Source organism: Cavia porcellus, unplaced genomic scaffold, assembly GCF_034190915.1.
Source record: "Cavia porcellus strain 051 isolate PalLab524CR breed Dunkin Hartley unplaced genomic scaffold, mCavPor4.1 scaffold_7, whole genome shotgun sequence".
NCBI lineage: Eukaryota > Metazoa > Chordata > Mammalia > Rodentia > Caviidae > Cavia > Cavia porcellus.
Window position 1 is genome coordinate 8,292,945 of NW_026947490.1, and position 72,089 is coordinate 8,365,033.

At 37.1% G+C, this 72,089-nt stretch overlaps 4 protein-coding genes across 4 annotated transcripts; all 4 read left to right on the forward strand.

Moving 5' to 3' along the window:
* Nucleotides 1-1,774: 1,774 nt before the first annotated feature.
* LOC100722705 (keratin-associated protein 13-1-like) lies at nt 1,775-2,554 on the forward strand. The gene has a single exon (XM_003467286.5). The coding sequence runs from the start codon at nt 1,847-1,849 to the stop codon at nt 2,372-2,374; it is 528 nt and encodes a 175-aa protein (XP_003467334.2). The 5' UTR covers nt 1,775-1,846; the 3' UTR covers nt 2,375-2,554.
* A 17,353-nt stretch (nt 2,555-19,907) lies between these two features.
* LOC100722974 (keratin-associated protein 13-1-like) lies at nt 19,908-20,690 on the forward strand. The gene has a single exon (XM_005002492.4). The coding sequence runs from the start codon at nt 19,946-19,948 to the stop codon at nt 20,465-20,467; it is 522 nt and encodes a 173-aa protein (XP_005002549.1). The 5' UTR covers nt 19,908-19,945; the 3' UTR covers nt 20,468-20,690.
* An 8,292-nt stretch (nt 20,691-28,982) lies between these two features.
* LOC100734799 (keratin-associated protein 27-1) lies at nt 28,983-30,388 on the forward strand. Its single transcript, XM_003467170.2, has one exon. It carries the CDS (start codon nt 29,005-29,007, stop codon nt 29,620-29,622), a length of 618 nt encoding a protein of 205 aa, XP_003467218.2. The 5' UTR covers nt 28,983-29,004; the 3' UTR covers nt 29,623-30,388.
* A 22,310-nt stretch (nt 30,389-52,698) lies between these two features.
* On the forward strand, nt 52,699-53,632 carry LOC100723252 (keratin-associated protein 26-1). The gene has a single exon (XM_003467287.2). The coding sequence runs from the start codon at nt 52,742-52,744 to the stop codon at nt 53,378-53,380; it is 639 nt and encodes a 212-aa protein (XP_003467335.1). The 5' UTR covers nt 52,699-52,741; the 3' UTR covers nt 53,381-53,632.
* The last annotated feature ends 18,457 nt before the right edge of the window (nt 53,633-72,089 follow it).

Sequence of the window (72,089 nt, forward strand, 5' to 3'; positions counted from 1 at the left end):
ATATTAATATAATTAGCAATGGGTGGAGAGTGTGTTAATTAGAAGACTTATTGTCAAAGAAAATTAATTCTTATTCTTTGACGTAGGGAGCTGGCTTGCAAAGGTAAGAAGTTCGGTATATTAATTTTTTTCCCTTTAGCAGCATCGACTCCTTGAAGGAAGGAAGAAATATATTCTTCCCATTTTAAATGACTTTAAGGATAGCATAATATGAAAGGTCATAAATTAGGGATGGCATACGTTTCTTTAGAAAATTTAATAGGTGCCCATTCATAAAGCACAGCTTATTTTACTTCGGTGAATCAGAGTGATGGTTTAAGTATTGCACAAGAGCATTTCATGTGATGCATGCCACACTTAGGATCCTGCAGGACAGAGATAATCATAAAACAAAGAAACTAAGTGCTCAGAAGCGTTCGGGGCTTGGAAATAAAGCACGTTAATTTCTAGGTAGTTAAAGAGGTTTTCATTTCAGCGATTGTGAATGCCACTTCCCTTAGTTAAACCAAATAAAATGCCAGGTTCAAAATAAGAATGAGTACAAAGTTAATAGGAAATCTTTTGTCCTCTGTTAATCTATGTATGGATTTTCAAGTCTTCCTTTATCTTGGGCAGAAGGATGAACTATGCTTGAAATGTATAAAGAACATTGATGAATTTTATTTTCCCACTGAATACTTTTCAATGCAAATATTCTTATAGAAGATAAACAAGGCTTTATTAGGCTTTTATATCTTAGCAAAAATAAGATTAGTAGGTTATTTTCTATGATAAATCAAAGTTGCATTTGCTTTGAAATTCGCAGAACATTGGCAACTTAAGTCTCTATAAGGAAACCAAAGTTAAAGACGCACTCTTGTTTCTGTCTTATTGAGATACTGGGGGTAGAAGTTACTAAATGTCTCTGAGATGTAATTCTTCCATGAATAGATGTGAAGGAAAATAAAATGTAATATGATATTTTACCACATTTTCTTTGAATAGCCATGTAAGCCTAATAATTCAAGTTAGTATCATTAGAAAATTCAGCCCTAAAATGTTATCTTAGTATCTATTAATAATTGCAGCTAAGAATCTGTCCTTCAAACAAAAAATATTTAAATAAAATGTTTTTTAAATACTATGAGTTAATAGAGGATGTGAGCCTAAACCGAAAAAGAAACTCAAGGAAAGTATATGAAGACACTTCTCTTTAATGTCACACTAAAAGGCTAACATTTATTCATTCCGAGGTGAGCAGGGCCTACAGAGGCTCTTGTTTGGGGAATTTCATCAAAAGGAGCACCAAGAGTGAGAATGATGCTACATTTGCTAATTCTTACCCCCAACTCAGGCTAGGAAAAAAGAATTTACTGACAACTGCTGAGATTATTGAATAAATTTAGTATTTATATAAAGGCATTAGAAGGTGCTTCTGAAAAAAAGGGACAAATTATTTTGAATAGTAACCATTGATGCTCTTGGTAACAATGGAAATAAAGAAAGGATTTACATAATCTTTTATTAGGACAAAGATTTTGTGTGCACATTGAAAATAAGGAGAAGATATTCAGAAATGTCATGAACTATAACACTGAAGGTCAAACCACAACAAATTCTGGGGGAAACTGTGTGGCTTCCTCCTAAGTTTACCAGCGATTAAAGTGCAATTAAATATGTGAACATATGACAAATTAAATAATATACAGAAACATTCTCGTATAAATGGCAGGGGAGGAGAATTCAGCACCTGGAATGTGGACACACCCAAGGACCAGTGTATATATAACCTGAAGCCCAGACTGTGACATTGAATCTCAAAGAGCCTTCTCGTTAGTTACACTCAGCTGAACTCACACCTGCCAACATGTCCTACGGCTGCTCCTCTGGAAACTTCTCCTCCCGCTCCTGTGGGGGCTACCTGCAACTCCCAGCCTCCTCCTGCGGCTCTTCCTACCCCAGCAACCTGGTCTACAGCGCTGATCTCCAGTCTCCCACCAGCTACCAGCTGGGCTCCTCGCTCTACAGTGGCTGTCAGGAAACCTTCTGTGAGCCCACCAGCTGCCGGAGGTCCTGTGTGCTGTCCAGGCCCTGCCAGACGTCCTGCTACCGTCCAAGGCCCTCTGCGTTCTGCAGTCCCTGCCAGGGGACTTACTCTGGATCTCTGGGCTTTGGGTCCAGCAGCTGCCACTCCATGGGGTATGGGTCAAGGAGCTGCTATTCCTCAGGCTGTGGCTTCAGTGGCTTCAGACCCCTGAGTTACGGAGTCCGTGCCTTCCCTTCCCTGACCTATGGCTCTGGGTTTTGCAGCCCATCCTACTCGGTTACTAGAAACTTCCAATCTCCCTGTTATAGACCAACCTGTGGATCAGGCTTCTGGAGATCAACTTGTTGAATTCCAGAATTTTTAAACCACATGTCTCACTTGACTTAGTTTTAGTTGACATATCAAGCTATAAAATTAATGAATAGATTCAAATATCTGTAACTTTCAAAACAAGTGATTCATTAGTACTTAAATTCTTCTTATGAAATATATATCTGAGCTAATAAACTCATTCTTCTGTGCATCCAATATGCGTCCACTGTCCTTCGTTGATTTCCAAAGCTTGACTTGTGATTTGTGTTTGGGGCTCCAGGTTTTCTAGGTACCTTCCCTAGAAAATCTCTTTCCCAAGGAAATGGCAGCCATGTGGGGTAAAGTCACGCTTCTGGGCAGTCTGCTGTCTAAGAAGAAACAAGAGCATGGGTTACACCATCATAGCTGGGGCAGCCTGAGCCACATTACTGAGAACACTCTTGACAGAGAGAACAATTTATGCCAACAATGATATTTGGTTTAGAATTTATGTTTTCTAAACAATAGTTTTCCCAGAAAATATCAAGTAGGTGATGAAATATTTATAAAATATTTTACATAAAGCATTAAAATAAATCTGGTATATTGGCATAAAAAAGAGAAAACAAAATGTGCCAGGTGCTGGAGGGTACTATGGTTATCTTTAGATACCTGAGGAAATGCATTATTTTGTATGTCAAAGAGAAACACAGAGAGAAAAAGAAGGGACAGATTGACTTAGTGATTAAAGCTGAGTAATAGTTTCAGGAAACTGTATTTGTAGTTTTTCTGAGAAATCTATACTGTCTTCCCTCTGTATCTATGGGGGAATAGGTCCAGGATTTCCTCTGAGATACTAAATTCTATGGAAATTAAAATACCTTAAATAAATTAGGGTAAAATTGTATATACCATATGCATATATCTTTCTATACCTTAAATCATTTCTAGGGTTACTCACAACACTTAATATAATATAAGGAGTTTTACTAAATTTCAGAGAATAATTATCAATAAAGGTCTGTGTATGTCCGGTATGTACATTTTATTCAACTATTTTCAGTCCCACTCCTGGTTGAATCCATGATGTGGTACCACAGACATGGAGGGCTGACTGTATCTAGGATGATTATAAATAGAGTTTTTTTTTAGTTTGATTCCCTCCAAAATTAGATAAATATCTTAGTGAGTTTTGCATTGAATGAGAAGATTGCATCACTTTTAATATTTTGAGTCCTATAGCCTCCCTTATTCTCCTTGGGATCCATTGCTGAGCTTAAGAGTGAGACAAAAATTAAATTGTCTCTGGATGGCATTCAGATCTGAGCAGTAAACCTTCTATGCTCATTTCAATTTGAGTACATTATTTTAGCGATCAAGTGTGTTATAAAAATTTAGATCATGACATATTTTGTAGTAAGTTTCTATGAGTGCTAGAATAATTATCAAAGATCTTCACTCCCCCACATTGTGCTCCACGATTGCTTATTGATTTGTCCTCCCTAACACCTTTTCCTGAAGAGTCATAAAAATTTTTGTGAGAAAAGAGGATACTTCTCTTACACTGAGATAATAGTGAGCTAAGTTTAGAGCTGTGGAAACACAGAGATGTGGTTGTTTTGTGTGCAGTAACGTCCTCAGTGACAAAACAAAGAAAAATAGAAGAGAAGGACAAAGCCAGGAATTCCTGGTGGTACAGAATTTTCTGTTTCCTGTCATCCCTTAAAGTCAACTTTAGTTATTCCTATATATGTTGAATATGTTGGCCAATAAATGCCCCTTTTGGCGTAAAATAATTAAAATAAAATAAAATTTCTGAGATTCTCAACCAAAGAGTTATAGTTAATAAAAATGTGTCATCGTGGAGCACTGACTCAGACTGTGGTGCAAACAGGCGATTGAAATATTTACAAGGAAGACAAAAGGCTTCCGTGGAGTCTGACTACTGCCATTAGCAGTGATGGTAGACTACTAATTCTTCTTTAAGTAATGTGCAATGAGCAAACAGTGGTGAAGGAACATTTGAGAAGTCAGAGTTAAAGGGGTCACAGTAACACAGCCAAGGAGAACTTCCTGGAAACTAGAATCTTCTAACATAAATCACAGAGGCAGCAGAACTACCAGAGCTGACATATGCATGACAACATCAGAGACCAAATGTTCAGTTGATAGTAATAAGGAATCTGAATATGGACCACATATTTTGTGTTTTTATGTTCATAAAATATTATTTAAAGTAGTCCAATAATGTGGTGGATTAACTAATGGTCTACTTGTAATGCCCAGCTGCACTGAGTCAGCATGGTGCTGGGTATGGAAGGCCCACCTGAGGACTATTGGCAACATCATAACAAGAGACCTGGAGGGGAAGATGGTGCTGTTGATTCTCCTGGAGAAGCTGGTCATGCTGGTTTTACTGACATGAACTCAGTCATTCTTGTCAGAAGAGGAACTAAGATCCTTGCTGTTTCTGAGGACGGCTACAGTTCTCTTTGGAGGAGCTCTGGTCCTTACCTTGAGCATCACATCCTGGCTCTAGTGCAGATTTCGCAGCCTGCTGGCACAGACTTTTCAGCTTTCACCACTGACCTTTGGGCCATCCCAGTGCAGATCCTTGATACAGACATGCATGACATATTGTTGTGGGCTCTAGGCCTCTAGCTGGATTCATGGAGGACATTACCATGGGGTCCAGGCCCTCAGCTGGCTTCTTTGGTTCTCTAATGTGTGGACAGATCTCTTGTACTATTCTGTATTTGACACTTGGGGTGAATGTTAAAAAATACTCCTATAAATACATGTCCTATGTTAAATCTATTCCCCTGTGAACTCTGACCACAACAATTAAGTTTTAGAAATTGTGAATCTTGATTATCCTAGGAAGCAATACTAGACAGTAGGAAAGCATCTGAGTTGAGTGGTGAGTAGTGGCCTGAGAAAAGACCAATTAAACATATCGTTACCTCCATGTGATGATGTTCTGCTTTTCTCAAGCTGAAGCAAACATCAGACAAAACTTGAAGATGTTACACCAAGCGAAATAAAGACACAAGAAGACAATCATCGTGCTGTTTTCCTCTGCAGAATCTAAAATAGTCAAATTAATAAGAGTAGACTGGTACTTACCAAGGTCCAAAAAAAAAAAAAAAATGGGGGAAATGGAGAGGTACAGCAAAAGAATACAAACCTTTAATATTAAGACAAACAAATTCTGTGGATCTAAAATGGAGTATGAAGACTAGAGTTAAAAATACTTTACTGTGTACTTAAAACTTTCCAAGAAAGTAATCTTTGCATTCTTACTACAATGAATGAACACATAAATAAGCAAAACCAATAAATTTACTTTCTTCAAGAGATAGTAAAAAAACATCAATTTGTTCAAAGATTTTTTCCTCCCATGTCTATCAGAATTTATAAATTTCCCTACATTCTCTACTTTGCTGCCTGATGGGATTAGTACATTGTTCTATGACCCCAAACATCTAAAACTCCTCTTCCCAATGTTAGCTGGTTGGAGGGATGGTCTAATGCACTCGATAGGTCAGGTACATAGTGTAGCTGTATGTTTAGCATTTGACAAAGCAAGTTAACCAAGTTAATTCCCTTTAAGAGTTTGTTTTTGATTATTTTAATACATTCAAAGGCATTGTGACTCTGCAAAAACAGAACAAAACAAACAATAGACAAATTTTTGAAAAGCTAAAAGGACTATAGGGTTTTTTGCTTACTGAGAAAAAAGTTTGAAAGAGACTAACACTGGTTTTTCCAAGTGTCTGAGGCAGAGAATAGTATAATTTTTAGTCAAAATCAATTTTAATCAATTCTGTTTTCAAAGCAATGAGCTGTTGCTCTCATTTCAGGGAATTTCTGCATGGGACAGCATTGAGATTTCTCTCCTACACCTACTCTTTTTGTGTTTTATCAACAAAATAACTCTAGTCATGTAATTGCAAGGGAAGCTTTATCACACTTGTAATTCTATAAAAGAAGTAAAAATGGCTGATTCTGTATTTTTAACAGCTTATTCTGCTGGTTGACCAAATGGCTGCTGAGGTTAATGTCTTGATCATAAAATTGATTCCAAGGGCTTCATTTTCTGTGTCCTGTGGAAATTGCAAGGTGAAGCGGTGTCACTTGGTCTTCATATTTTCCAGCTTATGAAATGAATTTGAAAAACACTTCAACTTCACCAATTTTAGGGCAATTTTCTACGGTGTGTTACTACACTAGGCAGGACAGGGAGACTCATCAGAGAACATTTAGCACATCCTCGGCAGCTGCAGACTTCATTCTGGGAGAAGGCCATATTAATGCTCTCTTAATCGATTGTCAACAAAGGGAAAGGAACTCTCTGCACAGCTCATCCACTTGCACTGATGCTGGTATTCTGCTCAGCAACTTTTTCATTTTCAATTATGGACAAGGAAGGAACAGGATTATGAATTGTAAAATAACTTGCATTTTTGATCCTACTTCTTACATTTTGTCATGTGTTCTAGTTGTTTGCCTGAAATGTCCATATCCTGTCCTTGTTTGACTTATTATCTGAGGAATGACAAGTATTAAAACCACAATAATAGAACTTTATCTCATCTGTACCATGCATTGTTCTTCATGAGTTGTTAGTGTTAGGAGACTTTAAAAATGTAGGTGGTATGGTTGGGTAACAAAATACTTGCAAATAGAGTTAGTCTCACTGGTTTATAAGTTTTTAATAAACTAATTTTAACAATCTACTTAAGAGATTTTTATACTTTTTATCTGAAAAAGAATATAGGTGTTAATTTATAGGGGTCCTAAAAAGAATATATGTGAGAATTATGAAATATAAGGTAAAAATTTTTGTATTTTATATTTCTTGAAGGTGATATACTTCAGATTCCTGTGTTTTGACATGTGATAGGATTATCACATTTTTAACAATTATTGTCACATGTCAGTCTCCTTTTGGTAAGCAGGAGAAACCGCTAGTAGAATGTGGTCAGCATTACTGAGATTAAAATAAAACTTCACTCTTTGAAACATATACAAAAATGACTGGATACAAATAATGGATGAAAATAATTTTGTTGTCAAAGTTAGAGTTAGTGATTAAATTATTTTCTGTCCTAAATCTTTACTGATTGTTATTTTGGGTCAAAATAAAACAAGTCAATAATTCACAAAAGTTCTTTTTTCGTTATTTATTTATTCATTTATTTATTTATTTTTGTCTTTTGGAGACAAGGTTTCCCTCTGCATTTCAGACTGGACTTGGTCTCATTATGCAGCCCAAGTAGGCCTCAAACTCACAGTGATCCGGCCACTGCCTCCCCTGTGTTGGGATTACACGCACACACTATTACACTCAGCTGCATAAATATTCTTTAAGGGCTCTTTTGTCTGCTGAAATACAGAGCTATGACTAATAGCAGTATATCAAAAGAACCACTGAAAATTTTCATACTACTAACAGTGAAAACTGAATTATGCCACCAGTGTAGTTCCTTATTCCTGACACTAACAGTATCAATTGATACTCTATCAGATTTAAGTACAAACAGAATATTGGTCATAAATAATTGTGAACCTCAGTATGAATAAGAACCAGCAATAAATATCTTCACCTCTGAACTTAACCGCCTTTCTGATGTGGATAGAAAATGAAGGACAATTATTCTAAAAATGTTCACTTGATACTGTCCAAAAAAGGCCAGTGTGTAAATGGTTAGACATCCTCAGGAAACTGGAACTGATTATGTACTCTGTAACTCTTTCTCATGGTGGGTGTAGAATGTGTAAGAGTGAAGCCCATTGGACAAAAATGAAGAATTGGTGGAGACCACTATGAAAGGACTCTAAGGAGAATTTAAAACTAGCTCATTGGCTTTCTATGTTTATCTGTGAGTCTGTCCTAGGCCTTGGCCCTTGCCTAGTGACTGGAGCTGATACATAGTAAGGGAACCTCTATGAATCACTGGTCCTGGCCGAGGTCTGCAGTGGCCTGTGAGGCCAGAGATACCTCAAAGGGCAAGATAAGGCTACAGCTGCAGATACCTTGCTCCAGCACTAATTAGGTAAATAGAGACTGCAGCTGAAGGAATCTCACTCTTGCAGTCACACTCCTATCATAAATGTCATCCTGGAGATAAGATGGTTCTCCTAAATTAGCGTAATTTACTGCTTGGTGAAGTCTTTGAAGTGATTCTCAAGGTCCTGCTCTTTTCCCGCACTTTTCTCAGTTTCCCTGCCCTTTGTTTTGGACCTAATAAAAATGGGCGGTCCAGAGAAGTCTTTGTCATAACCCTCAGAGTCTTAAACTCTGCTAAAGTGTTTTGACCCTCCTGGAGCCCTAAAATCATACCGTTTATCTCAGTTTATTTAAGCCTTTGCCAAGTTTGGGAGATTGAGGATCTAGGTCAGGATCCAATCAAAGAGATCTACTTCACTAAGCATTAGAGCGGCTTCATCTATTAAACTGACATCTGATTTATGCCCCAGCTCCTGTGCTACCCTCCAGGTAACAGGATTAAGGATCATCAGACTATTGGAAGCAGGGTCCTCAGTTTAGCTTTCCCACCTATTATATCTTCTGAGTTTCTGTGCTTTAGAATCATTTCTTCTGAGTTAAACAATTAAATGATATGGATTGTAATCTGTCTTTTAAAAGAGTAAGTCCAATTAAGTTGCCTAAGCATTTGAGTCTATAAGAAACCAGAAACTACATATTTCTGAATCTCTAGCTCTAACACTATGCTTATTTGTTTTCTGCATAGTATAGAGGCTCTCAAAAATTCAATTTCTTTAAATGTAAAAGAAAGAAAATGATGGTGTTTATATCACATGGCGATATGAGAAAAAATGTTAAGATAGGTATAGCTGCTAGAAGAGCTCTCTGATTACAGAAAGATTCTATAAACGTTAACTATCATTAGACTCTAAATATACGCAATTTATGACCAAAAAATAACTGTTCATGAATGCTTTGACCTAACTCTCTGGTTGGATGAGCCATAAACATATTCTTATATGTATCCAACAACTAAATATTCATTTTCTCAAGTTATAAACATTTTATGTACCTACTACAACACACACTAGCATACTCCATTTTCTCCGTAACATCATAAATATGTCAATGTCTTTCAATGTACTTTCTTTACAATATATACTTTTCCTGATGTTATTTAATTCACCATCCCTGTAAGGCTTTTTCTATCATTTGTCCTGCAATCTATTAGCTCTGTTCCTCATCAGTGTGTGCTCATCGCTGAAGCATCTCATTGCTGTAGCTAGGGCCAGCTTTGGATGTAATGCACATTCTCATTCAATACGGAAATGGGATGATCTGTAACACTGCTCAGGAACTTTTATTTATTCAGCAATTTTCAACGTGCTTGAAGAAAATAATTTGGTGTTTGCTGTACAGTGTATAAACACAGCCCCTAAGGAGTCATTAAAAATTTACACTCTATAAATTTGATAGTAGATTACTTTTTAAAGTATTTGGGTAGGAGTTTCCATCTTCTTAGCTAATATAATTTAAGTCTACTTATATGAGACTCATCCTGATGGTGAAGAGAACCAAATAGAATTATTTCTCCACAATACTCATTTGATTCATATGCCATATCATAAAGGTACAATTATATCTTTGATTATATCATGCATACAATATTAGTTGTTACTGAATGGAAGCCCACGCTTTTCAATGTGGCAAGCCATATTAGGAAAGACTGAGAAAAGAATCCCAGTGAAATATAACAAAGGAAGTAGGGAGGAAGAAAGATTTGAATCTCAACATCCAGTAAGTGATCCTGTCTGCTGTAATTGAAGCTGGCAATGAGGAACAACTGTTTTAAATATGCAGCAATCATCCGAAATCTACAACAGAACAATAAACTAGCTTGGGGCTTTAAAATGCAAATGTGCATATTTATGATGCATTTAATCTATTCAATTGAAAATCACGCTAAGGACATGTTCTTATGTAAATTACAGTGCTAAAAGATAGTGAAGATGGTTATCAAGAAAGTCACAATACTGGGGTGAAAGTACATGGGCCTGAGGCCAGCGTTTGACACCAACAACAAATGCACCACATAGGGCGACAGCACATTACAATTGCTGTGCCTGAAAGGTCTCTTCCTGTTTCCTCACAGGATTCCTGGGGCAAGCAGTCTGATCTCCAGTTACTCTAGTGGATTGGTCTACCTCACTGGCCTGTGTTCCTGTAGTAACCTTCAAGAGGAGAAGTCTCACTGGAATCCACCAACATCTGCCAACCATGTCTCTTTCTTAGGAAGTTCTCTGTGCTATAAATTTGATAGATTCTCATCTTCACATTGCAGACCCTGAACTTGATTTATAGACACAGCTTCCTACCACTCAAACTATTTGTCTACTGGGGACAACCTGTCAACTCATTCAGGATCATTCTACAGGCCTGGCTTCTATAAGTTTTTTGTCTTTTCCTACTCTGATAGGAAATGTTGTTTTTCATCAAACCCACTTAGTGCAAGCCTTGTTTTGAGAAAGGAATGGCCACCAACTGCCCAGATTCTCTTGCAGAAACTTGTTCTGCTGTCCTTAGAGAATGATCAGAGTTAGGACCGTGGAGTCTTATACATCAAATTGCAAAATAATTCCATTAACGGAAAGTTAATGAGGTTACTTCCTGTTATTCTATGACAGAAGACATATTGCTATTTAATAAACCAAAATGTCATAGATTTTAAACAAAATAGGTTTCCCTTAGCATTACTGGTTACTGAGGTTGTATTTTTAATATAATGAATTACTGTTTAGATAGTTTTGGTTGCTAATTTTACAAAACAAGTATCATTCCAGAACACGGGAAATACATTAATATCAATAGAAAAAAAAGTCTATCATGTAAAATACTTTCTAACAAGAACATTCTTATAGGTTAAAAGGATTCAAAGCATTTAAATGTAAAGAAATTAATACTCTATGAAACATTGTACAATAGCTTTGTCTTTTAGAATAAAAAAAAGTGACTAAATATGATGGAAAAATGACACACTTTAAAATCATTTATCTTGTCCTAATATTCTTCTACTCACTCTGCAGAGACAGATCAGGTCATAATTTCTTTATGTATGGATCCAACAATAGTCATCTCCCAATCCTTATTGCCTACTGTACGCTTATACTTAATGTGTACTTGCGGAATTGATTTGAAATAGATTTCTTCCACATGAACATTCCCAAGAGTTCATACAAGATGGATTACTCTAACAAATACCTATTTTGTATCTTCCATGCACCAAGCATTGTTGAAACAGTGGCTCTTTCCAAATTTAAACACACACACATACACACACACACTGAGAGAGAGTAATAGCTTGCTCAAGATGAAGTAAGAACATAAAATTTGCTTTTTTCTAACATTGGATACATTTGACAGCTTTCCTTTATTTTTTATATAATTTTAACTTGATTTTCTCCTTCACTGGCTCTTCCTTCTCATTCTTTTGTTGATTTTCTTCCTCCCCCTGTTCCCTAAACTCAGGTTTATTCAAAGTTCAATCCTTAGCATTCTTCTCATGTCACTCTACATGTGTTCCTGGTATTTAACACCCAATATTTATGTAACAAAGTTAAACCATTATGGTTAAGAATGCACTTTTTCAAATCACACTGCCTAGGTTTTAACATAGGACCTACTTTTAATCCTGTGTGTGATCTTTCAATACAGTCTTCTTCATAGTATAGGGAAAGTCATTGATCTAGAAGAAAATTTGATCTAATTATCTCTGCATTTGTGTGTAAATATTCCCTCATTTCTATAGATTTGTGTTCCCTTATTGAAACCAATGAAGATAGGCAGGTGATTTGTAGACAAGAGATCCTTTGGATGATAGAAAATGTAGCAAACTGTTGATTGTATAATAACCCAAATTGTACTCCCAGACAAAACCCTATAAGCAAAAGCACTGATTTACAGAGTAGAAGGTAGAAGTATTATCTACACTAAACATAAGAAAAGAATATACACCATTTTCATTAACCTAAATAATACGATTATGTCTAAAGAGAATAGAACATGTTATGAGTTACCACCAAGTTGGTTCTAAAAAGTGAACTGTTTCTTTGGTCAGTTGATTTGAGCTTTAAGAGTTTTGTGGATCTCAGAAAAATATCCACATCCTTACCACAGCTTGATCTGCTCATTGCTATCTAGCACCTACATCTCTCTCTCCAGCTGTGTCTTTCACCTCTTCTTTCTTAATACACTTTGCTCAGGGCTGAATTTGAGAGAAGATTTCATTGCCTGACTTACCCTATTGGCTTTAAGTCTTCAGCCCAGGTGAAACAATACAAAATGTTTTAAATTTAAAATCAGGCAGCAGAGTCTCCAAGCACAACATAATTGAGACACAGGTAATACACAAGCTTGCATATAATATTTGGAAAATTAAATTTGAGTTGGAAAAGGTTAACATACATTTTTAGACAGACCACTCTTAGAAATGCATAAGAAACAGAATCGAGGTAGACAAGACAAAGTCTTGGGGTACAGGGGTGACCACCTGTGGTAGCAGAATAAAAAAATCTGAAGTAAGCATGAAATCTGCAGAGGAATGAAAAGATTTTTAATATGATTTACAGGTAGCATGGCAGTCAGCTGATCTGAGTGAAGAGGCAGAAGAGGAAGAGGAGGTCACAGACATCCCCAAGGTTCTTGCTTTCCAAAGTCCATAGATGATACACTATGCATATGGGATGCAAAGAAATTGAAGCGGGTCTGTCCCAGATGTGTCTGATTATAAGAGCAGTTGAGATGTCGCTGGGTTTACCATTATGGAGCATGCAAAGGTTGTAATGAAACAGCACACACACACACACACACACACACACACACACATGCCAAACAACAAAATAGAGGGCTGCAGAGAAGACAGGTGATATTAAGTGATAATAAACTCAATAATTTTTAAATTTAACATTAAACATCTTTAATCAACAACTATTAACTTCCATTTCCTTTGAACTGAGGATGCAATGTTAAGTAAAAATTAACAATTATCGCTTGCTTATCATCCTCGTTTTGTGACGTCAGTTTAGAGGTGTGTCACTCAAGGACTGCCTCAAGGATCAGGATAAACCAGTGATCTTAACCATGATTGCATTCATGCTATGTTTATTAATGAAATAAGCAATGCATTCATTTGCATGTTGATATACACAACTTATCACATTGCCAAGTCAGTAACTTATTATGGACTGGCTTGTTTGAGTAACACTGCTCTAATACAGAGGGTAGGAAAAAATGCAAATGAAACTATAGGATTAAGTATACAAATGATGAGAAATTACAATAGAAAAAATTCATTTATCTTGGGATAATGGTGACCACAAAGTGAGGAAAGCATTATCTTAGCTCAGGGAAAGAAAAAACATTCAGGGAAAGAGAACAGTATGCTTTATAGGAGAAAAAAGCGTGAAATATTTTATTTCAGAACAAAGGTCAGTGTACTTATCAGAGAAAAAGACTACAGCAAGAAGATAAAGCTGGAGACATGAGCAAGGGCATAATCCCAAAATTTTGTAGTCCATCTAGAAGCATACTGTTTTATCTCACAGATAGTAAAAAGCAATCAGAAACTTTTAGTCAGGAGAGAACTATAGCCAGCTTTTAGTTTTAAGAGGATCAGAAAAGAGCATACAGAAAACATTCAAGGAAATAAATTTTAAAAGAGAAATAGGCAAACTTGGAGCCCTTTTGAGTGGCCCAGTGAAGAAAAAAAGACTACCTTGGATTATAGCAGTGGTTCTCCTCCAGGGCTGTCTTTGCTATGCTCACTCCTGGGCAATGTTTAGAGACTTTCTTAATTGTCAAAACGTGAAGGGGCAGGTGTGCTATTGGCATCTATTGGGTAGTGACTATGGATATGGCCGGACTTTTTTCATCACATAGGCTAGTTCTCCATGACAAAGTAATGTCTAATTTAAAATAGCAAAGATGTCAAGATAGAAAAATTTTAAATGAGAAGGAAAGCAGTAGGGGAATGCAGAGATTTCAGATAAATTTGGAAGTTGGGATGGATACTGTTCAGGATGAACTGTGTAATTTAGGATGGTGTCAAAGTTCCTTACCAAAACTATGGGGGTAGAAATGTTGCTTATTACAATAAGAGGAAAAAGTACTTTTTCTATCTAGAGAAGAATAATAGTTCAATTTGATGCACATAAAATTTTAACACCCTTGTAAAACTTCCAAATGGAAATGGCAAGAAATAGTCAGATACCTAGGCCTGGAATTTTAAAAGTAAAAATATGTGGACCGGAAACATAATTTGACTATTTTAATGTCACAGAATAAATGTGATATTTTAAGCCACAAAAAAGAGATGACTACTCTAAAGTGACAATCTGACCAAAGTTCAGCAACAAGTTTTAAGGAGTACTATGAACAAAAACACAATCTGGCATAATAAAGAAGGGAAAATTACACAGAAAACAAGGACCTTGATGTCGTGATAGTAAATAGACTAACATGTCTAGAGATTAAAGACATGATCACCTTTGTTATTTTAATTTAGTGCTCACATGAGATCACCCTAAAATGTTTATTACATTTGAGTATCTGAGCTACTCCTGACTGTTTTAGAAGAATGGGAGACAGAAATGAGGGGGTTATTTAAGAGAATGCAAAATGTGATAACAGTCAAATAAAACAACCCAGTAGAGAATTTGACTTTAAATATAAGCAACACTATATAATTGTGGAGAAGAAATGGCACTTCCTAAAGTGTTCGGACTGAAAATGTTGAATAATATGTGTAAGTCTGAGAGAAAAGAACCATTAGCGTGAATAACGAAGCAATTGATAAGACAAAAAATAAAGAGGCTGAGGACATTTTGCCAGGATGGAGATGAAGGCTGCATAATGAAGGTCAATCAGGTCAAGCACAGAAATGGTGAGAGGTTGTTATGATTTGGATCCAGCACCTCCCCGGAGGTCTCATGCCATCGTAGATGGGGGCTCCTGACAAGTGATGAATCACTGGACCAGTTATGGCTACCTTCCTGCCCACAGACAGGGTCTGGTTGGAACAGGTCACTGGGCATATGACCCGGAAGTGTGTATCCATGTCCCCGGGTCCTGCCTTGCTTTCTGTCTCCAGGCTGCCGTTAGGTAAGCAGGTTTTAATCCCACTATGTCCTTCTGCTATACTGTTTGGCCTTGGAGCTGGCTGACCTGACTAAACCACGTGTTCAAATAAACCTCTTCTCCTGTAAGCTGTAACCTTTGGGGATTTTATTTCAACAAAAAGGAAAGTGACTAAGACAATTGTGTCTTTTTCTTTTTAATGACCATGCTTCTATGAGTGAGATTAAAAATAACGAATCAGGCAAAGTCACTGAAAAGATTGTGCACTTGTAGTCTTGTAAGAATATGGCAGAGGGCCACGTTTATGGAAACAAAAAGCAGAGAATATAAAATTTCACTTACAGTTCTTGTAGAAGACAGATTTGGATTAGAAAGCAAGAGTTCTCCATTCTACTCCAGATTGCGCAGCTTTCTGACTCCAAGACATATGAAAAACTGCTATTCTATAATTATATATCTTTCAGCCATGCAATAAACAAGTATTGAAGCATTATTTTGAAATCAGGGGAAGTACTTTCAGACTAATAGGATTTTAATAAGGTAGTATAAAGTGGTGCAAGATATTTTAGCCAAATTTCTTAATATGCAAACATGTTTGAGCTTTTTCAGTTTGTGCATATCTATTGTAAATATATTTATGCATGTTAACATTCTCAAGTAGGTGTTTCCTAATTTAATAATGAAGAAATCACTTTCCATATTTATCAGATTCTATAAACGGTTTTATTGATTTAAATGAAACGTGAAAAAATTTAATTTTGTTAAAATTACAGCCATATCCTTTTTTAGAATAGCTTTCAGTATTCTAAAAACAATATATAGAAATGTTTATTTTTTCCAAAATGATAATAACTTATGTTTTCTAAAAAGAAGGATATGAAGTTTGAGGAATTATAAAATATCTGAGACTAAAGTAGCTCTAGAAAACTGTTGGAGATCTCTTAAGTAACATAACAACATGGATGTTTCTATAGGAGAGGAGAAAAACAATTAGGACACTGACACCTCATGACTTCAGGAAATAGTTACACAACTGGTCGCGATGGTGCGTGTGAATTCAGGGAGGTGCCTGACTGGTGTGCATGACGTTAGCATCTGTAGCTTGATGGAAAGAAGCCTGATTAAGATATTTGTGATGAAATGTTGTACCCAGATTTCCAGCCAAGCTAACTGACCTCTTTTGAATTATGGTTTCCCTAATCTTGCTGCTTTGTGTAATAGAAAGAAAAGCAGCAAGTACATATTCACACACAAAGACTAAAATTTGTTCATAAAAGATTAAGCATAAAATTGTAATGTCTATCGTTATGTCTATAGTGAAGGTGGTTCACCAGCTTAACTTTTTCACTACTGGTGATGGTTAATTTAGGGATTTTGTTTAATTACAAGATTACTTACCACTTCATTAAAAATCACTTTATAAGAATACAGTTATATGCTTATATTTTTTCTAGAGAAAACCGAAATACAAAGTCAATGATTTGATCTATATTTTCTTCATTCATAAGTAGTGGTAAAGCACTCAAGATACACCAGGTGCTGATCAAATAGAAAGACTGTATTAGGCCCGCTGCTTTAAGGAAGAGAAGTTTAATTCACTGGTAGTTTCAGAGGATTCTGTCCAGGATCAGTTGGTTCCAAAGCTGAAACGCTAGGGTGGAAGGGCGTGTGGGAGGGAAGTGCTCAGTGCAGGGAGGCCTGAAAGCCAAGCAGAGGAGCAGGGGCAGAGAGGGAGGAGTGCAGGCCCAGAAAAAGACCCTGAAGCCACACTTCTATGACCGCCACGTCCCATACCTAGAAGCGTGCTCCCCTAGTCCTCAGCGTGGATGCCAAAGCCAATCAAGTTTGCTGCACCCTAACCACCACAAAAGATTAAACAGGCTTACTAGGCCCCTGAGGTTCTGTGTACTGCACTGTTCCCATGTGTGACTGCTCTGCAAGCTGAAATCCTACTGATTGAAAATGAATCTTTTTAAAAGACGTCACTTGCAGTTCCACCAGGGTGTGTGGGGGTGGTGTGCTGTGTAGAGATGTATGTGCCTACTCAGGTACTTACCCAAATGCACGATCCTATAAAATACCGAGATTCGGATCCCTACAAAGTTAAAGCCCAGTGGAGAGGAACACCTGTCAAACATGAGATGTTTGGTATGGGCTTTAAGGAATGAGAACCCTACAGTGTGGGAGTGAGGAGACTGAGCAATGCATTCACTGGAGATTTATTAGCAGAACAATAACGAGAATATTCTATTGGCAGATAAATACTGCAGGAGATTAAAAAGAGTAACAATCGTCTAAGAAACAGAAAAGATCAAATTGCATAGCTTTTTTGCTTTTCAGTTTTTAAAAGATACTTTAGAGTAAAAGTTAGACCTAATAATAGGTGGAGAAAAAGACTTTTAATTCCAAGGTTTTTTTTATACCATAGATTTTTTTTAATACTGATGAGGATAATTTTAACTGCTTCATAAAAAAGTAAATTTTAGGCTTCTTTGTCTTCCTGGAAAGATGAGCAGAAAGAGAAGCTCAGCAGGGAGTGAAATGAATCACTCTGTAAGGTGTCAAATTTCTCATTCCCAACTGAGTTGGCAAAGGTTAGCATGCTATTAAAATTCAAGTTTTCGCTAATGTGTTTCATTGGTAGTCAACTCACTAAAGGCATACCAGTTTCCAGCTATTATTCCCAGTGATAGTCAGGGGTGTTTGCCAAAGAATTTTCTGCCTCACACAGAAAAAGAATCTTAATAACTCCATGGTAGATAAAACATGAGTTGTTTGAGTATGATAAGCTAAGTGACAAGGTAAATAGAAGGCAGATTGTAACAAGCATCACCATAGTAACTGAATACTAAAAAATAATAACCAAAAAAAGATGAAGAAGCTGTGGCTTCAGTGGCGGTGTTTATGGATTTCACAAAAAGTTAGAAATATCCAGGTAGAAATCTCAGACAAAGGACAAATATTAGAGTCTGAAATATTATGTTTCACTTAAATATTTAATTTTTCACGTATGACCAAGAAAAGAAAGGCAAAAAGAAACACCATTGGTTCAGAGAGTTTAAGAAGAGTTTAGTGAAAGGTTCTTGCCCATCTGTAAATTACTGTACAATTATGGTGTTGGCCTAACATGGCCGAAGGCCAAAGTGGAAATGCTTACCACTTCCTCCTTGTTCTCCAGCCCTAACTGCAACTCCCTTTCTTGTTTGTGTGCAAAGTACATTCCAATCAGTTCTCACACATCATCAAAATGGCCCCATGCGCCACTTCCGATCAGAGATCATGTAATCCTCTACCTCTCTGTATCTGGTCCAAGAAGACAGCCCAACAACCATGGGTCGTGTGTCCTTTCCATGTCCTCAATAAATGTGCTTTTTGTTTTTCTTACTTTTTCACTTCTCTATAGTGCAAGATAACTCTGACATTTAGGAGATCATCTTTCATCTGCTCTCAGGCCACGGCAGAGCCAATAAAATGGGCGATCTCCACTTATGCACTTGGAAATGTGTTGCATTTAGGATTGAGCCAAACCCATGGGCTGGGCAGTTTCCTGAAACACTATGAACCTCTTCTGACCTGCACCCAACTACCATGACTCTGACTGCATTCAGTCCTCTTCTTATAGAAAAATTTACTTTGCTGGCACCAAAAGAGTGATAAAATTTCCTCACAACTCCTTGCTATTAGAAGCTATAAATTTACCAACCATTTTGTAAAAGCTCAGAACACATTTTCAAAACTGATTCAATCTGTATTTCCCGGATTACTATCTTAATCAGTGCAAAGCCTAATGTTTTTGCTCTAGATTAGGTTCATTTTATTCTTCATTAACATAGTACAAATAAAATGGATGGGCTTCTAAAATAATCAACGAAGGATTGTAGTTCCCCTTAGCAGCTTTGGGGATAAATATGTAGGTGATGACCCTGGGTAAACGACATTGCTTGATCAGTTATGGTGCTGACATCCCTTAGTCTCCATAACCTCATTCCTAAATTATCTCACAACAAGTCTGACAAATTTTACAAGTTTTCTTCAAAGGTTAAATCATACCACACTTTTAAATCTTTTGCACATAGTAAAAACACAATAAATCATATGTAAATAATTACAAGGGTAGGTCCTGATGACTATTAGGAGTATATTACTGGGGAAATTACAGACACTCACCCTCAAAGCACCCAAACTCCCTGAAGAAAGGGGCCACTCTGCGCATCATGAGCAATGTTTTAAAAAGCAGACCACGCCTCGCACCTGCGAAAAGAAGAGAAGCAGAGTGGCTTCTCTAAATCACTGTGCTTAAACTGCAGTTAGTGACACAGGAATGCACTCATTTATAATTATAGTCTAGATTAATTAGTCATTTCATGAAATACCCACAACAATGGGCAGGCTCTCGGGTACAGCATCACATCCAGCGGAGGAAAGGCGTATAAATATCACTGGCAGCAGGCAGGGGCATGAGAACATCTTTTCACTGCAACTGAGCTGAACTCACACCTGCCAACATGTCCTACGGCTGCTCCTCTGGAAACTTCTCCTCCCGCTCCTGTGGGGGCTACCTGCAACTCCCAGCCTCCTCCTGTGGCTCTTCCTACCCCAGCAACCTGGTCTGCGGTGCTGATCTCCAGTCTTCCACCAACTACCAGCTGGGCTCCTCGCTCTACAGTGGCTGTCAGGAGACCTTCTGTGAGCCCACCAGCTGCCAGAGGTCCTGTGTGCTGTCCAGGCCCTGCCAGACGTCCTGCTACCGCCCCAGGCCCTCTGCGTTCTGCAGTCCCTGCCAGGGGACTTACTCTGGATCTCTGGGCTTTGGGTCCAGCAGCTGCCACTCCATGGGGTATGGGTCGAGGAGCTGCTACTCCTCAGGCTGTGGCTTCAGTGGCTTCAGACCCCTGAGTTACGGAGTCCGTGCCTTCCCTTCCTTTGGTTATGGATCTGGGTTCTGTCACCCATCTTACTTATCTTCTAGAACCTTCCAGTCTTCTTGTTACAGACCTACCTGTGGCTTTGGATCTCGCTTCTTTTGAACACTTTAGTAAATTTGTAAGCTTGTTGACTAATGTCATCAGTGCCTTTGATTCTATTCTTTTTGTCTTCAGTACCTACATTATGAATTGCCACCTAATGGTTCTTTAATTTTCAACTTCTCATCTTGTGTCTGATTCCAAATATTGGCCAAACAAGTTCATTTAAAACCTGTAATTACGATATTAATTCAAAATAAAACTTGAGACTTCATTGGAGATGGAATCTATTTTGTTGACTTTTCTTTTGAAATTCTATAAAAACATTTTAATCTAATATATTGTCTTGATATCAAAGTATGTTTGCTTTCATATATCAAGTATTTTCTAGAGTTTGGTTATTGACTATTAAAAGAATTGTTAATTAATAAACATACAAATAGATCATGAAATTCTATGAAAATCATGATTTGCATAAATTTTCAGATACATCAAATAATTTTCTTTCTGAAAATAGAGACAGGAAAATTACATTGTTTGAATACACAGACTTCTAATTAGATCTCAGAATCAGCAATTTAACTCTTCCTCATAAAATATTGTTCCTCAACTCTATGCAAACATTTCCAATGTAGCTGACTAGTTGATAATTATATTAAAAATGCAGAGAACTCAAAAATCACATTTATATCACTACTCATAAAAAATGAAATACATTCAAATAATCTTACATAAATTTTAAGTAGTTTTATTTGCTGTCACCCAATATTTATTGGTTAAAAAATGGTCCAATGTCTGCATCTTACTGATTAATATATAATATGATTTACTTTGGAAGTATTTGTAATAAAGAAAACCATGAGACTTGGGTAAGAGATTAAGATCCCAAGTCTCATAGGCTATCTTGATTTTTATTTGATTTATTTTTAATTGATAAATAATTATGCATATTTTAGGGTCACTGTGTACTAGACAGCCTGTGCGACATCAAGCCTTTGCTAAATATTTTTCCCCTGCCCAAGGCTCTACAGCCCATGGTAAATGATTTGTGCTGAATCTCTGTGGTTTAAGTCTAGCAATGTCCTTTCCTGGATCTGTAGGATGCTACTCCTTGGACTATGGATCCAGAGGCTTCAGATTCTTGAGCTCTAGATGCAGACTGCACTGCCTGACACATTTTTCATCTGGGAGCTGCCGATCTTTTTGCTACAGATGAATACGTGGAGGTAACTTCCGCAGATGGGTGTGTTAAGAGCTACTGACCTTGCCTACAGAGTTAACTTATCACATCAACTTCGGCTGTCATCTAGCCTGACTCTGTATTCTACCACCTAGAAGAATGGTAATTGGGAAGAAATTCATCGATAATAAAATAGTTTTCATGTCTCATAGAAGATGCATGAAATATTCACCTCTTTTTCTTCTGCTTTCTTGTGCTTTCTCTCTTCTTGAGTTAAAGCTAAGCTAATGTTTTTCTTTCTAAAAAAAACTCATTTAATTAATGAGTTTTTGTGATGTACATTAGGAATTCCAAATCTATTTTTTATCCAAAAATGAAATGTTGAGGTGTAGAATAAAACTTCCTGATACTTTTCCGACAATACAGAGTTGAGTTCCTGAGAAATTCTGCCAAACCAAACCAAAGCCTAGACAGATCAGCTATGCTTTAATTTTCTATCAACAGCCAGTTCAGCTTTAGCAGGACACTTCATTCTGATTAAACTAGTATGGAGCCTGAGCCAAGAAAAAAGTGTGAGGCCAGCTGTTTTTGATGAGAACATTGTGAAAATAATTTTTCTAGCTTCCTTCCCAGATTCATGTAGACCAACACAGAAATTTCAAACCATGATTTTAACCGATGTGAATAGCTAGCAGGATGAAACAAATATTTTAGGTGTGAAGGAAATTAAATGTGGATTCTAGTACAATAAACATAATGTAATTTCTAAGATTTATTTCTTATGACAATGCTTAACTCTTTCTGTCCGGTCCTGTAAGGACCACTTGTCTTCACAGAAGTCACATGGCCGTATGCTGCATTAGGGAAACGGACCTGAGAAGGCAACTCTAAGAGCTCTTGATATTCTGGGCGTGGCTATGAATACACAAGAACATACAGTCACCTACATTTTCAATTGTTTAAGTGGCAATAAAAATACACAAATGGATACAGATAGTCCATTGTTTTTTACTCTCATAGCTATTTCCCTCCAATTGCTTCCTCTTTTATGAATTAGATTTTGTGTGTATATTCCTCTTTATTTATACACACTTTGTACTTAAATGACCTTAATTATTCACCAGTTTTGAGGATACAATCTGGCACCTATATCGCTAATGAAATAAAGTGCTTTTGACATGAGCATCGTAAAACCTCGAGAAACAAGGATTGGTGGGAGAGTTGTTTCTTTTACAGAGAAATTCTTTTATGAGGGTTCTGTAAGCAATCCTCTCTGCCTCCACGCTTTGCCTCATGTGTAAGGCTGCATCTCTGTTGCATTATTCCTTCATGCCCAAGGGGCCAAAACCAGGAGAAATGCAGAAGAACAAATCCTGGCTCATTTTACTTCTGGGTTTAGGTCTACAGGAACCAATACAATTTCCAATTGGCTAATCTAATTTAAATTACAACTTCTATTGTATATAGCTAACGCATTTGTCAATTAGATATTCTTTCACCTAACTCAAGAAATTTCCCCTCTAAATTAAGAATTTTTAGTATAATCTCAAAATCACTTGCAGTTCATGTCTGTTGTCTCACCAGGCCCTCTTTCTTATTGTATCTACCACACGTCGTTCACAGCGTCACCCTCAAAGGGCTCTTTTGCCATCTGTGTGAACCTTGCAATCAGATTTAAGCTCAGATGGTCTCACGTCCCTGGATGAAGGCTACCTGGCTCACATTCCTCAAGAGTCCCTAGAAGTATTTTCTGGTTTCTCACCTCTTTTATGCAAACTTCATAATCAATAGAGCTGGCTATTCCCTATACAGCATTAGCGCTATAGATACATTCATTTAATTCCAAACTCACAGTTTTTAATCTCTATTTTATTGCAAGTACTATTTGAATAAGTGGATTGCTTACTCATTTTGTATTTTTATTGCAAAGATTCAGAAAGACAAAATGTTACAAATAGTAAACTAAGATTATATTGCATAAATGTCAATGAAGTAGATACAGTATATCAAAATGACTTCAAGCATTCATTCCTTTTGGCCAGTCGAGCTCTTTCAGACAAAGCTAACTGACACAAAGTTTCTGACCATCATTGTCAAGATAGGTTTTACAGATTATAAAAATGCAATACTTAAGGAAATAAGGTCACTCAAAGGCTAATTTACATTTCTGGATCACACAAAGGCAGAAAAACGGGGCCTTTTAAAACTAACATCAGAGACAGGCAAGTGTAAGAAACCCCAGTGAAAGAAACAGAAACAGGTGTATAAGTATTGTAATAAACCACGAGGCTTTTACATCCAAAACATAATGAAACCGGGGCTGGAAACATGAGTTACAAGCGCAGATAGTCAAGGTACCATTGTTTACTCTTCTCCCCAAACTCATGAGTTCCCCAGACTCCTACTTCATCCTGAGTTGCACAGGAAGTCTATAATCCTCTGTCGTTCTTTTCAGGTTTTTCTTTATCGTTTTGTCTTTCTCTTTCTTGTTTTGTCCTTTTGGCTACTTGAGTCAAACTGATTTATAAGTGACTAAGGGTTTTCCCAAGAAGAAGACTTATTTAGAGATAGTGTCAGAGGAGAAACATTATGTACAACTGCTTTGGTTTTTGTATTCTAAAGGGTATCTTTATTTTTAAGATAGGAAAAAACCTGTCTTAAGCAGGAGACTACTTCTGCATTCAACCCAAGAGCATTAAAACTGCATCCTGTAGGGGCTAAGAAAGGCTATATGTTGCTCAGTTTACTTCACAGAATGTCAGACACAGAGAAACAAATAGAAGCAAAGATTTCATTTAGTAGGCAGAATGGCAAGGTGACATCTGATGTCCTTCTCAACTTTATGGATCCAGATTCTGAGAGGCATGCGTATGACAGCCAGAAAGGACCTTAGACAGCCTGGCATCTTTTAATTGTTTTTATTTTATGAAAAAAAAATTTAGTAATCAAATAATATAATAATAGTAATTAATACACTGCGTATTGTTATTTTCAAAGTAGTTACTCAGAGTACAAAATGGGCATAAAATAGTCTCCAAACAATATTAGTACAAACCTTCCTTAGAAACTAGTAGTATGTCAACATTTTGTTTTGTGTTTTGGTTTATTTTTCCTTACACCCTTCCTTCATTTTCCCCTCCCCCACCCTAGTTCCTCTTTCCTTTTGAAAAATTTCTATTTCACAATAACTACTGTACATTTTGGTCTTTATTTACTGTTCCTGTCTCTCACACCAGATGACCTGTATGATGTTGGCACATGTGAGTCTGCTTCATTTCATTTAAGAGTATGGGCTCAAGTTACATCCATTCACCTATAAATGTCTCAAGTTTATCCTTCTTTATGGCTGAGTAGTACTCCGGTGTGTAAAACAGACCGCATCTTTTTTTTTTTTTTTTTTTTTTTTTATCATTTGTCAGCTGATGGGCATTTGGGTACAGAAAATCCACAGACAGAGAGTGACACATTCACACTCATGCAATAACCCATAGAACTAACAGGGCTAAAACCATGTCTCTTTCTCTTTGGCACAGTATTCCTACATCGCAACATAAAGTTTCTATACAAATGACTACTTGTGTGGTGAAGGTGGAGGCATTCGCATTAACTGAGGTCATTTGTTTACTGCAGAATGAAATCCAGAAAAGGATGAAGAAACTTAATTGTGAGTGCCCTGGGATGAATATGATTTAAGCATGATGCAATTAGTTGTTAGTTTTGTTTTGTTTTTTACCTTTCTGTGACTGAAAAAGTGCTTCAAAGTTTACTGTGGATATGTAACCGCTATAAATTGTTCAAACGTACAGCTACCAAGTGCTGATCCCTTCAAGCTAAGGTTCCATGTTTCAAGGGAATTAAATTCAACCTTCAAAAAAGATTAGCATGTGAAAAATTAGACACCAACCATAGAACTTCCAGCATAAAAACAGTTCGGCGATTTTCTCTTACAATTTTAAGATTAATAAATGCTATGAGTGGTCTCTTCGTCTGCAATGGAAATCCTTAGCCTGACCAGAAATAAAGAGCTACTTTTAGGTATTATTATGTGCAGACGATCTATAATACAAACTCGTGAAGTTTAACCTCTTATTATTTTTAAGTTTTGACATGAAAATTAAATCAGAAGGCATGTGATTGTAGAATTTGCCTCAGAACCTGAGCATCCTAACCCTAGAAGCCTTAGACTGCCGCGCCTCCCCACACGGAATGAGTACGTTCTGCCCTCTGCTGGTGGGGATGTGCCACTACAGATGCAACTGTGTACTTCAAGATTCCGGGCAACCAGGTCTTAACAGCTGCGGTACCGGCCACCACAGTCAATTAAGTAGCTAGTTATATTTATTTCCCCAGAATCCCAAAAGATAGACTACATAGTCATCACCATGCAAGGAACTACAAAGCTAATCTTTAGTTTCTAGTAACCTGCGTGAAAACAATCCCAAAGGTGACCAGTTGCCTAGCCCATGTCATTTTGTAATTCTCCCCATAAATCCGACAGTGACTGAAATTTTTATATACTCATTAAATGGAAATTACATGTTGAAGCACCTATTAATTCTGCACTCAGTCAAATAGAATATGTGCTAACGCTGCATCCCCAAGAGAAAAGAACTCAGGTAATGTTGTTATTTACAAATGACAGACCCGTCACCAGATGGCTGCAAATCAGGAAGGGCGCAGTCCTGTAGTAACTCATTCCACGTCGTGAGTTAGTAAGGGAACATTCTGCTGGAAACCAGGGTGTGATGTCCACTCTCTGTGACGTCCAGCTTGGCCCACACCATTTGGCCACAGAACGTGCTTTTGCAGTAAGAAAGAGTGACCTTTTCACTGTAAAAGCTTTCAAAACAGGTCGACTGAAAAATCAAACATTAGTTAAAACAAGTGACTCAGCTTGTGCTGTGCCATTAATGAGGGTTTCTTAAACATTTCATTCTCATTTCAGAAAGACAGAGTTAAAATGTAGGCATAGTTACCTTTCTGAAGCTTGTTATCTTGGCTAATTCATGGACATTTTGGGTGTATAAAGGCATACAAACTCTATTTTTCAGACATTTAGATATGCTTTGAATACAATTTCATTTAGCACCTTATATTCATTATTTTTTCAAAGTACATTTATGAAGATCATATTATGTGGTAGGTGGGCACCATGATCATTGTTATTATGTGACAGTCAGAAAAATCTAAATTTCTTGACTTCCTGGAATTTATAGTATAGTAGCAAAGACATACTGTGAAAAATTCACTGAGTTCTCTGAAGGAAAATGTTAGATTCTGAGGATAGTAAAGAGGGGAACTGGAAGGAATATGAGCCATAATTCTAAACTGAGAACCAAAAGCCTGTTTAAAGAGGGGGCAGGGGGGGAGAGGTGAGGGAAAGAGGAGGAGGAGGAGGAGGAGGAGGAGGAGGAGGAGGAGGAGGAGGAGGAGGAGGAAAGGGATATGAAGACAGAAATAGCTGTGTCTGAAAACCACTGAGGCAAGGAAAGGTTTCACAAACTCAAGTCTTGTGATTTTGGAGCATATTAAGTTGAGAGTAAAGACTAAATGAAGAGTTAGAAAAAGAAGTAGTGGCCAGATCTTATAAGTTATAGGCCAGTCTAAGAAGAATACAAATAAGCAACAAGAATCCATTAAGTTCCTCTAAGGAGAGACAAAAACTACAGTGGTGGCTTTTGTACAAAAGTAAATACAAATCTCTACCCACAAGAAATAACTAGGTGATTACCAGACGCATAAGAACCGTATAATAGGATGTTCAGACATAGAAGAATGGTGTTTCAAAACTATAAATAACTCTTGTGTTGCAAAGTTATTGTATACAGGCCGGGAACGTAGAGACTCAAGTTGGAAGTATTCAGATGAGTCCTTTTTAATATGCTAGAACATCCCTAGCTTTTCAGAATCAATGATTATATTTTACAAGAGTTCCTGGATGTTCTTGCGTTTCTTCAGACTTCAAACCAAAGGAAGAGGACACTGCTGAGAATGTACTTCTGTGCTGTTTCATTGTCATCTGTTAAACTAAGTAAATTATGGACCACGGGGCAGAAATCCCTCTGGTAGATTATGTGCTTTGTGTATGAAACTGCTAAGAATAGCATGTTAATGCAAAAAAATAAAAATGTAGGAGCTGATCCTTCACATCCAAACAACAAAACACAAAAGTGAAAAGTATGTCAGAAATGAATTTGTTGCACAAATGAAGTTTGTGGTTTGAAAAGCACAGAAAAAGTCATCATACAACTGGATCGTAGAGCACAGTCATAATAAAAAAAATAGGGTTAAAAGTAACTAGCTTATTTGTCAGCAGAGATGGGAAGGATATGAAAACAAGATATATAATTAGTTCATCTGTTCTATAGCACTGCAGGGTAAGTAGTTTAAAACAGATTATGATTGATGTAGGGACCTTAGTTTTCTAACAGAGAAATAATAAATATTTGACGATATGAAAATATTAATTATTCTAGTGTGACCCTTGTAAACTGTATGCATGTGTCAAATTGTCACACTGCACTCCATAAATATGTACAAATTGGTCAGTTGAAAAATTACAATGAAAAAACCATTCTGTCTTCTATCTGCACAGAGCACACTGTGAGGAATTTGCTTCATGTTTACATAAACTTTAGAACTATTTCTTTTCCCTTACGTGAACATTATTATGTCTTCATTGTGAAATCCTATTCAATGCATACGAAGAGAAAAGTAAAACTTACTTTCACTAAAAACATATCGGGGATTCAGAAGGAGAAGCAATAACCTTTCCACGGGAAACGGGGTAAAGACTTCATGTGGAGGCCTGCAGGAGTTCAGTGGGCAAAATAAGAGAAACACGGAGTGGTGTTGCTATTCTTTGAACAGGAAGAAAAACATCAATTGCAAACTTTCTCCTGCCCCCACCAACAGGAGAGACCAAGATCTGAAGGTAGGCTTAGGCAGAGCCTCTTCCAGCTACAAACATCTTGAACATCTTGCATCTGCCAAGTTGAGAGCTTTGATAACAAGTGCCAAACACTAATCAGTGTGCGTTTGGCTATGTCCACATGCATTTCTTGTCTGCCTACCAAAATAAAAGGTCATGATGGCTAAAGAAAAAGAAGTCAGCTTGGATGACAGGTCAGGACACACTCTGACAAACCCCTCCCTACTGAATCATCCTTGGAGCTCACATGAAAGCCATTTTGAAGATTCCAAATGGACTCGCATCTTTGTTAATAAGACAACTTCATATATAACCAAACCAAGTGTTAATGAGAGGTTACCCTCCAAATTAGCTTAAGCAATGAGGTGCAAAGCACTCTTGAAAAAACTGCCAACACCCAAGTTTCCGTGTAGTATATAATCTCCCCCGCAGTGAGTTTCATCTTCAAACTCGGACCTTTTGACCAATATCAATTAGGGGTTTAGCAGTATGCCTCAGAGCTACTGCCAATCACTGAGGAGCTCCTATAACCCACCACAGCTCTCTGCCATTGTGCATGGCTCTGATGCTACAAGCTTTGGAGATGGAATTTGTTTGCCCAGCACTTGCTACAGCAGAACCTGGCTCTTGGACAATTTTCAAGAAACCCACAATGAAACCACCAGCCGCCCACTGACCCGCCGTGAGCAGGACCACTTCACCGAGGATACATGTGTACAGAGTTTCCGTCTCCCCACGATTTTCCAAACAACTTGCTCCAACTCCAAACCTTCTGAAAGGACGTCATGCCAATCAAGAAGTGCTTTGGCAGTGTCAGAGAATGTGTCTCAGTCTTGCCAGTCAGGAAGCAGTCAGCAAGCGAGTTTTGGAACCCAGCTTTCTCAGCCTGAGAACCACATGGCACAATGTAGTGCACTAAAGACTTCCGTGTCTCAGAGTTGCCAGACTCTGGAATATGAATCCCGCCAATGCCAGTGTCAGGTCTCTGAGTCCAGTGCCTGTAGCCCATTGGTCAGTGTTTCCCCTGAGCCACAACTCCTGGAACCTTCTAGCACTTACGAGCCAGCCTGCTGTGTTACTGGTGGCTTGCAAATGCCTAGTAAGTGAAAATATCTGTAGGGGACATGGCATATTTTAATTGATTTTGGGTATATTTAGGTATTTTATTTCTTTAACTATAGAATATTGTCTGTGTATGTGTGTTTGTGTGTGTGTGTGTGGGTGTTGTAACTGAATGAACATGTCTTCTAATAGTATCTCCAAAGATGAGATTTTTTTTTCTCTTTTGGCATTTTTGGTGCCAATTTGGAGCTGGAAAGCATGTTAACTATTTTAGATCACCAAAACTGTGTTTAGTATAGAGCAATAAGTTGCAACCAAATAATTATTGACTCCTTAAGAAGTTAATCTACACTTTGACTACTAGTTATTGTCTAAGGAACTGTTGGACGTTGTATCTATTTTATTGACAAATGTGACACTAATATTAAAATTCATAAAGATAAATAAGATTGTAGAAGCTTATCTAGTCCTGTGAATTGCAACATTTTCCATTCTATCATGAATTAATAATAGTTAATGGCATTAGCAACACTTAATATCTGGGCCTATTCATTTACCAGTTATTTTTTATCAACTGAATCCAAACATTCTTAAACTGTCAGGTGGGATCTTTTGCTTTAGAAATAAAAAATAAAATTTGAAATCCACTTTTGTGGACCTTAAAATCACACAACAAAAGATCTAAGAACTCAGTATAAAGTGACGTTTGTATCTGTGTTCCATTCCTGCTATGTTTGCTTTTGATTTTTCTCAAGTGAATATTGAGCTGGAAAAGTGTTCTTTTTATTAAATAAATTTACTTCACTTGGAATTAAAACATACTTGTCAGTGTAATCATTTTATTTAATTCTTTAGTTAATTTTATGTTACAGAGTATGGAAAGTTCTTTTACTTAATCAGGGCTGGGGATTTAGCTCAGTGGCTTAAGTGGCTACTTTACTTAATCAAAATATATAATATTTTTGAAGAATAAAATAATATATATTCTGTTGCCATAATTTTTGTGGTATGAGTTAGAAAGTGGTAGCCTCCAAAACGTAATTTAAGAAACATATTTAATGTGAAAACCTTAAAATCATGAAGTCAGAATACATCATTAATTTTGTTTAGGTAGTTTTGAAGCTTTGGGAGTGCTGTTACGTGAGTCTGTGATTTGGGGGGTGCATAAAATAGGTAATGGTAAGGAACATGGAATCTAAAGACAGATGTCCCAGGGTTGAGATCTCAGCTGTCCTGATGGAAGATTATTTAATTTCCTACTAGGTGAGCATGTGTGAGTTATTTAGACATTGCTGTCAATCCCCGTGTGTTCAATGCTAAGCTTGAGGAGATACAATTGGAAGTATTCATCAGTTTTTCATTGACGTGACAAAATACCTGAGAAAAGCAATTCAGAGGAAAGGTTCATTTTGGTTTATGGTTTAGGAATATGATGAGCTTTTCCCAGTGCTTCATCCCTGTGCACAGTTGAAACATGAAGGAGGGTCAGGAGGAAGACAGATGCTCATGTGGTTGCAGTGGGAGAGTCCACTACCTCTGAGCGCTGCTGCACTGAGATGCAAACACATAATGAGTGATCCTTTTGCAACATGTTATGTCCAAAATACATTTTACCAAAGTCTCGTGTCCATGTTATAACGCAAAATGCATTTAGTTCATCTCCAAACGTCATCGTCTAAAAGGAAGGACTAGAGGCACAGAAAGGAGATGGAAGGAAGACCAAGGCAAACATTCCAGCAGGTTCAACATGGCACATGCTAGCTCTATGTCTGGCACTTGGAGCACACAGTGGTGAGATGTGAGATCCAACATGCTTGGACAGACCATCACTAAGGCATTGCTGAGTCCAGCCCGTAAGACTTCTCTCTTGACCTACCTTGGCTTGTGGCTTACAAGTTTACTTGTCAGATGATCCATGCTCCTGGCACCCCAACTTCCTACCCAGCTCCCCTGGATCTGCAGCTTCATTCTCACCATTTCATACTTCACTCTCTCTCAAGGGCAGTGTACAGGCACTCAGATCACGTTACACATCATCTGGTCTCTCAGACCTCCCTGTATAGTCTTGGTGGAAGCACTCCTGACCCCGTAACTCTCACATTACACAGGCCCTCAAAGTCAGCACCAGGTGTGTAATCTCCACATTTACCACTTAATCAAATGGCAGCAAAGCTCCTTCAGTGCCCCAGTGCCTGGATGGCTGAGCACAGTGAAGTAAACCCCAGGGAACTGATTCCCTGGAGGACTCTGCTCAAAAAGAGGGTCCCTGGACTTTCTTTTCCAAGTAAAGGCTTACATTTTTATATCTTTGAGGCTACAGTGGGTGGAGCTTTGGTGATTCCTCAGATATCCTCAGGATAGCCCTCTTACTGTCTTCTGCAAGTAATTTATTTCTTTATAATTATGCTAATCTTTTCAGTAGCTACGCTTTCCTCAACCTGAACTTCACTTGGGTTTCTTTTCTAACCAACACGTGGTTTTCAGTCTTCTAACTCTCCTTTATCTCTCAACTCTCACTATAAATCTGGTTGAAAGCATCCAGCAATATCTATGCCTCCACCTGAGCACTCTGGGGGTCTTTAAACCTCTTCCTCTATTTGACTAATCTGCACATTTGAATTCAGGCTCCCACAAATTTTCAAGGTGTGGGTAAAATGTAGGTAGTTTTTTTTCCAGAATGTAATATGTGTGACTTCTGATCGCATTCCTGATGATCTCCTTTCCCGTGTGAAACATTGTAAGCACAGTCTCTCTGACACATTCCTATCAGTGAGCACTCTGCTCCTCTGAGCTCACACTAGCATTACCCATTAACCTCTGACTACAACCACCTAGAGACTCTCTAAACCACATCTCCAAGCCTTTCCAAACTTCCGCAAACCAGTTCCAAGTTCTTCTGAACAATATGGTCAGCTACAGTCAAAGGACAACTGCATTCCTCGTACTGGTTTTCTGTCAGTCAGCTCTCTGTTGTTAGGACAAAATGACTGTAGGATAAAGGTGTGGCTTGGCTCACAGTTGCAGCAATTGAAGTCCATATTTTTCTGCCTCCAGTGTCCATAAAAGCAGAAAACTTGTGCCCAAAGTACAAGATGGAGCAGAGTTGCCAGCTCACAGAGTCAGGAGGCAGAGAGTGAAAGGCGAGCCTGACATTCCCCAACATTTACACTGGAGGTCACGGCCATAAAACATGGTCTTTGCAAGGCATGTCACATCCCAGCCTTTCTGATCTGCTACTGTGAGGTTTAATAAGCTAATTCACTGGAAATGCTCAGTATATCATACATAGTAGATTTTCAGTAAGATTTAGTAAGCCTCTTAACAAAACAAAACAAAACAAAACAAAACAAAACAAAACCCCAAAAAACAAAAACATGCTGTGTGGAGGGGGTGATAGAGATTTAGAAATAAATCAGAAATTTATGGCAGATGAAGAAAGCTAGTCACTCACCAAAGAGAGATGAGCTTTTTCATATTTTGTACAGGCAACATCTTCTACTACAGAAAATGATTAAAAATAGATGCTTCCCTAATTGAAGGACATTGGCAATGTCTCATGAAATAGTGAGGAAAGTAATGTTATTGATAATTTACCAGGCAGTTCTGTGAGGAAACGGGCTGGTGAACACACACATCAAACTGACTGAGCCAGAAAGCACTAGAATGGCATATGATTTCTGGGTGTGTCTGTGAGTCCTTTCCAAATTCACTTTTGAATCAGTAGATTTAATAGATTTCCGTCCTCAGTGTGCATAGGCATCTTCTATCCAGCTGCAAAAAGCAAGATGGAGGAGAATTTGATCCCTTTGGCTCACTGCCTTTGTACTTGTGATGAAACATCTGTCTTCTTCTGCTCTGGAAGAAGAAGAATCTATATCACTGAGTTCCTTGGTTCTCAGGCCTTAAGACTCAAACTGGAATTATACCACCTGCCTTCCTGGGCTGTCAGTTTACAGATGTCATGTGATGGGACTTAATCATATTCTATAATGCGTGCCTACAATGAGTCTCTCTCTGTCTCTGTTTCTCTCTCTCTCTCTCTCTCTCTCTCTGATTCTGTGATTATTTTTCCCTGAATAGTAAAGTGTTCCAGGTAAAATAGACATTTACCTGTAAATTCTGTAAGTCAACCCTTACACAGGTGCTTTGTAGAAGGGTGGAGTTGAAGGAGACCTGAACCACAGCTGAGAGATGTTGAATACGATTTGTTTCCACCAATGACAAGGGAAGAATATTCTTGCAGCATTTGTACAAAACTTTTATCCATAGTAATGATGACAGTAACACAGCATTGGTGATAATATGCCATGAGATGGACTTCATCTCATGGCAGTGTCTCAGGTTTCTAACCACAGCAAATCATATGAGCAGAGATGAAATTCATTCACAGGGCAGATGGTTGCTAATCAAATTCAGATAGAATTGTCTGAGAAGAATTCAGTTTATTTGAGCCACTTCACATGAATACAAGACGGGAAACATAAACCATGCATGTATTTACCAAGAATATGAGGAGTGATCAAAACATAAATGTTTAAGTTAAAAACATTTGCTAGTAAAAGATTTTCACTGGTTCCCCTAAAAAACAAACAAACAGAAAATAACTTTGCCTATATCCAAACAATTTATCCCATCATTCTTGACTCTTTTTTTTTTTAACTAGGAATCTTGACACTTTCTGAAGCAGTTCTGGAAGTCCTCTTTGTATCTCTAGAAAGTATGATCAAAAATTCAGTGAAAACCACTGCCAAGTACCATACAAAAAAAGACAGGCTTCTAAAACCATTGCAGTCTGTCCTCCCACCTTATCATTAGATTTTATATCGTGCTGAGTTCTGGTTCTTCAAAGTCAAAATGGTTTGACTTGACTCCCTATAACATAAGGCATTCGTGACAACAAAAATAAAGAAATGGAAGTGGACTTTGAGAACTGCTTTAGAAAGTGCAAAGAATGATAGGGCAAGTGTCTTCAAAGCCACAAGACTTGTTTTAAGGAGAGTTGATTATTTTTAAAAATTTAAATACACAGCATGTTTTTCAGTCACACCTTAGATGTTCCTTTACTGAGCATGCTTACTGGAAATGATAGATGTCACTATAAAGCGTGGTAGATGTGCTGGGGGACAAGACAGAGCCAGGAGAGACAGACAACAGTAATCACAAGCTTCATTTTCCAGTGTCCTCTGCTCATCTAGACTCTAACTCAGGCTGAGCATGGTTACATCCATAATATAAGTGAATTGAACAAGGTGCCAACAGCTCATCTATCTCAACGGCAAACACTTTTCTGTGCTTCATAGAAACAAAGTGAGTGACCTTGGGTACAAAAGACTTCTGATACTTTAATAAGGAGCACTGCTGTTACAAGAAGAGAACTCAGTGGAATATTTAGTGTAGGGAGAAGAACACAAAGCTTAGATCGCTAAACCTTGTTCGATTTCAAATTCTGTCGATTACCATCCCTACGCCATGGGACAAAGTGACATTTCCAAGACTCAACTCTTTCACTGTAAAATGAAGGAGATGATGCCTAATGCATTATATGATTGTGGCAGCTGATATATGCCAGGATGATATAATGCCAATTAAATGCTTAATGGAGTGTTTAAAATCTGAAAAGTACTTTGTGCCAGGTATTATCCAATAGTTCATGTGATATTTGGCTCTTGAGGCTCAACCTCATTTTAATTTTATAATTGAGTATGGAGCATTTGGTCAGAGACAAAAATGTCTTCTACTATAGTAAGAAAGTATATGAGCCATACAGAATCTAAGAATATGCAGTGGAGAACTCCCTTAGACTCAGTGCAGTACTTAGTTAGTGGGAAGTGGCTATGGAGCATTCTCCAAGGGTTAAAGCCCACTTCTTCCTGCCTAAAGGAAAAAAAATACTACTTAGATTTTGTGCATTGGTCTCCCGGACTCATCAAGACCCAGGTCATTTAACTTGTTTTTCCTAGAAAGATACAAAAATGACAAGAATATTTATTTGTCTATACAGCATTATACCAAGCACAGGAACAAAGCTCTGAGAGGTTGAGTGATTATTATTTACCAAACATTATATACATACCATTTAAAAGTCAGCTCAATGGAATAAGTACCATTTTTCAATTCTCATTTCTTTCCCAGTGAGAATGAAAGCATTTCCAGAACAGGTAGTAAATTACAGAGCTGGAGCTTAACACCTGAGTTGAGTTTCAAAGCTTTAGCTATAACTCTTAACTTTCCTGCTTGTATTATACTTCTAGTCATCTGTGTGGCTTTCAAGGTAAGGGAAATGGTTGTGATGTATTGAAGATCTACACAGATAATTTGCTTGGGAATCATTGACCAGACTGAATTGTGAGTCTGCAAAGGAGGGACCCAACAAATTGCATATATATGGCTAGATGACTCATTTGCAACTCAGGGGTAAATTCAATACAGAAACTGGGCATATACTCATTTAGAGTTTGCACAATATTAGTACTGCAAGTCTCAGAGAAAATAACAAATATTAGTACCAAGACATGTAAGACTACAAAATTTACATGCCAGGAAATTGTTTAGAAAGTCCAGCATCAGATTTTTTTTTCAGTATTATCTTAATGTCAGGTAGACTTTGGTGTCTACCTTTTCTCTGTTCAGTTAAGTAGTTTCCTTTGAAAAATTTGAGGTCCTTGTAGCTCCAGTGCAAGAAGAGGACAAGAATTTGCTCTAAATTGCTGAGAATCGTGCATTTTTCTTTAGAATGCAATCTTTTTCTTGTCTTTGCCCCTGAGAGTCTCACTTACTACCTCAACTTGAAATTCTTTCATCAACAGCATCGTTCTAGATTCTTCCACTTAGATTCAAAATGATAACTGACTTAAAACTGGAATTTAAGGACCACGTAAGCCAGAGCATTGTATTTCTTTAAAAATTCACCACTTCTAGTTACATCAGAATCATGACTTTAGTTGGGATAAAATGCACCATAGACATACAGGTACAACTACAGTTAATCTAAAGCTAATTTAAAGAAAGTAAGCAAGTTGCCAGATTTTCTCTATAACTTTTGCTAGCTTTATGAAAACAAACTCACTAATGAGATTTACAGAGAAGCCCAAAGGCAGAATCAATGTTGTTGCCTCTCCATACAAGAACAAAGAAATCTCAAGGGTAAGTGTCTGAAAATCATTAAGCCAATTTCCATTCTTCCATTACTCAGTGTGTTATTGTTTCAAACACAGGGTCAATGTCCCTGCAGGAAGTCAGTAACTACTAATTGACAAAGATAATGAGAAAAGAGGACTGAAAATCAAAGCGAAGGCTAAGAAGACCTCTTCCTTAGCAATATGCTGATGCTTCACTATTGCCCTGTGGATAGCCAGGCTCCCTACTTAAATTGACTGATCACAGTGACACAACTGGACTGAAAAGCCTTCTTCCATTGCAAACCACGTCAAAAGATGTAGTAATTAACTGACATTCTTGTGTCCCTCTTGGCATGAAGTATACATTGACTTTCATACTGTATGTTAGAAAATATCCTTTACTGCATGCTGAGATTCTCAAGAAGAAAGTACCTTCCTTCACCCTCACAGATTATGAAATTAAGCTACAGGAGAAAGTAAAATGAAGGAAATTTAGCTCTATCAATATCCACAAAACCCCGAATAGAACACATTTATTTAAAAGTCAGATTTCCAGCAAACCTCAGTAAATGTGTATAAGGATTACGGGTGTACTCACCTGAGTGAAGTAGTAACAATGATTCCCACTGAAAGGATACATCTTTCTGAGGAAATAGAAACAGCCCTCAGTGTGGTTTCATTGTTCAAGGCTGTGTTTGTTCAGCAGGTTGCTGAAGGTAGGCCTGCTCCTTGTCCCATCTCCCTCGGGCTACTGCTGGCTGTGGTTCCGTCCCCAGGAGTCCTGTTTAATTTCTTGCAGTGAAGGACTTTAGAGACACAGCACTGATCTTCAGAAGGGTCCTAGGGGGCCTCCGAATATGAGGCCAGTGTTCTGGGTCCTCGAGGCTGCAAATGGAATTCCAGGCAATCAAACAGTACTGTGCACTCTTGAGCCACTGAGCTTTCCTTGGAGAAAAACACAAACCTAAGCTGTGGTTTGCTCTGAAAGAGGTCCAAAGAGTCAAGTGTTTCCCGTGCCTTCTTAGAGTGCTGAACAAGATGCTGGTGGTCATAGCAAGACCATAGAAGACCAAATGGCCACTTTGCATGGTTTCTTTCAATTCAGTCCTGTTTGTATCAGTCACGTTTTGACAGAATTTTCAGTATGTCTAAACGTGTAGAAGACCTTTAATGAGCTTCACTCTGTAGCTGAGTGCATACACCCAAAGAAGTTAAATGACTTACCCTAGACCATACTGCTCTTTAAGAGCAGTCTGGACTAGAACTCAGACATGTGATTCTCATCCCAGTGCTCCACTGACTGTACTTCAAGGTGTCCTTTGTGAGAAGTTTATTAAAAAAGATTTAAACATGCTGAGCACAATATCTTTAATGAGCCCTATATATATACATTAAAGGCCACATATAACACATAAAAAGCCTTTGCTAGATCATAAATGTGTCTATCCTAAAAGGATAGATACATATCCTAGCTATAATAAATATTGATCGATCCACAGAATTTTAAATACCTTTTAATTAAGGTTGCAATATGATTTTTCAAAACGAATCATTTGCTAAATGACGAGTGAGCTCATGGATGTCTTGCGTTAGATCCCAATGGGTATCTTCTTATGACTACAAGAAGCCATCTCTCCTGACACCTAAATACTTGAGATATATCTATCATCATTTTTGAAACAATGAGTCAGAATCATGCCCACACTAGCTGCCAGAAGTCATCACTGCAGAGTTCTTGGAGTAGAAAAGATTAACTAGTGTAGGGACTTTGCCTAGGAACTAAGCTAAGGTCCTCCTCCCTGGGAAGTTGCTCAGCTGAAAAGCACAGCTGTTTTCCCTCAGGAGTTATTAGCATGGTTGTGTTGTCTCCATTCACAGCCCTTTGCTTCATGTCAGCCTCAGAGGTGCCCTCTGCTAAATCCTAATAGCTGAGGTAGAGAATCCAGGTCCTGAACGCCTGCCAGGAAACCACAGGGAGAACCACCATCTACGAAACAGCAAGCAGTAGGCCCAGGCTTGTGAAACCACTCCCTACAGCTCTGCCTGTGGTGTGTCCACAGAACCACCCTCTGCCCTTTCTTCCTAAGTCTTTAGATCCTTGCACTTAGCAACCCACACTCAAAATCTCGAGCTACGTGGACATCAACGCCTAACCTGGGAATCGCAGATCTCCCACTCAACCTCTGGGCAGTAGTTTGCCTTGTCCTTGATGGCGAGTTACCAGCAACTGCCCCCTGGTGGCCATCCTGTGCCTGTTAACAATTGAGCTACCTGGTCTGCACAGCACAGCCTTGGTCTGTGACTTCCGTATTTTACACTTGGATATTTTTAAGCAGTCTCTAAGTGAAGTATCCAAACATTTCTACCTGGCATAGTTAGAAAGATCCATGTCACAGAAGCCCATGTTATGTGGCTGGATTTCTTTAAAGAAAAATCTGGCAAAGCCATTTGTTGCTCTACTAAACAGCCTTAAGACTAAAACGTGTTTCACAGCTATCCTATTTTCTATCGGCATTTACTTATAAAATGCTTTAAACTGTCAAGATGCATTTTAAATATAGCAACGAAATTTTTCTTTTGCTCTGAGTAATTTTAATTAACCTAACTGCCTCATCAATCGCCTATCACTATTTCAATGCTATTATGTTATTGCATTGGTACTGAATTTTCTATGTCATATTAAAGTTATCAAAACCACACAGTGATTATAATGATGACACTATAGTGTCATAATGGCAACCAGAAAAAAGCAGTCTTTGAGGAAGGGCACTGAAGGCTGTTAAAAGTCAGGTATTTTACCCTATTCATCTGCTAACAACCTGTCACATTTTCATGAATTCTAGCAGCAGATACAAGACATCGAGGTCACACACAAAAACGTATTGTTCGTGGCAAAAGCAAAAGCCAAAATGTTAGTATTTGCATCAATTCCATGAACTCGAGTTCCCACAGGATGGGGTAATGCCCAGATATACAGGGAATTGTTTACAGGAGAAGAATCTTAAACTTAAGAAATTTAGATAAGGGCCATGAAAATGGAAATGTGTTTTCAATATTTTCCCCAGAAAGAAATACCATAACTAGTTTTAAAGGCCGTGTGGTATACAAAAATGCTTGCAAAGATTATCTAGAGCAAAAGGAATCATTAATTCTGCTCTCCATACTTGTGGGAATGCAAGATGCCAGGAGATCTCAGCCCACTGTATCTATACCACACTATTTCTAGACAATTTTCTTCTGTGTGTTCTATGGTGATGGTCACTCAAATCAGTCTAACAGATAGCACTCAAGTAATCGCACTGTAAACTGTAATCTAGTCATTATTCCATGGGTCGAGGCTGATTACCTTGAATCAACAAAATCCCCCATAGTGACTTGTAACTCAGAAGGGCCCTACACAGAATCACTCTCTCTTGAGAGCCCTTCACTACCTGAAGAACCTCCTTTGGAATTTTTAGATAGAAAATAGACACGGAATACATACAACACAAGTGCACTGGGTTGGCTCAAAGGGCTTCACTCACAAGATCATATTCTTTTCCCTTCCTATGATCTCTTTTTGAATAAATTAATGGAATTTGGGGAATTGTAAGTATTCCCCTCTGCTGCTCCACAGAAAGGTAGTGTGTGTATCTTCATCTGAAGAGCAGTAAAAAGAATTGTGTCTGTCCTTTTCCTTATGTCCCCAGCATATCTGAACTCATGCATGTGAGGGCTCATTCTTCTTTGGACAAGGATGTACAAAGACATATTCTGAATTCATTCTTCTGCTTAGAGTGACTAAAGTCAGAGCAGAGAGAAAGAACAACAAACATGGAGGGAGAGAGAGTGAGGGAGAAAGAAAGAGAGGGAGAGAGAGAAAGAAAGAGGGAGAGTGAGAAATGGATAGAGAGAGAGAGAGAGAGAGAGAGAGAGAGAGAGAGAGAGAGAGAGAGACTAAATTAGTATCACAAAGCAAGCTGTGCTAGAAGGGCTTAAACAAAATGTCAGTGTTTTTTGTCCACACAGTGTCCTATATTAAGCAGAAACAGAATCCTTACTGATACCATTTCTTTAAGTCTTGAAACTTCTTGAGCTCGGCAGTCAAAATTATGTTGTTTCCTAGGTTGGAGATCAAGAGTTGTGCCTTTTGACCATATTGGGCTTGAGATGCATAGCAGAAGTTTTGGTATTGTTTTATTTTAAACTAGGGCATAAACAGTTCCATTATGAAGCTAACATATCCTCTCTCATTCAGTCAGTTACAACATGAGTGCTACTGAACTTTTCCAAAGTGGTGAGGCTGACTGCAAGAATTTGTCTAGAATTCAGTTTCTCTTTCTGGAGAGAATCATATTTGGCCCTGTAAAATCAATCAGAGACACTTAATATAGCACACATCTAAAATGTCCCATAAGGGTTTGGCAATTTCAAAAAACATTTCCTAACACAATAAGAGCTTCCTCTGAGCAGCCAGAGCCCACTATAAAAAGACTTTCCTCTTTCACCACCACCCCCAAATGGATCTAAGATGGTCAGGAGCTGACTAAGTGATGGTCTCAGGGTTCCCTTTTTTCCTCAGCAAAGATAAGCAACCCATTTCCTCATCCTCCCAGAGAACCTGCTAAAATCCTCCCAATTTCACAAGTTTATGCTGATAACATTAAATTCTCTACAATTCATGCTCTGGTGGGTACCTAAGTATGTAATTGTCTAATAGGAAATTAAACTCTTCACCCAGCTAAGTCTTTGGATTAGTTTTTACATTCTGGGAAACTTGAGAGTTCTCTATGCTCAGATCCAGGTGCTGCTTTCTGAAATACCTTTAAACCTATTTCCCAAGAATCAGCATTCAATCGCTCCTCTATTCCTGCTTATTAATGCACAGTAAAGTAGAAGATCATATACTGTCTCAGTTTGGTCGATATTTTCACTGTAAATACCAGTGAAAGCCCCTCAGGTTCTATCATTGATCTACAAATTCCTTCTCTTCCTTCTTCTGAAAAAGTGATAGTTTTTCCCATATTTCACCTTTGCAGCACAGGGGAAAGATGAGAATGTAAGTGGATATGTGAGGAAGGGAGAAGATGAATAGATAATTGGCTGAAAATAGATACAGTGTGCTACTTACAGCTATGCAGTGAGTGCATTAAACCCATTCTAATCCTGGAAAGGGGGTGGCTGAAGATTGTATTAAATTTCATATAGAAATGACTAGCTACTTGCTTATGGATTAGACATTAGACCTAGAAATACTTTATTTTCTTTATTTTAAGATATATATCAAGAGAAAGCCAGCATTTGGTGAGTAGACCAGTTATATATGTTATAGTATCTATGGGGACCTTAGTGAATCTTGTTTTTCATTTATTCAGTTGTATGCATCCCAGTATGACTGAGATCAGTTCACTCATGTTCATGGCTAATATTGATTGAATGATTATCATAAAAGACATTAGTTATGTATCATAAACACAGGTCCCTCATCATCATAGTGATGTTGCATACCATACTCAAAATACCTACTGGTTTAGGATTTTTTCTTCAATAAAAACATCAGTTGGTACATATTCAATTTCATGCACCTATTTCAGGTAGGAAATTATTCTTAATTATTTTCAGGATGACTCTGTACTACTTTAAGAAGGAACTTTTGGGGAGCTAAAATAGATATCAGTTAAAAAGATCTCTTTTCCTCTCTTTGACATATAAAATAAGCAGCTACTATGTACAGACATCAACTCAGATACTCAGAGTCATTCACTGTTAATAATGCCCTGAATAAAAAATAAGACTCCATCTGGAGATATTAGTACAGAAATGAGAAGTTTTTAAACATTAGAAAAACTTCAAAAATGAAAATCCCTTTATTTTTAACTCAGGGAAACTACATTATCAGAGCCTAGGTATGAAGTATGGTCTGCGGAAAAGCCCAGAATAAGAACTCAATGACTGAAATGTCAGTTTTTCAACCTAGAAAGAGTGATTATCTTTTATAAAGTGCTGTAAAATAGTGCTTCAGTAGGAGAAAGCGTTTTAGCCAGCTAGAATCTTCATCCGGCCTTGAGTGCTGTTCTATATGGCAAGATAAAGGTTTGTTAGGGTCAAACTCCAGAGAGCACCTGCTGATTTTAGTGATTGCTGAGCTGCTGACAGGTCAAAACAGTACTATTTTAATCGGATGTTCTATTAATAATACTGGAAAATGATACAATTTAATGTTGTTTCTTGCTGTAAATTCTTTCTCTTTCTAGAGGTCCAATGTGTTAGTGAATCTGGATTAGAAAAAAGTCAGGAGAGAGGTTTGTGATATACAAGGAAATAATGGAACAAGCATTCTTGGTGACCAAGAAGGTGAACAGTACTTTTCTCCAGCTGTAAACCAGGGAAACTCAGGACTTTGCTAACAAGTCCTGTATGGTAGATCAATACTCCATGTTTTATAAATTTGTAGAAATCTTTGATTTTACTAAGAAAAAGCTCCCGAAGAAACATGGAAAATGGTAGATATTAATGTATAGAAAACATGGTAAGAGTTGAACACACATCTAAGTGAACCCATTAGAGGCACTGAGAAAAGGTAAACAAAATTAACAACTCTAAGTTACAAACTCTTAACAGTCCATAAATAATTTGTGTCATCCGCCGTTTACAGTGACATGCATTGCCTATATGAAAGTCTGCATTCTGTATTTCACATATTTGAAATAAAATAAGAGAAATTAAACTGTGTGGACTTCATAGAGAAGAACAATGACTGAGGCCTTCCAAACACTATTTCAGTAAATGTTTATAAAAGAGGCATTTTTATCAATACAAACACAAATAAAGATCTACTATATTCAGTAAAATCACTCAGAAACAAAAATTAGATATAGGCTGAATACAGTAAAAGTAAAAAGATACGCAGAAAATAATTTAAAATTCATTTTAAAAAATTTAAATGAAAAGATTTTTTTGTGTGTGGTTTATTTTGTAACGATTTTATCTGATCTGATCTGATCTGGAATAATAGGTACTGAATAAGTATACATGGGCAGCATATAAAATACTCTAATAAGCAAAGGGAATATAGCAATATAATTGAGATATTTACTGACAACAGTAAACAGAGTCAGATAGAGAACTCCTGAGGAAATCATGCCTGGAAGTATACTTTGGAGTCACATTGTGACTAAGTGAACTACCAATTTTGGGAATTTTGATTTTCTTCTGTGGGCACTGGTGTTCAGGATGACTGTATTCAAGACAGAGCTATTACCAGAAATATATTTCACTATTAATCTTACCTCAGGGGATGTGATAGAGATAAGAGCATACATGAAGATCATCTTGCAATAGTTCAAACCTCTGTGTTTAAGACAATATGGTACCATGAGTAAATTAACTTCATGGGAGAAAGAACTTCCTTTGGAGAAAATACTATCTATAAATTTTTAATTTGCAGTTTAAGACAGCCCCAGTTGGTAATCTAGCAGAAAATTGCAAATGCAGGAACGGAGCTCAGGAGAGGACACAAGACTGTAACTACAATTATGAGAGAATTTAAATAGGGCACACTAAGATATATAAATGCAGACTTACATAATATATTTTGGAGAATAAAAGAAGAGACCAGTGTAAAGGAATATCAGATACGGCGTTAGTGTAGCTAAAGTCATTAAGATTACAGCATTGCTAGGTCTGAAGGAGAATAAAGCACAAAATACAGACTAAGGATCTTGATATAAAATGATGAATGGAATTAAGAGTTAGGGCAAAAACTCACATTAGATGAAGAGAATTTATCACTAATGATCTTTAATATGACAAATTTAAATAGTGAGAACAGAAACTTGATTTTTAGAAATAAAAGAAAAAAAGAGTAAACATTAAGTCTGGCAAGAAATTTTTAGATATAACTTTAAAAATACGAACTACAAATTAAAAATTAATAGTGATCTTCACCAAAACTGAAAATAGTTGTTCTCCAAAGCTTACTATCAAATTATTAAAGAAGACTGACAGAAAATATTTGGAAATTATATCTAATAAAGGAATTGCTTCTAAAATACACCAAGAAATTTCTAGACTCAACAATGAAAATAGAAAAATTACCTATAAATATCTGTTACAACTTGGATGAAGCTTAAAATAAGTACACTGAGTGAAAAAAGTCAGATAAAAATACTAATTGTGTATTTCTTTCCAATATCTATGTAAAATATTAGAAAATACAAACTGATCTAAAATGAAAATAGATCACTATTGGATGATCTACAACACTTCAGGTGGAGTCAGATGAAGTTAGTCATTGAGAGGTCAGGGAAAGATTTGAGGGGTCATGAATATGATGTTTACATTATTTTTGGAACACACATCTGTTAAATTTATTAGACCACACTATTTAAATATCTCCTTTTTATAAGCCTTGATAATTCAGTTAAGCTAATAGAATATAGGTAATACCAACCTCAGACTTATGATTCCTGAAGCAGTCTTACTATCTGACTTCAGCCCAGTTCTACCATGGCCAAGAGACAGTCCTCTTCCCTCAGAGGTCAACCCAGGATGCAACCAGCACACAATCACAGACTTCGAGGAAGCAGCCTTCAACAAGCACCTGGAAAAAGATTTGCCATCGGAAGACCAAATGAAGACCTAGCATCGAACAAGTGAACCAGGACCAACCAAGATGTGAACTGGAGTGAGGCTCCAGTCTCACTCAATCCTGAACCCACAGGGAGTTCTATGGGCTGGGAATTCTGCAAGGGGAGCTGGGTGCGGAAGCAATAACTGAGATCTATGACATCTAAAGAATGAACAGATTGAACACTAACAGATGTTACCAAAACCCAGTAAAATAGAATTAACAGAAGTCATAGACACAGGGAGTTTTGAAAACAATAAAATAAAACTGACTCAAACAGCTGGACCTATGTAAGGCTATTAGAAGATTTCTCAGCAGAACTATTTTAGATGAGATGATATATTCAAAGTGATTAAAAAACAGGAAGATGACCAAAGGAGAATATTACCAATAGCAAAGCTATGCCACAGAGACAGAGTGGAGGTGAATACTTTCTCAGGCAATCAAAGCTTGAGGAAATTCATCCACATTAGACTTGCTTTGCCTTCCAGCAAATGTACAGGGAAGTCTTCAAGTGGCTATGAAGAATACTAATTAGCACCATTTGTTAGAAAACTTAAGATTTTATAAACTGTACATTAATATACTCAGAATATTAATGTCATTTTTTACCAACCTAAATAACTTTAAAATTTAAAGATTAAAAGACAAAAGTATTACAAACAATGCTAGTTTTTGTGACAAAAATGTTCATGTGGCAATTTGAGTTAGAATGTGATGTCTGGGTGTGACTGTGGGGATGTTTTAGAATGAGTTTAACATTTGAATCAGGAAACCACGTAAAGAAGATCCTCCCTCAGCAATGTGGACAAACAGCAGCATGTCCATCGGTGATGGAGAGCAATGAAAAGACACGAAATGGATGAATTCTGAGTTTTTTTCTTAAGCTGCCTTCAGTCTTTGAACTCTTGGATCCCAGGCCTTTGGACTACAGAATTCATCCTAACACCTACCTGTTAGGTTTCTGGTTTCTTTCTGAATTAAACTACTGGCTTTTCTTGTTCTTCAGTTTTCAGATGGCATATGGAGGGACTTCTCAATCCACACAATCATGTGAGCAAATTACCATAATATGTTTCTTATATGTAAATTGTTATATATTCTATTAGTTCTGAATTGCTGAAGAAACTTTCCTAGTATAGTTAAAATAATTTTTAATGGAAACACAACGTATACACATAATTATGAGATCAATGTGTTTTAGGGAAAGCACACCTTATTTATGTGATTGGTGAATTTTTTATCACCATAAAATAGATCACTTTAAATGTAATTTTCATGATTTGACCAAGAAAAGAAAATCTGTTGAAGATTCATAAAAAGGAAGGAAGTCAAAAATTATATCATCAAATTGTAAAAGAAGATATCAAGAGAGAATTAAGAAATGGAACCACGAAAAAATCCTAAAGAAAACAACAAAATCACAGTAGTATTTATTAACAATTAATGTAAATGGAATAAATTACACTATCAAAGACACTGAAGGGCTCAAAACAAGATGCAACTCTATGGTGTCTATTAAAGCTTCATGTTAAATTTAAGATCATGCTTGGGTCAAAAGTGACAGAGCAAATGATAACCAAATGAGAGGAAGAGTATTTATGTTTGCACAAGACAAAGTAAATTTCATGTCAAAGTCTGACCTAAGTGTTCGAAATATCATTTCATATTGATAAATATTATCAATCAACAGAGGTTATAACAAATACAAATTGTAATATGTACCTAAATTAGGAGCCCTTAAATATATGAAGAAAATAATATTTGAAGACCCTGGCATAGAGGTATATAATAGCACAGTGGTAGGGCACTGTACCACCAGTTTGACTAAAATAAATAGATCAAACAGAAAATCAAAAAGGAAATACAGTAATGCCTTGATTACAGTAATGCTTTGAACATATGCATTCATGAACAATTCGAGTTGCCAATAGAAGAATTTGCACAATCTTGCTCTTCTTCCCAAACTCTGCATCGGGTGACAGCACTACTGTGGCCATCATTCCCCTGGAATGTTAGAATGAGTGAAGTTCACCACGGTAGCAAATTTAAGCAGCTGTGCACAAAATGGACTTAACAGGGGCCTGCAGCACATTCCAAGCAAGCATAGCAGAATGCATATGCTTTTAAAATTAAACTTTTCACTCTGACTTAGTTGCAGAGAGAGAAAATTAATAAATACTGCAGAGAGACAAGTGTACAATTTACCCAGGTTTTACCGATAGTAACATCTTACAAAATAGTAATACTATAATCAGGATGTTACTATTAACCTGATTAAAACAGAAAATACTTCCATGTAATGATAATTCTTCCTGGTGTTCTTTCATGACCACATCCATTTTTCTCTAATTCATTCTCTCCTTAGGCTCTGGCAACCTCTAATCCATTTTCCAAATGTATAATTTTATCATTTCAAGAATAGTACTGCCAGGTGTGGTGGCACATGCCTGTTATCCTAGAACATGGGAGACTGAGGCCAAAGGATCATCATGAGTTCAAGGCTACCTGAGCTACATAAGTGAGTTGAAACCCAGCCTGCATACATAGTGAGACCCTGTCTCAGAAACAAGCAAACAAACAAACAAACAAACAGAACAAACACTATTATAAAAATGGAATCGGATCTTTAGGGTAGACTTTCCTAACTGTACATAATTCTCTAAAGATTGAAACCAATTGAATATAGTAGTAACAGTTAACTTCTTTTTTATTAATAAGTCATATTACACAATATGGTTGAATCACAGAATGTTTAAGCATTTACTCATCAAAACACATTTGGGTTGTTCTTGATTTTGAAATATTGCAAAGATACCAAATACATTTGTATACACTTTTTTTTGTGAACATAAGTGTTTATTTTTATGAGAAAAATGACCAAAAAATGTAAATTGAGCATATTGCATTTATACCTTTTGTTTATTGAAGAAGCTGCCAAACTTTTACCTAGAGTGGGAATACATGAACTATTTTACATTTTTTCGTTCCCACGAACAATGTGAGGGATTCTGTCTCTCTGTATCCTCACCAGTGTTTGTCATTGCCATTATTATTATTATTATTATTATTATTTTAGCTATTTTTTGTTGGGTGAGATGAACCTGAAGGATGTCACACTGAGTTAAACAAAATAGACAGAGAAGGACAAGTGTCACAGAATTCACTTATATATGACGTCCAAAAAAGTGATTCTCAAGCAAAGATAAGAGCTATGATTTCCAGAGACTAGAGGTTGAAAGAGAAGGGAGATGATGGTCAGAATGTATAAAGTTTTAATTATGCAGGCTCTGTTAAGTTTTGAAGGTCTAACTGTGTGATGATGATAGCTAACACTGTATTGTTAATTGGAAATTTCTGAAAGTATATCTTGAAATTTCTCATCAAAAAGTAAATTGCAATTATATGAGGTGATAGGAAATTAATGGATTTGATCCCAGTAGTTGTTCTGCTGTGTCTATCTAGACGCCATATTCTATATGTGAATAACATACAATTTTATCAATTTTATCTATAGCTGGGAAAAACTAATAAAAGCCTTTCAAACTTAACACATATAGGCAAAGACAGAAATTTTAAAAGACTTTGCAAAAACTCAAGGTATGTAATTCTAGTATTACACTGCAAAGGATTCCTCTAATCTCGATATCTTTAAGTATGAAAAATTGTGTTAGCTAAGTTAACATAAAATAAGTTTTTAATACTTGAAGAAAATTTTTGTATTAGGAGAAAAAGCGAATGAAAGGAACGAGTTTCTTTCAAATAACATGTGAGCTACAGTTTCCATCCTTAATAATGCTATAATACAATACGAATTCGGTAAAACCTACATTCCTGCTTGACACCTTGCAGTGGTTGACTGATTGTATCAACTAAACTGGCTTAGCAGTTCCACACCTCAGGATACAGAAGACCCGCCCTAGGTCTGCTGGTCAGCTGGACTCTGTCTAGAGGAAATCAGGAAGGACAAATCTGCTCTGGTTCTGCAGCGGAGCGCCAGTCTTCACCTCCACCTTGGACATCATCTCTTGACCTCAGCACACTCTCCTCGGCTTCTGGCACTGACCCTACAGCTTTCTGGCATGGACTCTTCAGCCTTCACCCCACAGACCCGTCTGCTTTTCTCCCAGCTCTATCAGACTCCTGACAAGGACTTGCACGGGACACTGTAGTGAGATCCAGGCCTTTGGCTGGATCCTTGAGTCTCCAGTGCTCAGGCGGAGGCTGTGCCCTCTTCCACATCCTACTCTCTGAGTGACCCCTGTGAGCCAATCTTGTATATTCTGATATATCTGTATAGCTTGTATTATATCTCTTTTTCTAAGAAAGGTTGCCTGCTACATACTCTGATCATTCCACCCCAAACTCTATATTGCTGATTCTCAGTGAATTCAAATTCAGTGACTGTTTACACATGGCATCCAACAGGAGGTGGCACACGTAGCTCATGTGCTCTGCTGTGGACCTAGAATAGAGAAGCTTCAGAGAAATGTCTTCTCTAAGCCAAGCAAAGGGGGTTATGAATCAGAAATGCTGCATGGACAGGAGAACAGGTTGGTAACAGATATGAAATCTCCGGAACTTACTTCCAGCCTCATGTTCTTTAATATTTTTTACAAGTCAGCTTTTTCAGATTAACATTGATTGTGAGATTATACAAAAGAGATTGTTGACTGTGTCACATTTATTTGAAAAGTAAATATAAAGTTATTCACATTTGTTTTGATATCAGATAGTAAATATTAAAGATAGTTTCCTCTAATTACCTTTATTATTAATATTATTAATAATGATCATGGTGACTCAACCAGGGATGTTGCAAGGACTAAATCACTTCATATGTGAAAAATATGTAGAAAAGTACCTGGTACATAATAAGGATAATCGGAGTTCAATGAATAGTAGATAATGGTGGTTTTATGTGTAGCATATTTGGGAAATAAGATAAAATATCTTTCCAGAGAATAGATGGATAGTAAAAGAGACAGAGGGAGGAGGAGAAAGAGAGAGAGAGAAAGGAGAGAGAGAGAGAGAGAGAGAGAGAGAGAGAACTCTAATAAAGACAAATTATTATAGGATATGGAGAACTCTAATAAAGACAAACTATTATAGGATATGGTAATTATGTCCATTTAAACACTAGGTGGCTTTAGGTTGGTAGGAATGGTTTACAAAATATTTACAAATGAGAAGCTAATCAACTTGCTATCTGAATAGTCAATGAACTTTTAAATTTACTTGTCAGAAAGAAAGGTAGATAAAACAAGGATAAACAATAAGATGCTACCAAAAAAAGATGGATATGGTATCATTAAAGACATGAACCTACAAATTGAAAGGGAAAAAATATTTGCCTAAATATTTTTCTTTATATCTGTATTTTAACTCTCCAGTCTTCGCCTAGGAATACTTGAAGTAGTAAAATTTTCTGCTCAGAATTCTAAGGATCACGTGACAGTCCTTACATAGTACGAATACAACAGTGTATGCCAGAGAGTAGGCACCAAACATAAGCTCGCTTCCCCTTACTCCACACCTCCTGCTGAGGGTAAACATCCATGTATATGTGAAACACACAGACAGCCCGTGCTGCTGTGCACACGATGCTGATGTGCTGATGATTCCAGTGTTGGGCTCTTATATACAGAAGGGCAGACATAAAGAGCACCAACACATAAACTTGATAAGCGTTTGGCTAAACGTGGCTGTACCTATTACCAGTGCTATGCTTCTGATGCATCCAGGGTTTCACAAGAGAACTCAGAGAGCTGGGTGCAGTGTACCCAGGGTGAGGCCTGGGGTGAGTGTGTTAGGGCTCCCTGTCTCATCCCGAACAGGTCATCCAAGAAGAACTGCTTCTGACCTAAATTACAGACATGATTTCAACATGTTAACATAGGACCCCAGAGATTATGTCACTGTGTTTTCATATTTCTACCCTTGGTGTGAAATACATATTGCCTCATTAGAGAAGCCAATCTTTTATTTCAGATTTTCTGTTCTCCTGGATTGGGGGAAACTTGATGTGTGTAGCTGTGTCCACTGAACGTTAAAATACAAGAGTGTTGTGATTTGAATTGAATTTTTAGCCGAAGGGAAATGAAACTTAGATTCAGCAGATAATTTAAATTCCCATTAAAATAGCCATTGGAGTCACTGGATATATCAGTGTACAAAAATTACATCGGGTCCCTTGAGACTAAGCAAAATTAAACGTTGTTAAAGCAATTGTTATGCAAGTATAAATTCTCAAAGGGTACTCAAAGTACTCAAGCTTAGGAAATCATTTATTATTATTATTATTATTATTATTATTATTATTATTAAATTTGGATGGTATTGCCTATGTAAAATAGTTTAGAAAGTCCCTTTTGGAAGCTGACATCAGAATCAATACAGGAAAAATCCCACATCATTATTTTAATGAATGTATTACATTTTGTCAAAAAATTCAAGATTAATAATTTTGGCCAGACAAGGTGGCAGATACCTGTTAAACACATCAGTACTCTCGGAGGCTGACCCAGGAGGGTCTTGAGAAACTTAGAGTCCAGCCTGGGCAACTTAGAAATGTAATGACCTTCTAACAAAATAAAATAAAAATAAGAAGACCTAGAGATATTCAATACCCAGTATGGAAAAAAAAGATGGTCTTTTGTAGATATTCATAAATCTCTACTAATTGTGCCATGTTGTCCAACTTTAAAGGGCTCTCTTTATTTGCTTTTGTTCCCATCAAAATCCATAATATTGACTAAGGCCAACTTTATTTTCTTAAATTTAAGTATAGCTTAGTCCAAAACCAAGCTTCAACTTGCTTCTATTTATTTATTTAGATGATGAAAATGGACAGAGATTTTTTGAATAAAGTCATTTGATGGGAAGTCCATTTTCACTAAAATTCTGGGATAAATTGAAACAGAAATTTTTTGCATATAGGATATAAGGATTTTTTCACTTTTGTAATAATTTTTGCTTCCAAGGGTAGTTTCTAAAAAGCTTAGAATTTCTCCCCAAAGAGAGATTACTTACCACTTGTTCAAGGAAGTGTACTACAACTTTTAAGAACAATTTCAAGACAGAAATTTTTAAAAAGTTTGCATGAAGTTGAATTTAAATAGAGCAAATTTGTGACATTCACCAGTGTCAGTTTTGCATGGATTGTTGAAGCAGACATAGTATTAATGTTCAGGCACACTGGTTTATAGATGGGTATACTTAATCAATGGAAGGCTTTGCAGGAAGCATCCCGTTTTATGGGAAGTGGGGGCTGTTTAATGAAGAGTTCTGATGCAACCTCACACAACAAGGAGGAAGAGTCTGTATACAGAGCCACCACTCTCCAGGGATATATAAAGGGACAAGCCACACAAGGGTCAGAACACAGCTCAAGACGTCCACTTCTATCCCTCAACTACAACCTGCTCTCAGCCTCACTATGTCTTGCCGCAATTCTGGCACTGGAAACTGCAGCTCGGGGTCTCCCAGGAGTTCCTACCATGTTCCTCTCAACCCTGCCGTTGCCCTCTGCTCTCCCAACGTAAGCTGTGGGGATGTCCTCTACTTACCTGGCGGCTGTCAAGGCAGCACCTGGTTCACCGACTACTGCCAAGGGACCTGCGAGGAACTGACCAGCTGCCAGCCAGCCACGTGTGGGCCCAGCCATGGAGGGGCCCACTTCTCCACTGGTCACTGTGTGACCAGACCCTGCCACGGAGGCAGTTTTCTTCCTGCTTCATCCTTGATCTCCAGCTCGGGCATCCCAGTGACCTACAAGCCTCTGAGCTATGTGTCCAGCACCTGTCGTCCATTGAGTCCCCTGGTCAACACTCTCCAGCCTGCAGGCTGTGTGTCCAGTAGCTGTCATCCCCTACCCTACTTTGCCAGCTCTGGCCGACCCCTGAGCGTCCTGCCTTATGGATGTCAGCCCTCCACCTCTTTGGTCTACAGACCTCAAACGGTTCATGTTGTGTCCAGTGGCCTCAGACCAGTGCAGCCCATCTCCGGTGGCTGCCGACCTCTGACCCATGGGGTCAGCCCCTGCCATCCACCCTGTGCTGTTCAGGGGGGCCAGTAGCTTCTTTGTCCAGCGAATACTCAAACTGAAGATCCAGAGAAAAAGTTCAAACTGCATGGACTCTTGCTTCTTTCCCAGTAACAACTACTTTGTTTTTGTTTTCTCTGTCTCTCTTCTCATGAGAGATGTTCTTTGCACATCTAATCTCGCTTTCATCTTTCAATGATATAAAAATTGATTTACAAAGCTATTCAATGTTGCTTGGATACAGGAAGAATGTATTTGATTCATGCCATAATAAATGAAATTAGATGAAGAATCTCATTGAGTATTTTGTTTTTGTTTTTAATCATTGCTTCCTTGTAACAGAGAAATGAACAGCCTAAACTGCTTACAGAATTAATGCACAAGATAGGTGATACTAAACCAAATGTCCTTCTCTATTATGAAAGAGTAGCTTGATGGTTCAGAAGTCTAGACATTTCTGGTTAGAGATACATAAAAATAAAATCCCAAAGTCCTTGGTGGAAGTTAAGGTGAAAAGGAAGTTCATCAGTGAACTCACTTTATCTTATTTCTTTAGGGTACACACTACCTTAAGAATGTTCTAATTGCAAACTTACACACAAGGTTCCACTTAATTCCCGATGGCTCCTATGACCTATTTACATAAGATGAATATGCAAACGTCTTACTAGCGCGATACTGTTTTATGCCTCTTGTCTGGCTTTAGTCTCTTCTGCTCAGAACTACACATATGAAACTCCAGCAATCCAGTCTTACATGTATGTCAAACATAAGCCTTTCATAATCACGCACCCAAGCACCGTTTTGTATAAGTAATTAAGACCTTGTTGCTTTCCTGCTCAATCTGCTTGAAAACTCACACTTACTTTTAAAACACAGTTCAAGTTATGAAATTGCTGATTTATTCATCAAAAAACCTTTACTTTCTTACTATGTTCAGAAGGAACATGTTCCAAGTGTGAGACACAGAAGTGAAAAAGTAAAGTACTGAGTTTACCGGAAATCACTGTACCACGGGGCAAATTTCAGTTAAAATTCAAGAACAGGAAACACTAATGTAGAAGCAGAATGATGGCTGTATTTTAGGAGGATTGACTTGTGTACAAATTCACGTCTATGTTACTTTCCAACTCCAGTTTCGTTTTAAAGTGATGCTAAAGTGCTTTAACTACATCAACAGTGAGTGTATGTTATCAAAGGAAGGTTTAGTCTATGTATGACTTATTCACTAGAGTCTGGGGTAGGAGAGGGAATGAGAAAGACTTAAAAGAAAAAAAAAGTGGAGATATCATAAATTCAGAATACCCAGGACAACCAGGCAAATGAGGCAAACAACAAAACAAAACAAAACAAAACAAAACAAAACACCAGAATGGAATTTTAAAACAGCAGCATGAACATGATAATAATAAGAAATGTTTTCTCTACTTCAGTGTCAGGGAGTTTACAGGGCAAGATGAAGGCTGAGAACCAGGGCTGTGTGTCTGTTCCCGCAGGAAGGGCTGTTAATTCCTTTCTAGTGACCATTATTTCCCTTGCATTCCGGCAGACTTCTAGACATTCCAGTTCCCCCCAAAAGGTTAGTATTCATGTCTTTGGAGTCTAATATTATTTTAATTTGTGAATTATATTCCCCTGTCCCTGTTAAGCTAGCAAAACATAAATATTTAAAAGCAACTCTAAAGTAAAAGTACTTATCTAAAGTATCTCTATCTGGCTTCCTTTGCTAAATGTTACACCTGCAAGAATTTTCATCTTGTCATGCCCACCAGGAATCTCTTTCCCTGATTCTCCTTGCCCGAAAGCTATGTCAGCCTTCACCTGGCAGGCACACAAGCATCACAATCTTGAGAAACTTTTGAAGGCTGCTAGGGGGCCACTGCCAATATGGGAACGTCTTGGGGCTGCAGTCCTGGGGATCCCTTCTAGGGATCCCACCAGTTTCTCGAGAGAGCTGAGTTTTCTTATTCTCTTGGCCCTGTCAGGTAAGGGGGAGGAGGTACCTAGGGAGGCAAGCCCAGAATCTCCTCTGGAACAGCATACTTTCCATAGAAGAGGCTTCTCCAAACCTTATCCAGTCTGAGGCAGGGACATTTCTCCTTCTTCTGCCCACAGGAGCTCTCCTGGCTTGCCTAACTGGTGGAAGGTAGGAATAAGAAACAGTTGAAAGGTCGTGGCTCAGAGACACAGTCCAATTAAATGTCTGAGATTTAATTACAAGGTTATAGAATGCTTCCCCTCTGCTCTGCCTTCCCAGCTCCCCAAACACACTCTAGAATAATAACAATGGGTTACAGATGAAAGAGCTGAGCTATGTAGTGCCTTCCCAAAGAGGGGTATCTAGGAAAGCCAAGAGCCCCGTAGAGACTTGGAATCAAGGGTACTAGAGAAATGGGAAGTTCCTAACTGACACCTACGACTATAGAAAATATTAAATTCACTCCACTGCTGGTTAGACTAACTTCAAACATCATAACAAAGGCATATTTATCTCAGTTCCTATTACTTGAGTATATCATGGCTGACTTAACAAACTAAATATATAAATAATAAATGAAAATTAAAATGCCTATCAAAGAGCCATAAAACCACAATCTCCTGAAAAAAAGTTAACATCAAAATCACACCCAGACATACATGTTATACATACTAGACTGGTCAGGCAGGGAATTTAACATAACTCTGATGAACATACTCAGATTTAAAAAATATAACAACAGGTAGTTTATTTACCTGCCCTCTTGGTAAGCGCCTGTGGCATGGACCAGGAGGAGAAACAGAATTCCCGAGAATCAGCCATAGTGGGACTCAGGCAACTTATTCACCCACCCTCTTCGTAAGCACCTGCAGCATGGGCCTGGAGGAGAACCATTACCTGTGAGCCTATTGCCACATGGGCTGAAAATCAAGCACCCTTCCTCTGCCCGCCCCCTCCCCTCATAGCTACTGGGAATAGATGTCTCAGCATCTCTTGGGAGGATGACCATATGCAGTATAGCAAATATGGAGGATTTCCGTCTATCTTCTGTTTGAAGGCATAGGTTGTTTTCACTGTTTTGTTATGTTTCTTTTGCTCTATTCAGTATTCTCAGTTGGTTTTATAGTGTTCTATTTTTGGTTTGATTTTGCTATACCTAATTGACTGGACAACTATTGTGAAGTTAAAGAGCTATACCATAGTACCTATTACTACTATCCCAGTAGCCTACTGTGAAATCCTGTACCAATTTCACTGCCTTGTCTCGATTGGCCTTGTTCTGTCTTGTGCTGCTGCAATTTTACTACTTTCAAACTAAACCTTAAAAAAATATAACAGCAACAAAGGAATATACTTGGGTAGATCACAGTCAAATTGCCACAAAGCAAAGAGAAATTTTGGAAAACTTAGGAGTGTATCTTATCTGTGAAGCTAGAATATAAATAAAGTTAACTTTCTTCTAAAAATCACACTAGCAAGAAAACAATTTTGTAAAATACACAAAATCTATGCAGTCACATTAGTACTTAGTCATTGTTCCATGCATCATTTAAATCTTTAAACCAGTCCTTAGCTTTCCTGTTTGTTTGTTTGTTTGTTTTTGTACTATGTTCAATAAAATGGTTAGGATACTCTGTATAAACATATATATCGACTCAGACTGTAATCAATTTTTGACTATATCATTTTTGTTTTGGTTTGGTTTTGATTTTTTGAGACAAGATCTTACTATGTATTTCTGGCTGGCCTTGAACTCACTATCTAGTCCAGGCTGGTTTTAAACTCAAAGTTAGACCCTCCTGTCTCAGGCTCCTACATCCTGGGACTGCAAGGTTGTGCCACCACACCCAGACTGAGTCTATCATTTGATAAATACATTTGTATCCTTTGGAGTTATTTCAGTATGCAAAATTGCTTAATAAATAAGGACTTCCTAGTATATGCTCAAGTCTCTTCTGGTAATGGATATAATGCCGTCTAAGGGAGAGACAGAAAATAAGAGATAAATACTGGTATAGAAGTCAAGAGAATCTAAAAGAGTAAAAAGTAGTGTAAAGTGATATGCATCATACTATAAATGGGGAGATGATTATTTTTACCAAGGTCCAAGGGTGTTTTGTCCTTTAAGAATGGTGCTAGCATTGTGCCTTCCAGGATGCAAAGGGAGCACTCTGTGATCCTCTGGGTGAGCAGAGTCCACAGCCGGACCTTGAAGAAGCTGCGGGACTAAAGCCGGGTTGTGTAGCTGGAGTACAGGGAGTGAGGAGAGAGTGGGAGCAGAGGACTTGTCAGCATATTAGGAATATCAGAGCCGCATGCCAACAACAGCAGGAGTCCCGTCAGGTCTGTCTAAAATGTATCTAGCACGCATTGGTTGTTTTCTAGAAATAGAGTAAACACAGTCAGATGGGCTTCTGGTTACAGATGAGTACTTCTCTGAGACTGACGATAAATCACAATAACTTGCTGAGATAGTAAAGCTCAAATATGTCCATATGACACAAAATAGATGCTTTCTATCAGAAAATGATCTCTAAACAGACCTTGTAAATGCAATTTTTAGGCCTTCATTGGCCACTCATTGATGTCTTACTCGGATTACTCTAGGGTCTGATCTAAGATTTAATACCAAAAATAACTCCAAGCCGAAGGAACAGAAGAGATGGTGAAAATTTCTCTAGGTCAGCAGCGAAACAGTGATAAAAATAAAGAATAGCAGAGTTAGACCTTAAAATGTATATATCCTCATGAAAGATCAGGAAATAGAGTGCACATAATTCTTCAACCAGCACAAGTGAGAAACAAGGTCAGTTTTAGAACACAGGGATGACATGTAAAAGAATAGTTTATAAGCCACGTAAGGAAAAGCAGGACTTTTCTATGTAACATGCAAAATCTTCTGTATTTCACTGTAGTATCTATTAAATTTCAATACAAAACTAATCAAAAAATGCTTGGAGCATTCCTCATTTTTTGAAGGTTATTAAATCACCAGAGTATATATTAGAATGTCAGAGGAACTGACTGTAAGCTTCATAAGAAATATAAATAACAAAGCATTCTTAATTTGTCAACTTTTCTGATCTACTTAGCAAATCAGTTTTTAAATATGTATTTTATTTTTAAATTTCAAGTTATTTTTCTTCTCTGTAATTGTATATTATTTGAACATTTCTGATCCTTTTTATTTCATTAATTTTGAATAGAAAATTTCTGTGCATATTTTAATGCATTCTCTTAATCAAATAAACATGGCATTAACAGAAATTGCTGATATTTCTGCCACCATTATTTTTCCTTTTTTGTTAGGAATGCAGATATTCAAAGTTTGGAGCGTGCATAGCAACAGAAGTGCAATGTTCTTACCTTCCACTAATCTAATTTGAGCTGAAAGATGTCTAGCCATGAAACTAAGGATACAATGAAAGCCATGAAACTAAGGATACAGTGAGTAGTCTAGCATTGGTTTTGATAAGAGCATAAATTAGGAAATCTCCTAATGAATTAATGAAAAACATCCATGTCCTGTGCATAATTCATGACTTTTTTTTTATGAGAGACATTGACCTTTTGTAAGTACATAAATGTCCTTTAGCCCTCTGGGGCTCCAAGATACCATGAGCATTTTGCTGCACATAAGGTAATTACAACATGGGCCATACATGGAAAATGCTGCTAGTGAGTCTACAGGAGCAATCAACAGAAAATCTTCAAAATTTCTCATCGTAGAGAGGGAAGGCTGAGCACTGGCTTTCTGGATCAACACTGCTGTGTCAGACACATTCTTGAAAAGATCTCCCATTTGAACTTAGAGAAACTTCATAAATCAGACATTTAATATATAAGTCTTTCCATCAAATGCTGAAAATTTCGGTAGCAGGAAACTAATCCAAAATTACTTTCTAGAGTAATTTGATTAATGATTGTATCATTTTACTATGCATTCCCTCCAAAATGTATTTAACCCTAATAGTGAATTTTTAAGGCCTTATGCTAAATTAATTTAAACATGAAGTTAATAACAAATATTGTATCTCTATCTTATTTCTCACTGAAGAGCGCAGTAAACTTCCAGGCTTTAAATTATACCTCTGAACAAATACAATACTGATAACATTATGATTGGCTTTCCTATGTTTATCGGCTTTCTTACAACACACATGTAAGATTACTCAGCAAAGCATTACTCATCCAAAGCACGCTTTTTTTGAACAGGAACTTTCACAGTTAAACAATTCTAGAAAACATGTCTTCATAAAGGCTTAAAGAAATAAGAATTCAAGTGATGGGCATGCATACTGCCTTCCATGCAAATCCCTGCACCTGCCACATACCCATTTGATTCTAATCAGCTGGCCAAGAACGTGGACTTGTAGTTACCCACCTCACAGTGAGTATTAGGTCACAGATAGTTTCACTTTGTATTTCCTTTTTTATTTCTTGTTGTCTCATCCCAAATCAAAGACATTAGTGTTCTCTGAAAAACCCAAAGTAGTTTTTGCTTTTCGACTATTTGCATCACTTGACAATTACTTAAAACTGAAAGATGTGGGTTTTGTGCAACCACTGATACTGATATGTAGATTTGATTCATTAAAAACACATGGAAGATTAGAAAATCACACACTGGGTACATTACAGTGGTGATGTAGGGTACTCCAGGTCACTGGTCACTGGTCTCTTTCCACTCTGACACTGCTCCACTGTTCTGTTTTCTGGTTGTAGTGAACTAAGCATCTTTACCCTGCTACGCCTTCTGGCATGATATTTCTAAGCTGTAGTCACCCAAATATGGATTGAAACCCCTGACACCTTGAGCCAAATTAATCCTCCCTAGCTTTAAAGTGTGCTTGTCTGGTACTGTGTCCCAGCAGCAGAAGAGGAGAAATGGAGTTTACTTAATAGTTACTCATGGAAGCTTACGGGGAACAATTTAGCTTTGTCCAGGTACTTAAGATCAATGATTGCAGAAACAAATGAAGAGGACACAGAAACACGAATGTTTTCCCTGCTTCTCTGCTTTTTTATTCCTCTTAAGTCCACATATAGTATTTCTCAATCCTAATATAAGTGACCATTGTCAGATTTAACTACACAATGGGGAAAAAAAGCACATTAAAAATGTTATATAGTTCATGCAAAACAAAGCACATTGCCTGTTCCTGTAGGTCCTAACAAATGACCAATCAACATGTCTCCAACTTCATGAGGCTACAAGAACATGTTCTGTTTTCCTTGTAAAATTCTTATTGGTTGATAAATATCTGGTCTTCTGAATGAAGCATGGGCTGCATCTTTGGAGGTGATGACGGTCAGCAAGATATATCTGTAATACAAGTTTACAAATTGGTTACAGGACTTTCTTAACTGCAGGGTGAAGAGAGTACTATATTTCACAGCACATCTGACAATTTATTTGCTATAGCAAAACCAACTCTCCATTAATCAATTTATTATTAGGAAGAAACAGTGCACTAAAACACACTTCTTCCTTTCCAGTAGTGTGGATAGAGAATGAAAAAGAATATGGAAAAAAAAGGCAAAGAGCAGTACAAGGTCTTGAAAGACAATAAATTGCTGAGCGATGAAGTATAAAACTCTGCTGATGAAGTACAGCTCCATAACTTCACTGAGAGTGGTAACTCCAAACAGATCCACTCAGCAGCACTAGTGCAACAAAAGTTTTTGAATTGTTTGTATATTCTAAGTATTTTCCAGATTTTAACTGAATGTCATGCATCAGCAGAGATGCTCATTTTGCCCAATCTTCTAATCTCTAAACAGGCAGCTCACCGATGCTACCATAATAATTCTCAAGTGCACAGTGGCACAGCACAACAAAGTTTTAATCCAGTGTCAAACTTCTTGAACAAATGTCAAAATAATTAAATACGTGCATGGTGTGGGAGGCATTTTATGCAAAAGAAAATATAGTAAGAACTTTCACCAGAAAGTTTCAATAGAAAGAATTTCTGTCATAGGATTTTCTGTAATACAATTGGTTTTGTTTATCATGTGTCGCCCTGTCTCATCAGTCTTGGAGAATTGGTGGATGCCAATTTTCTTTTTCCCTTCAAGAAGTTTTCAACTGCCGTCTTTTGACAGAACGCTGTCTTTTGGAGCACACTTCACAATTGTTTCTTATAAGGGAAGCTATCTCTATTAATCCAAGTATATCGCTAACTAAGCTTTGTAGATTCACTTCTTGGGTTCAACTAAAGCTCTCTGAATATGAGGTGCCACTAGTAAGTACAAAGCTGGGTGTGGAGGTGCATACCTGTAACCCCAGAACTCTGGCAGACTGAGGCAGGAGGATAACAAGTTCCAGCCCAGCCTGGGAAATTTAATGACTTAAGGAGTCCCTGTCTCAAAACAGAAACAAAAGCAAAACAAAACAAAAAGTTTGAGGTAATAGCTCAGTCTGAAGTTCCTGGGTTCAATTCTCAGCACCACACACACACACACACACACACACACACACACAGCCATAAGTTCAAAGGCCCACTTTGATTTTGTAAAATCATGATTTTTCAAAAGAACATTTGGTTTGTCAATAAAGAACCCCTTATAATTATTCTTAATGTAAATGTCTACTTCCTTTAAGTTTCTCGGAAAAAAGATCTTTTGTAAAACAGATGTGCAAGAAGTGAAGTTGAAATTTACAATCAGAATTCAAAAACTAGAAAACTAAACAATTAAAAACTATATTAAAACAGAAAACTTGATTGGTCACTTTATACATACTTATTAGATTAGTGATAATACACAATTTCCACATTAGATTTGCAAAACAATAACAATGATAATAGCCTGGTTGTATTGAGGATAATTAGTACCTAGTGATACTGAGGATTTGATCAGCCAAATATTGAAGCCTTGTAGTAGAAGAGTGGATTTGGACACATGATTGTCTTAAAAATTATGATTTGATTTTTTTCAAATAAAACAGTAAGCAGAATTAAACTAGAATAAAAAGCAGCCCTCAATCCCTGGTGATTGCACTGGTTTTCATGAGGTCTACAGAAAAGTTGCAAGCTCTCTCTACTTTTCTTAATTTCAATTAGCATTCCAATTAATTTGAATTTCAGATGCTGACATTTTTTAATGGAGAAATTTACATAGAAGTAAAATCTGGATATAATGTTACAATGAAAGGAAATATTTTACTTTGAAATTAGTTTATTAAAAAGTCTATTTTAAAAGCCTAAAAGAGCATTGCATCAATATTCTGATTTAAATGAAGAAATGCTTCTAATTTAAATGAAGAAAACTTGAAATATAGTCATCCTTGCCTCATGAATCACCATTTTCTATTTTCTGGTGTTGCATGTACCATTTATGGATAAGGTATTTCTCTCTCTTGTGTCATATCCTGGAGAAGGAGATACGATGGTCAAGTAGTTATGACCCTGGGTCTTTGTTCGATGTAAAATAGGAAGAATATGGGTAACAACTGGAAAAGGAGTTTTTAAAAAACAGAAGTAAAACCATGTGAGAAGTGTATTGGGTACTTTCACTGGCATCTGACTGACTACTGGGGCAATGTTGTCATGTGAAAGAATTCCATGGAGACAGAAATTAGTATGTGTATGGAACTACCAAGAAGCAGTGAGAAGAGACTGTCAACTTAACTAAAAGGCAACAGTTGCATTGAAGAAAGTAAAATCTGAAAAAGTATCTCTAGCCCTTCTGAGACTCACTGCTAAGGTCCTATCTTTCAGCACTTGGTGCTCTGGGAAGGAGGGCTCTTGCTTTTTTTGGGAAACTATCACTGCATTGCTTTTCTTTGTTGCTCTCTGCACTGCACTCCTGTGTGGACCTATTGCGTTTCTACCAACCTGGTTCTTGGATTACTGCTAAGATAACTGTGCTGGACCCACCAGCCGCCAATCAGACATTCATTGGTCCAGCCATTGTGCAATTGCTTGCTTCCCTCCTACTGAATTCTGCGTGTCCAGATCCCACCAAGAGACTCAGGTTGTTTCTTCTACCTCTTGTGTCCCGATTCAGGACTCCACCAACATAGCCAGCTGCCTAATGATTCTGTTTCATAGCTTCCACCCCTGCCCCACACCTATGCTGTGTCTTCTTGAATTTCATATCTGATATGATTTCACTTTGATCTCTATCCTCTGTTATAGCCAACCAATATCAACCTTAGAGTCTAGTAACATTTGACCCTTACCTCTGGCAGTTTGTAAAGTTTATTGTCTCTCTAAAGGATATAGTTTTGTCTCTCAACGACTTTGGTGAAGGTTAATTTTAGTGAATATTGGGATTGTATTTCTAACTAGAAATATCTTGCCACTTAAAAAAAAATCTTCCAAATGAAGTTTTCTCTTTTGTACCAGTTGTTTCAAAATTCTCCAGGTCAGCCCAAGTTTACTAATTTAGTTTTTGTTTGTAAGTACCTTAGCATTTGAGGACAGATTTTCTTTAACTCCACAAATATGTAGCTTTTGCTAATATTCAGTAATTAATTTTAATAGATTTATGGTGTTTTTGATTGATGAAAGGTAAAGAATGAAAATTTAACCTGAGTTAAATGAATTTTTTGGTTTTTTATTCAGCAACTATATATTTGTTTTTAAAGCTGTGCTAAGTAGTGTGTTCAATTGTTTTCTTTGGATTATTCTATATACTGTTTTTTCTATGGTCTTACCGTTAGTAATTTATGAAATCCTGTCTTAAATCCACAGGAAATTCTAAAGGGGATTAAAATCGTATTCAGTAGTGGTTCACATAGTTTTAGGTAAAGGGTAGTAGTTGTGATTTACCCTTCATGATTCCAAATGATGGCAGGTAATCAGAATTGCCTAATTTTGTTGATGACTCTCCAAGTGAGTACTATAAAGAAAAGTTTAAAATTACTAAGTAAATAAGAAACATGGAAGAGTCACCAATAAATGGTAAAATGTTTGTGCAGATTCCCTGTATCTAAACAGTGTGTGTTGCAATCCTATCAACTCTTTTGCAACAGAGAAAACTATGTTGGAGTTATTTACAGTAATCAATTAATTGTATCAGTTACTGGAAAATATGAATTCTGAGTGTTGAAATATAAATGTAGTCTGAAATATCTGAGGAGGGTCAAAAAGTATTAAATAGCTTTTTTCTAATATAGGTAAATTAGTCAAATGAGTGGGTACACAGAGATATCACAATTTCACGATTTTCCATCATGAGTTATTATTTTTTCTATAACTTGTTAAAATCAGGAAATTATGTGCTGTCTGTTAAAGTAACTGTTTCCAGAATTGATTAAGACATTGAAAAATGCTTACCTTTGGCATCCATAGCTGTTCTCATTTTTCACAAAGAGAACAACCACATTAGTGTATGCATTACATTCTTCTTCACCTGGATGTCTTTACTTAAATACTGCCTGCTGGTATGCTGGGATCATAATAACAGCATTGTTCATCATGAAGCCCATTAACTTTACCTCATTTGCTAAGAAATAAAGTGTAGGAAAGCTACAATCAATTATCTAGTTGCTACCATAAAGAGTAGAATTGTTACAGGAATATCACTTAGAAAGGTACATTATCATCGTTGTTTGATAGGCTACACCGGTGCTATTGAGCAGTCAAATACAGTGTAATGGCCTGGTTTTGTCTTTGACTTTACTCAAAGGGAAATGGATATATTGAGGCCATTGTGCTAAGTGAAGCAAATCAGACACGCAAGCTTGAATATCACATATGAGACATCCAAAATATAAATAAAGAGCAAAGTAAAAGACAGGCAACAGGAAACAAGAATACGGCTGTTTTGTAACAGGGAAGAGGAACAAGAGATGGAGGGAGGGTGGCTTGAGAAGAAGAGAAGGGGGTTAAAAAAAGATTTAAAATGTGTTATGTGCATACATGCACAAAGTCCTCAAAATGAATGCAATCATTATGTACTGCAGACATGCACTAATGAAAATAAAAATTAGAACATGAATCAGTAACTAAGATATAAACAGAAAAAGGCGGAAATGTTCTTTATCATAACAATGGCCTGTTTTTTCTTTAGGCGACTACCAAGAAAGTTTGGGTAAAATTGTATAAAACTTTTCTTCTTAATAATCTGGCAACATGGAAAAATTGAATAAAGGTTTAAACTTATCTTTTTATCATGAAAAACTTATTTTCCTGCCATAGAAAGTTTTCCCTCAAATAAATGAAGGTAAGTACAGGAATGAGGAAGTACATCATAAATGATTCTTGAATGATATTAAAACATAAGTCACTACATAGGAATTTATTTCACAAAAGCTATTAAATCCCAGTTGCCAATTTAGTAGAAACTACTAAAGCTCCAAAAAAACTTTATTTTTAATAGTAAATAATCCAATGTTTGCATTTCTCAAATAAAGCTCTAATTTGAGATTTGTTTTACATTCACAGAGAAATTATGAAGGAGTGTAGAAATTATGAGGGAGTGTTCCATGTACTCCACATATAGTTTCTCTTATTAATCGCAGTGTATGCTGGTATTTATATTACTCCCAATTAGTGAAGTAATGTAGATCTCTGTGAGGCAAGGTCTATATTTCAATAAGTCTTCTTTAGTTTTTACTTAATATCCTCTCAGTTTAGATTTGTCTCATTCTTTTTTTTTTTTTTTTTTTGTCTTTTTTGAGACGGGGTCTCGCTATGCAGTTCAGGCTGGCCTTGAGCTCACTTTGTAGCCCAGGCTGGTCTCGAACTTGCAACTATCTTCCTGCCTCAGCCTCCCGAGTGCTGGGATTACAGGCGTGAGCCACCACGCCCGGCTTCCTTTTGTTTTGTTTTTTTTTTTTTTCCTCATGATCAAACAATATTTATGAGTTTTCAGGTGAAAGTCTACCAGGTTCCATCAGGAATATGCATATTATCAGGAGAACTTATAACTACTGATCCTAACTTTGATTACATTGTGCTGTGCCAGTGTTAGGATTATTTTATTGTTGTCAGGCAGTTCCTTTAGAGATTTCTTATATTCCTGTTTCTTCCAGCCTTGAACAAAGAATTAAATAAGACCAACCAAAAACAGTGCCAAAAGTTTATTTGAAAAGAGAGGAGTGAAGACCTAAGAGGGAAATTGGATCTAAGGAGTGTACTTGGGTTGAACAAAAGAAGAAAAGTGGAGAACAACCAAATTAAAAGTATATCCTGGTCAGGAAGATACCGAGGGGGCTATGATGAAGTCATGATGGTGGATTTCTCATGGTGTCTCTGTCCTTTCCAAATCATCCACATCTCATGGGAGCTCACAAGAAATACTATAAAGTAGGTCTTGGGAGTTCTTTGATGCTCTCCTGGGATCTTGTAATTAGCAAGTCCCACTCATTTCCCCAGCCAGCTGTGCAAAGCCCTATTTCCTGTCTCACTATGAATTTCTTTTCAATATTCTGTCCACTGCACTTTTTCAAAGAAACTTCGGCATGTAGTTCACATTTAAGTAGAAGTGATATTTCACTTCTTTAAATGGTAAGAAGCTGTATTTATTGTTTGGAATCATTCTGCTTGAGATAATTGTGCATTCCTCCCCACTTACTGTTTGAACAATGATTTTCTAGTGTTAGTGTGGACACATGGATGTGTATTTATACATCGGCTTGTAGTCTAACAATGCACATTTTATTTGTTGTTCAAGTTCCAGTTTGGCTTTCAGGATCTATTTCATTTGGCTGTTGTGTCTCTTTGGCATGTAGCATTTTTGATTTATTTTTAGTAACCCTTAATTTTGAGCATAAGATGTTCTGGTTCCATCTTGTACACTCCCTGTAAGGAATATATGTAGTCCATGTGTTCGTGTTTTAGGAATCACAACACCGTGCTGATTCATGGATCTTTTCACTGTAGGGAGATATTGCTTATGTATGATTCATATACATATTCTTCAAAATAAACATATTTACTTCATAAACGTTGATCAGTTTGTGGCAACTGCCATGGTGTTATACCTGACATACTATAGAATGTAATCCTTTGTGAAAATGAAGAGAAAAATCTTCATGACATAAGTGGTTACACCTATTCACATGGACATTTGTACGGAAGCAATGTCATTTTAGATTTTTTTATGAGGAATTTAATATTTGTTAAATGAAAGGTTACCATCTAGCTTTGGCCTTTTAGACATCCTTGATAGAAAATTTATAATTGTCTCCCTTGGGAAAAAGTGCTTGGGAACTTTTATATGTACCTAGAAATGAACTTATTTAACCTAAGTACAACTTGGGGAGGGGGGCGGCTGGGGATTTAGCTCAGCGGCATAAGCACCTGCATTGAAAGCAGGCAGTCTTGAGTCCGATCCCTGATACCGATAAAAACAAAAAAGACAAAAAAAAAAAAAAATACATAATCTAAGTACAACTTGAGTGATTAGTCTTTCTTGAAACACAACTAGAGAAATTTCTTTTTCTACTTGAAAGCAAGATAGGTAAAAAAAAAAAAGAAGCATCATAAAAAATAAATGTTAATTATTAGGAGAAGAATTTTTAAAGTATGAATAAGTAACAATATACTGAAGGACAAAGCATGAAAATATTCCTCTTTATAAAGTATGGTAATTTGACTTTATGTTGTGGACACTTATCACAAAGGAAATCATGATTCAAATGAAATGATTTGAATTTCTGCTTTAAGAAAAGATGAAATAGAATGGACAAGGCTTATTCTTCTGTCTGAAATAATCATAAGCAGGAGAAAATACTTAAAGAATGGATGTAGAAGACATGTGACAAAGGGCAAAAAAGGACAGTAATCGCTGAAAAACAAGGAAGACAACTGAACAGGAGGAGCACTGCGGGGTCTGCAGAGTCACGCAAAGTCCTCCCTGAAACTTTGTGTCCCGTTCCCACCTGTGAGGAGGCTGCCTGAGAGGGTGGGCTGGAATGAGCTGCAGGAGAGGTACTCAGAGCGCACAGGCGGTAGCTTATATCCCCAACACACAGCACAGGAGCATGGTAAAGGACACGGATAGGCTTTGCCTTAGTGGTGGGGCAAAAGTGACCCTAGATTAAATGCTGCTTTAATACCACCTAATGGTGCTCACAAATGACACATGGAAGAATCAGATTATTTCCAGTTTGGTGACATTTGTTCTAGAACAAAGCTCAAAAATATTTATAGGAATGGAAGTATGCAAAATACAGCATGTTAAAGCTAATATCTAATATACAACTGAACATCACAAATTATGAAAAGAACTAAGAAAATAAGACCTAAAATCAGAAGAAAATCAATCAATTAAAATGAAATCAGAAGTGACACAAATGATGCAATTATTAGGCAAAGATACTAAAAGAATGAGTATGACTATGTATGTTTAGGGAGTTAGTGAAAAGATTATTCATGTTAAATAGAGAAACTCAAGGTATAAAAAAAGAACCAGATAAAACTTAAAACAGTTATGATATATGGAAAATATGACTAATAACATTAAAGAACAGACACTGAAAATGAAAAGATTAATACAGTTCAGTGGCATGAAGGTAGGAATTACCCTATATGATGTGCAAAGAAAAATAATAAATAAAATGAGCCAGTAAACTGATTTATCAAGGTCCTTTCGAACTTCACAAATTTATGGTATGTAAAGCAGATAGGGCAAGAATGAAAGAGTTTTGTTCCCTGTCCTACGTGGGTAGCATTGACTCTCGTCCCTGCCATTCCTATGGTCAGTAAACATCCTCTGACATGCTATTCCTTCCGTCCATGAGAGTTAATGATAGATCAGTTCTGCAGTCCAGGAGAGTGCAATGTCTAAATTGCAAAACTATTAGTTTCCACAGTAACTGCAAGAATTTATTTTGCATTAAATAATCCAAACTTGCCAATAAAAATTATCTGAAGTCTGGTAAAAGTAATAAAATTTCCCTTAAATGGATTCATAGTAAATTCTCCATATAAATTATCAGGTTTGTTGAAGTGTGAATGACTGTTTTTAGACAATATGAATACATATTTTAATAGCATAAATCAATGACAGTAAACCTTTTAAAGACCAAGTGCCCAACAGCACTAAACTTATTTGTTATGGTCAAGTATCAACACTGAAATTGAACTCGAATACTGAGGTTTTAGTTTAGAAAAGCGACTAATGCATTAACATCTTTTGTCATAAAGAAAAGTGCAGTAACAGAGCTTTGAATGGTACAAACAGCTGTGTAAGGAAAGAGAAAAGTCTGGATGTGGTGTGCTGTTACTGCATGCTCTGCTCCTGGGCTAACACAGGCAAGACTTGGCTCATGTGCCAAGAGAGAGGGCTCTGCCCGCCGTGGCACACGTACATAGGTTCACTACCACTGGTGTAAATTATTAGCAAGTCATTGAATATAATTAAATACCAGGTTGAGAAATGAAAGGTATTTTCCACTTGCAGAAAATGGGTTTTGTGTGTGTATGAAGTATTAGAATTGAATTTTGAATTGTGTTTTCTTGAATAAGAAAGAGGAGGTTAAACTTTCACATATTACAATTTTCCTTCCCTAGGCTGTTAGAGAAATCCTACCTTACTACAGCTGGCTTCTTCCTGTGACCCATGGCATTGTAAAACTCTTAAACACAATTCTGTCAGCATTTATCCCTTCAGAATACAATATTCTTACACTCAATCATCGACCAATTGTAGACCCCCCAAACATTAGCAGCATAATTATGTCTTTAAATAAACACTGAAAAATAACCTTGGAAACTAAGTACATTCAATAGAGAATATTTCATGTGAAAAATATAACAGTACTGTGGCTATTGTTGGAGTGGTAGTTTCCTGTAACAGTACACACATCCTAGCACTTTTCCATAGCAGTCATCTCATTTAAATGGTGCGTGAGAACCCACAAATCTTACTCTTTAATGAAAAGAAATTCAGCCTTCCATATCCAATGACCATACTTATATTTCTATACCAGTCAACTGCTCAGTCATAAAGCAACCTTTTGGTAAATGGCCTAGTCTTCAGAAACAGTGAGGACTAAAACAGTGTGTGTGTGTGTGTGTGTGTGTGTGTGTGTGCGTGTGCGTGTGTGTTACATTTGCTTGGCTTCAGACAGACAGCAGTTTTTCTATTATTCTGTTAATTGTGACATTCCCCTCTACAGGCCCTTTTATTATTTAAGAGCTAAGTCACCATTACTTACTTTACTAAATATGCATTTGCATAACTAGTGAATAACAAACGGAAAAATCACACCTTGTACCCAAGCATGCCCAATTAAATGTGCTTGAGTATTCAATGGTGGAAACCTAGCCATGGAAGAAAATAGTCCAGAATACTTCCTATTCAGTAATATAACAGTATAATTTCACTGTTGGTTATTGGTAAATTTAAAGGATCAGTGCACCTAACCATCAAAACAGTTGAACTCTTGTGTATATTAGAACCCCGTCACACATTATTATAGTACATAACTTTTAAGTATTTGAAAAAAATGTATTGCTTATGATGACAAATTTTTAGATGATATGGTTACTTGACTCATTTTTATAAGTTCTTCAATATTCAATCTAAAGAGGTTGAAGTATATCATTAGTTTGACATCTCCTTTCTTAATAAGAAGAATCACAGCCTCATTCATTCTGTTTTCAGTTTAACCAAAAACCATAAAATGTATTTACAGTGCTACCAGTGTTATAGATATTTGTGAAATGTGATTGTTGAAACACTTGCACAGGAAGAGATGTCTAGTCAGAGTCAGTGAGGAAGTTTTCTGAAGTCTCAAATGGCGAGAAGTCTAATCACTTCCTAAATTTACACAAGTGAGTCATGAGAGATTTTTAGAATTTCTAGCAGTGTACTTTTGTGTACTTTTTGGCTAAAGAATGCACAATCTCCTCTGGAGGGAAAGGTTTATGTGAGTACACAGTGATGCTTGACAAGAAAATGTACATCAGCAATCTAAAAACCACTGCCAGTGAACTCCACGTAGACCATGATGGCTGTGACATGTCTCAGGGAGCCAGCTCATGGCCAGTGTCACCAAGGGTCCAAGGGTCTGCTAGGGGAATAAAGGTCAACCCCTTCTCTGTAATTCATCTTTCATTAGGCTGCAAAAGATATTTGTGAGATGGTGTTAAATCTCCCTATTCTGCACATTTAGAAAACGGAGCTTAGAAAAATTGCGTGGGAGAACACATTAAGCATTACCAGGCACATAAGTTCTGGCCATAATTTATCTGACCACAAAGGTCAGGTCTAGTTGCTTTACCACTTATAAAAAGAGCAGGGGACAAGAAAGGTCTTTTATATAAGATGCATTGTTTTATAAAATGTGACTCTGAAAGTGTGTTTCCAAAGACACAATAAGTAGTCCCCTTGAATGAAACTCCTCAAGGAACTCATAAAATCCCATTTATTCTAAACAATGTGTTTGAAATTGAGTTATATAGTTCAGCAATATAATTAAGGTCAAATCATGCTTCTTTTTGACAAACAAGTAATTTTACCTGTTTGGCATTTCAACAGGAGAATAAAGATTTGAGAAATACCCAATTATAAATTAAATTTAGTTAAATAATAAGGAAATTTGAACTATTTTAAAACCTTTTTAATTTTTCTTTTTGTCTTTTTCGGTACCAGGGATCAAACTCACCACTGCCTGCTTGCAAGGCAGGTGCTTATGCCGCTGAGCTAAATCCCCAATCCCTAAAACCTTTTAATATGGGAAGATACTCTTTTGGAAACTAGCAATATGAGAACTGATGACAGATATAAAAATCTCTTTATATTTGCAAAAAACGTACTGAAATTCACATCAGCAAGCATCCAATGAGATAAGACCTTGTCTTT

Bases quoted from the DNA above. Each gene is read 5' to 3' on its own strand.
- LOC100722705 (XM_003467286.5), top strand. From the start codon at position 1,847: ATGTCCTACGGCTGCTCCTCTGGAAACTTCTCCTCCCGCTCCTGTGGG.
- LOC100722974 (XM_005002492.4), top strand. From the start codon at position 19,946: ATGTCCTACGGCTGCTCCTCTGGAAACTTCTCCTCCCGCTCCTGTGGG.
- LOC100734799 (XM_003467170.2), top strand. From the start codon at position 29,005: ATGCCTCAGAGCTACTGCCAATCACTGAGGAGCTCCTATAACCCACCA.
- LOC100723252 (XM_003467287.2), top strand. From the start codon at position 52,742: ATGTCTTGCCGCAATTCTGGCACTGGAAACTGCAGCTCGGGGTCTCCC.